This window comes from Vigna unguiculata, chromosome 4 (genome assembly GCF_004118075.2).
Source record: "Vigna unguiculata cultivar IT97K-499-35 chromosome 4, ASM411807v1, whole genome shotgun sequence".
Classification (NCBI taxonomy): domain Eukaryota; kingdom Viridiplantae; phylum Streptophyta; class Magnoliopsida; order Fabales; family Fabaceae; genus Vigna; species Vigna unguiculata.
Window position 1 is genome coordinate 22,372,325 of NC_040282.1, and position 72,089 is coordinate 22,444,413.

At 34.1% G+C, this 72,089-nt stretch overlaps 2 protein-coding genes across 18 annotated transcripts; both read left to right on the top strand.

Annotated features, from left to right (window-relative positions):
• Window positions 1-369: 369 nt before the first annotated feature.
• On the top strand, window positions 370-900 carry LOC114180599. Its single transcript, XM_028066910.1, has one exon. The coding sequence runs from the start codon at window positions 370-372 to the stop codon at window positions 898-900; it is 531 nt and encodes a 176-aa protein (XP_027922711.1).
• Window positions 901-16,482: 15,582 nt separating this feature from the next.
• On the top strand, window positions 16,483-24,874 carry LOC114182082. 17 transcript variants are annotated; one of them, XR_003604010.1, is made up of 10 exons: window positions 16,483-16,662; window positions 19,539-19,586; window positions 20,704-20,791; window positions 21,330-21,413; window positions 22,732-22,896; window positions 23,054-23,151; window positions 23,715-23,842; window positions 23,969-24,059; window positions 24,162-24,475; window positions 24,647-24,874. XR_003604010.1 is itself a non-coding variant. In XM_028068833.1 (4 exons), the coding sequence occupies exons 1-4, from the start codon at window positions 16,504-16,506 to the stop codon at window positions 21,354-21,356; spliced, it is 351 nt and encodes a 116-aa protein (XP_027924634.1). In that variant the 5' UTR covers window positions 16,483-16,503; the 3' UTR covers window positions 21,357-21,513. The 17 variants fall into 17 exon arrangements, 2 of the variants coding, with proteins under 2 accessions (XP_027924634.1, XP_027924635.1); XR_003604000.1 differs by adding an exon at window positions 21,076-21,176 and having other exon boundaries at window positions 16,483-20,791; XR_003604002.1 differs by adding an exon at window positions 23,250-23,559 and having other exon boundaries at window positions 16,483-20,791.
• The last annotated feature ends 47,215 nt before the right edge of the window (window positions 24,875-72,089 follow it).

Below are 72,089 nucleotides of genomic sequence, written 5' to 3' on the forward strand. Positions count from 1 at the left end.
GACAGAGACCCGAGATTCACATATCATTTTTGGCAGTCTCTACAGGCAGCGTTGTGGACCCAGTTGAGAATGAGTTCTGCATATCATCCACAAACTAATGGGCAATCGGAGCGAATGATCCAGTATTTAGAGGATTTGTTACGAGCTTGTGTGCTGGATCATATGGGAGGGTGGAGTGAGATGCTTCCATTGGTGGAATTCACATACAACAACAACTATCACTCCAGTATAGGCATGGCACCCTATGAGGCCTTGTGTGGGCAACGATGCAGGATACCGCTATGTTGGAACCAGGATGGTGAATCCCTGGTATTGGGTCTAGAATTTCTACAGTAGACTTCTGAGAAGGTCAGGGCAATACAGGAGCGAATGAGAGCTACTCAGAGCAGACAGAAGTCATACGCAAATAAGAGTAGGCGGCCTTTAGAGTTTCAAGCTAGGGATCATGTATTCCTCAGAGTGACACCGATGGCAAGTATTGGAAGGGCTATCAAATCAAGGAAGTTAACTCTGAGGTTTGTTGGACCCTATCAAATTTTGAGGAGGATTGGCGTTGCAGCTTATGAGATTGCCTTACCACTGCACTTGGCGAATCTGCATAATGTATTTCATGTTTCTCAGTTGAGGAAATACATAGCAGATCCATCGTATGTACTAGAGTCAGACGATATCCAGATCCGGGAAGACTTGACGGTGAACACCGAACCAGTGCAGATTCTCGACTCGCAAGTGAAAAAGCTGCGAGGGAAGAAGATCAAGACCGTGAAAGTGCTTTGGGATGAGGCTACTCCAAAGATGACTTGGGAGATGGAGGATCACATGAGGCAATCCTACCCGCACTTGTTTCTTGGTAAGTCCTATTTTCGAGGACAAAAATCAATAAAGGTCGGGGGAATGTAAGATGATGAAGGATTATCTTGTTCCTTTTTAAGATTATTGAATATGGTGTGAGTTGATTAAGAAAGCTAAGTGAAATCCCCACTGGACATTAAGATAGCAAGCTATCTAGATGTGAAGGTTCCTTTCACAAAGCTCAAGAGAAGAAGATGATGGATTGATTCAAAACAAAAAGGAAATGGAAAGCACATAAACCATAGAAAACAAAGAATAATTAAAGGAAGAAGAAAACATAAAATGAAAAGGAAAGAAATGGTAAAAAATGTGAGAAACACGCCACTACAAGGCTAGGCTAGAAGCCATGGCAACCTTGAAGATGAGTAGATGTGTGCCGCCACTTGCTATGCAAGATAAGGCTTAAAAGTATTCACTCCCAAGGGAGGAAACTCTCACAAATGGTTGAGACACAAGAGTGTTTTTACTTCAAAATGTTCAACCCTTTTACATGTTTAGGAGCACCCCTTATATAGAAGAGTTTAGGGGCCTCTAAGCAAATAAAAGATACCTAAGGATGTCTCTACAAAAACCTAACCCTAGCTTCTAGAAACTAGGTCAAATAAGGTTACAAAAATGAGAGACAAAAGAGCTAACTATGGTGTGTGCAAGGCCAATTTCGTTCTAGCACAAAAGGAGACAAAGAATGTGTCTCATATGTCTCCAAAAAGTGGCCATAGTGTTCTAAAAACAAAGGAGACCAAAGGTACATAGGTACACTTGCTTTATGCCTTTTTCTTTATGTTTTATGCCTTTGCTTTACTCTCTCCTCCACATCATTTATGCTCCCCAATCACCATGTGCCACCTAGCATTTCTTTCTTACTCCTAATTAACCTACAAAGCAAATAAACATAGATTAGCATGTTGGCTTAAGTCAAGTCAACTATAGTCAACAAGTCAAACCTAGTCAAAGGTCAACAAGTCAACTAAAGTTGATTCAACTAAGTCAACTTAGGGAATAAAAAATAACAAACACAAATGAAAGGGATGAAGGATTAGTGAACTTCCTTTCTAAACATGCTTAGTCTTCTTAAGCATGTGCCTCCATCCTTGGTTGGGGTTAATCCTTCATCAATTTAGTACCCTGTTTTTTAAAATTATCCAATTTTCTCCTCTTCAATTTAAGATCAAATTAATAAATAACCTTAATTAGAACTTATATATACATGTTAAAATATATTTTTTGCATTTATAAATCAAATTGCTACATCTAAATGTTCAAATTATTTTATTTTTACAAGTGTAAAAAATTTCAAGGGTAAAAATGTAAAATAAAATAATTTGATTATTTAGGTGGAGTGATTTGATGTATAAATTCAAAAAAATTACTTTATCATGTATACATAAGTTGTAATTAAGCTTATTTACTATTTTGATCTCAAATTGGAAATGACAAAATTGGATCTTTTTATCAAATAGGGGTACTAAATTGAACCAAAAATTTAAATAGAGGACTAAATTGAAAACATCTACTATCACTGCCACATGTCACGATTGTAAACTGCTATGTGGCACGACAATAACCTAACACGTGGCAGCTTATATATTTTTAGAAGAAAAAAATTGAAAATTTCATGGCTTGACACGTGTCATGTACAGATAGGGTGTTAACTTCAACTTAATAAAGATGATCACATTGAACTTTTTTAAATAATTGGAGAACTAAATTGAATCAACAAATAATAAGGGATCAAATTGAACCAAACCAAAAAATTAGGAGACTAAATTAGTAATTATACCTTATTATTATTATTATGTTTAATAAGCTTCATATTATTTAAAGATATACAGTGTCAAAACACAATTTATATCTTGTGAAAAAAGTTTCCTTAAGTGAGTTGTTTTCTAATATACATTCAACATTACCAAACTTAATGCATGCATGTATTTAGTGGGAGTCCTAAATGTAAAGTCATCCTAACTCTACTACACTCACAAACTCAAATACACTACAAAAAATTGTGTTAAATACAATGGTTATTTGTTGCATAATATGGCGCTTATGAAAGCCGTATTTTGCGCGTGTCGGGCATACCGCCATATATTTTGTCGTCACAAAGTATAATATGGCATACTTGTGTGAAACACCGCAACACCCGCCATTTAATGCACGATGCAAATAATGGCAGTTGAAACTATCGTATTCACAACACAAATAATGATAGTTAAAACTGGCATAAGTTGTTTATTTTAAAAGAATTCTATTGCGAAAAATGACACTTGAAAGTGCCATTATCTTCAATCTACTAAAATATAGTACGACGTTTCAAATTGTCATAATTTGAATGTAAAATTATTTTTATATTTCTTTTATTTATTTAACCTGTTTTTCAATAAATCAAAAAAGGTAAAAAAAAAAACTATCACGTACATAAATTTTGATCATAAATACTTTCATTCATAATTCATATTATAAAAATTCATATTATCCAACATCATCCAAAGGTGGTACATGTTGAAAACAACAACCCAAACAAGATCTTATATTTTCCTAAATTTTTATAACTATGTTCCCAACTAGTCTTGTGTCCCTCGCTTGATCTTTTACGTCATTCTGTGATGGGGCACCACTTCCAACAATAATGCTTAGAATAAAAAAAAAACTTATAAGTTATTCAATTTAAATGAATTGCTCATATAACATATAACCTTTCTTGATAAAACCTTCTTTCTTAAATAAAGTGGATGAGGAACACTTTAACTTTTATATGAGAACCAAGACTTTTGTGTAAACCATGTCATTTTAAGCATATTAAAACTCCAATATTCGCTGACATGTAAAAGTAATTAGGAAAATGATTCACAATTAGACACAATTTTCTTTTTTAACAAAATTCATGTAGCTACTTTTGCGTAACCTGGTCACAAGGATCTTTATAAATCCTTCCATATAGTCGGTCAATGCTCAGACTCCAATTTTGAGTATTATAATAAGTGATCATGACCATAAACCACTAAGAGAAAAATATGGTGCATAGGTTAATAAACTTACGCCCACTATCTTTTTGAAGCAATGAATCATTCGATCTTCTTTTACAGTAAGACCCCTGCCAATCATTCAACTTCTCAAGAAAATAACTTTACTTTCACAATTAAACATGAAAATAATCATCTTGGTGAAAATATGTTTAAGAAATACACATGGTTAAAAAATAATACCTGTAAAATAAAAAATATAAATTATTCAGTTTTAATATTTCTTAAAATAAATAAAGATAATATTATAAAAAAATTTAAAAAGTTTTCTTAATTACACTATTTTTTCCACTACGATCTTCAATGTTTGTTTCACTACTTTATGTTATATTGCTTCTTTATATACCCCTTGTGAAAGTTATGGTTCTTTATTTTTATTTAATACCGTGTCATAAACCAACTAGGCAGAAGTTTGAACTATTAAATGAGGACATATTTTATTACTTTAAAGTTTATACTTATGTTTCTAACAATAATTACTTCTCTTGGGGAGTGTCTTCTACATTACTACTGCTATTCTAATTGTTGGGTATCAGAGTACTAGCACAAGTACTCACAACTAAAATAAAATATGAAAATAAAGGAACAAAAATAGATAATAGGCAATGAATATAATTTATTCAAGGAAAGAAAAATTACATATTGTACCACACCAAGCCAAGTAAACAAAATAATGATAAAACGATCACCATATACCAAGGCATTCGAGTAACCGGCCAAGACCGGTATCCTAGACGTCTAGAGGAACTACCCGCCTAAGACGGCCTACGAGTAACACAAACCGTCAAGGGAAGTAGTCGGTTGAGGCCGATAACTTCAATATACTTAGTAAAATGGAAGCCCCCACGTTCAATAGGTCTTAAGGGTTTGGGTTAGGGCCCAGGCCCACTCACAGTCCAAGCTAGAGCCCAAGCCAAGGCCCGACCCATGGGATAATCAGACATAATTAATGCTCTATAAATACGCGTGGACCCCAGTAATTAAAGGTACGCATTCATTAATCACAGATTTGACCTTTTTGAGAGTTTTGACTCACTTGAGCTTCGAAGTCCCTTCTGCAGGTAACCCCCTGGGTCCAAACCGACATGTGTCAACCCGGAAGAGGCCAACTGAGGAGATAGCGGACTACATGGGTAAGGTGATGCTTGTGCCTAACTTATCTTATTTGTTCTCTGCAGGAACAATTGGCGCCCACCGTGGGGCATGAGACGAACACCTTTAGTACTCGTTTTTCTCCGAAGATAGTTTCCACCCGTAGCAAAGCTGGAGTAAACAAGCAGGCAGATGCTGGTCCCTCAAGACCTGCTGGCATCACCCCTGACCTGGCCGCCATCCTAGACGGCCAAGCGAAGATGCAACAAGAGCTGGCAGACTTGAAGAAACGCAGTGTTGATGAAATGGAGGCGTTGCGACAAGAGAACTCTCGCCTTAGGCGAAAGATCGAAGCTGATCCCACCCTGAAGGGAAAGGCCAAGGAAACCTCTGAAGTTGCAAGGTCCCCGACCTTCCAGCCCACAGAGGAGGAAAGCGAATACAACCCCACCCCTCACAACTTCACCACCACCGAACAAACACCCATTCCTTCCACCCATCCCTATACCGCAGCCCCAACCCCTACCGCTACCCTTCCTACCACCCAGATCCCTTACAACATACCCACCACCCTACACACCACACATGTTCCACCATACAACCCACAATACCCTCCAACAAGCCACATCCCCCCTCACAACCTTACATCCACCTTCCCCGCTATGATCACCCATCCCATCCCACCCCATCTGCTCCCCCCCCACCAACTTAGACGCCGTCACCCCTTCACCGACTTTATCGCCAACACCCATCTTCCTACCCAGTGGGAACCATTCACCCTAGACCGCTATACTGGCAAAACTGACCCTGAGGAACACCTCAAAGTCTACATCACCCATGTCGCCCTGTACACGTCCCAAGACACAGTCTTCTGCAAAGCCTTCCCCACCACCCTCAAGGGCCCTGCCCTGAAATGGTTCACAACCCTTCCACCTTACTCTATCGATAGCTTCGACGTTCTATCACACATGTTCTCCACCCATTTTGCTGGTAGCCGTCCACACCAAACTACCACAATCTCCCTCCTGGGCATTAGGCAGGAACAAGGCAAACATGAAAAAGAATATAAACTTCTTTTATCTTGTTGTAGTGAATATGAAAAAAATACTAATTCATTTATTTGTTTATTAACATTTTTTATAAAGTATTATTCAACAATTAATTATTCTATATTTATTACAACATTCAAAATAATTAAAAGTAATAGAAAATAAAAAATACTAATTCATTTATGTGTTTATTAGCATTTTTTATAAAGTATTATTCAACAATTAATTATTCTATATTTATTACAACATTCAAAATAATTAAAAGTAATAGAAAATAAAGGATTATTACTAATGTTACTTATTTGAGAATTAACTTCTGTACTGCACCCAGGCGGCCTAACAAAACCATTTACATTTTTCATCCTTTGCCGCTATGTCTCCACCGGCAAAGGCTGGGGGACTGGTGTACTGTACCTAGGCGGCCTAACACAACTATACGGTAAAACCCGCCTACACAAAGCCCCGCAAACATGCCAGTAGTTATCAAATGAATCGAAGGAACAATAACATAAGCGGCGCATGCCGCCTACTTCAGAAGAAAAAACGAGATCTGTAAACCATTCCAGACTTAAAGTATTACAGGTAAAGCCCCTAGACCAACAATGATCGAACTAAGGGGCTTGGGCTAGGCCTAGGCCCACTTGTGACCCAAACAATGGCCTAGCCCATGACATGGCTAGACATAATAAATACGCGTGGACCCAAACAATTAAAGGTACGCATTCATTAATCCCTTAATCACGAGATTTGACTTTCTGAGAATCTTTTGGCTGACTTGATCGTCGAAGTCCTATCCGCAAGTAACCCCTCATGGGTCCAAGCTGTGATATCAGCAGATGACTTACGCGAGCCAAGGAAAAGCCAACTAGAGAGGTTGCGGATTGAGGTAAGGTGATATTCGTGTCTAACTTCTCTTACTTGTTCTTTTCAGGAACAATTAACGTCCACCATGGGGCACGAAGTAACACCTTACATCCAGTATCTCAAAACCGGTAACCCCCCACCTAATGTTGACAAGAGCTGGGTGGCTAAAGCCGCGAGGTATACGATGATAGGGGACGACTTATACAAGCGTGGATATAATCAGACACTCCTCAAATGCGTCATAGTCGAGCAAGCCCAGTACGTAATTAGAGAACTGCATGAAGGCATATGCAGATATCACTCCGGTGCGCGAACCATGACCACCAGAATTCTCAGAGCCGGCTACTTCTGGGCAATCATGGAGGCAGATTGCCATACATTTGTCAAGAAATGCATACCATGCCAGAAGCATGGCAACCTCATCCATCAGAAGCAAGAACAACTCCACTCCATACTTTCCCCATCGCCCTTTGCAAAGTGGGGAATGGACATCCTCAACCCCTTTACCCCGAGAAAAGGCCAAGTGAAATTTTTAATAGTCGTCATCGATTACTTCACCAAATGGATAGAAGCCAAACCGTTAGTCACCATCACAGCTCAACAAGTCCAGAATTTTTGTCTGGAAAGATATCGTATGTCGCTATGGCGTGCCATACACGATCATAACCGACAATGGCCGACAATTCATAGACAAAGAGCTCGCTAAGTTCTACACCGGCCTCGGCATCAAACACATAACTAGCTCTATAGAACATCCACAGACCAATGGCCAAGCTGAAGCTGCCAACAAAGTTATACTAGTGGAATTGCAAAAAAGATTGCATAGTGCTAAGGGCCGGTGGTCGGAAGATTTATTGAAAGTATTATGAGCGTACAGATGTACCCCCCAATCTACAACAAACGAATCCCCTTTCAGCCTAGTATATGGCGTAGAGGCCATGATTCCAATAGAAATTTACGAACCATCTCTACGTCGAAAACTATATGATCTAGACCAGAACTGCCAAAATATTTGCACCCACCTCGACCTACTACCCGAATTAAGAGACAAGGCACAAATCCGCAACATGGTAGTTAAGTAGAGAGTAGCCAGGAGATAAAATGCGAACTTATGCCCGTGGTCGTTTGTAAAAGGAGACCTAGTTTGGAGAATGGTCAGCAGCGCAAGAAAGAAAGATAGCAAATTGGGATGGCCCGTACCGATTGGGCGGCGCCTACAAACTTGAACAACTATCAAGAGAAGAGATACCAAACACGTGGAATGTATCTCATCTCAAAAACTACTTCAGTTAGACTGATTATTGTACCAAATATTTGTAACCCTAGGTGTACTTTTTTTCCTCACCTGGAATTTTTCCCTAAGGAGGGTTTTGGCCAAGGAGTTTTTAACGAGGCACCCCAAACTCATGAATAAAACTGAGGGTTTTTTTTCTCCATCATATACCTTCTCGTGTTCTACTTGTTAATTAATCAAGTTCCCCACCCTTACCACAAGTAAGCGGCCTGGGTCGAACACCCTTTATCTGGTTCAATTAATTAAGTTCCCCACCCTTACCACTAGTAAGCGACCTGGGTCGAACACCTCTTTATCTGGTTCAATTAATTAAGTTCCCCACCCTTACCACAAGTAAGCGACCTGGTCGAACACCCTTTATCTGGTTCAATTAATCAAGTTTCACACCCTTACCACAAGTAAGCGGCCTGGGTCGAACACCCCTTATCTAATCTCATTCACACGTTTCCCCACTACTTACTAGGTAAACGACCTAAATCGCATAACTACAAACTATTATAGTAATTCACGCCAACTATTAAAATGATCCATGCGATTCCTGTGCAAACTACACTATTTTTGCAATGTCACTTATCAAATCGAGCACTTCGAACATCACAACGTTTTACATTTCACCATACCCATGTCGTCTTACCACAAGTAAGTGGCCTGGGTCGAATACTACAACTTCCATATCATATAGACAAAAATAATCCAATTTCCCTACAAACATCAATACTACTTATCCAAGTGAAACGACCTATGAAGCAACATACCAAAAACATAACGAACTCACACCAACATCATTCAATAAGCGCATTCCTACAATATAGACTATCGGTACCAAGCACACAAAAAACATACCAAGGATAGTAATCATATTAACAACAAAGTAAATAGTGTACGAATTATTACAAACTTAGGCTTAGAATCAAATTGGAAACATAGATCAAATATCCTAAGTTGTTTTTTCATCAACACCCTCCACAACCACGACTTCATCAGTATTCATATCTTCATCAACTGCCATCTTTTATGCCTCCTCCTCAGGGCTGGTTTCGACTTCGCTTATAAGTTGGTTGTCCACTACGTCTTTATTCACATCAAATCTAGAATCCGCCACATCCACGTCTTTACAGAAAAAGGTCGCCTGCCTCAAGCCTTTCTAAAACCTATTGATATGCTCTTAAATTATATAACCTTTAAGGTCTCCAGCTCAACTTCTAGGCCCTCATGCTTTTCCTTCAACTCGTCGTAGTCGGCCTAAAGATCAGCAATCTTGACTTTAAACTTCTCCTCCGAATCCAAGCAACGCACCTTCCAGGTCTCGAGCCTTTTCCTCTCTTCCCGCCATTCCTCCCTCTCTTTTTCCCAAGCCTCCTTCTCCTCGGCGTGCTTGTCGACTTGCCCTTGCAGCTCCTTGAGCTTCGACTGATTCCCTTCCTTCAGTTCCCTCTAGTACAAAGACCTCACCCTGCGCCCCAATATTAGCGTCTTGCTGCTAAATTCCACCATAGCGCTCACCAGTGCGTTTGGCTCCATACTGTCAATCAAGTTAACTAGAGTTTCTGACAAGTTTATTTCAATATCATGTCGAACAACAGTCTTCGGCAACTCGATCGACCCAACTTCCGGCCCCTTCCCACCAGAGGACGACCCCGACCCTAATAAAGTGGCCCGTACTTTCTTCACATCTTTCCCCTTGCTAGGTCTGGCCGGCAACTCAGTCTTTCTCTTTGTTCCCTCGTGCACATGCACCTCAACCAAGGACTCTTGTAGGTTGGGAACCTCAGTGCTCCCGGCAGCCTTTTCCTTCGCTGCTTTCTACTTCCTCAACGTTTGGAAAAGCGTCAAATTCTTCTTCCCTATTTGAGCCATATGACCTATAAACAACAACGAACATCGATTAGTCAACTCAAACATATTATAACACTCAAAAATATAAAAAGATACATTCAATATCAATAATCGGATGAACCGAATTATAAACCCTAACTAAGTCCTTAGTGGGCATCCTATCGCTAAATTACATCACAACATCCACCATCTCCTTGTCCGCCACCGACAACTCCTCCCTCGTCAGCCCTTTATATCTCCAAGGATTGCTAGTCCAATAAAAGGGGAACTTAGTGATCCCATCGCCGATATAAAAGTGTGAACGTCCCCCCTGCTTCACCACTACTTTAAAGAACCCATCCTTGAAGTATTTAAAGGACTGAGTAAACGTATCCAATCTATTTATCCTTGGTCGACTTATGAGCGACAACCAGGTTATTGGACTTCTCGGCCGCGCGTCGAAGAAATAAAGAAAAGAGCACGAACAAGGCTTCAAATACAACGCCTTACATTTCAAATACAAGGCACCTATATTTATAACTAGTATCTCAAACATTTCAACTTTTCCCTTCAGAAACAACGATTAGGCGAAGCATCACAACCAGTTTCGAAGCGTCACAACACTCCAAACGGTGGCACCCTATGATCAGACCTCTGACATCTTCCACCCTTTCACCTATTGTCACCTATTAAGATTCTAGCCTTAACACTGTTCATCACACTTAAAGGCTGAAGGACTAGTGTACTGCACCTTGTTAAATCAGATTTGTCTAAAATATCTTAACCAAGAAGAGGATCTGAACTGGTTATTGAGTCTTTCACTTAGTTAAATTGAATCTTGAAAGTTTCTTTAACCCTTATGACCTAGTTAACCAATTTTACAGTTCTGTGTTAATGGACTGTGTAAAGCAATAAAGAAAGATGTAAAAGAAGAGAGAAACCAAGAACACAACAATTTATACTGGTTCGATTTAAGATGAATCTACATCCAGTCTTCTCCTAAGTAAACCCACTTCGGAGGATTCCACTAACTCAATAGAGATTCAATAATTATAAGAGCATATATATAATTCAAGACCCTAAAGACTAAGGAGCTTGATCTACAAATCAAGAACTCCCCCTAGATGCAATGCATCCACACAATTGCACCTAGACCTTCATTTTACACAGTGAAATTACTATGAACATAAATACAATAAGAAAGAATCAAGAAACGAATACACCTAGTAGTTGTGCAGATTTGTCACTTGACTCCTAGATCCAAACTTGACCCATCAAGGTTGAATCCACCATCAATCTTCTTGAATCTTTACTTGAATGATCTCTCAAGAATGCTTAGGAACTCTGTAAATCTCAGAAGGCAGTTTCTCAGAAATGTTTTTTAGGATTCTGTAATTTTTCTCCACTCTAAAACTTATTTCAGAAACTGGTTTTATACAGAGTTCTCTGCAGTCATTAATGGATTAGGAATTTACCTAATAGATTATCGTGAGTATGTTTTCACTGCATTAGTGCAGTACCCTCAACTAATCTATTAGTTAAGTAGCTAATCAATTTATGAATGCACATGCAAGAGTTTGATGGTTAATACAACTTAATGCAAGATTGTTTTACATATGATATTTTTTCACTAAAACCCTAATGCACAAGCTAACAAAGCAGGACTAATTCTAAACTAGTAATTAACATGATGTGTAGCCTTGAACATCATCAAAACCATCTTAATTTGAGTTGAAGTAGCTCCCCCTTTCACACCTAGGCTGCCTAACAAAACCATTCACACTTTTCATCCTTTGTTGATATGTCTCCACCGACAAAGGCTGGGGGGACTGGTGTACTGTATCTAGGCGACCTAACACAACTATACGGTAAAACCTGCCTACATAAAGCCCCGCAAACATGCCAACAGTTATCAAATGAATCGAAGGAACAATAACATAAGCGGCCCAGGCCGCCTACTTCAGAAGACAAAACGAGATTTGTAAACCATTCCAGACTTAAAGTATTACAGGCAAGGCCCCTAAGACCAGCAATGATCGAACTAAGAGGCCTGGGCCAGGCCCAGGCACACCTGCGACCCGAACAATGGCCCAACCCATGACATGGCTAGACATAATTAGTAAAGTGTGGACCTCAGCAATTAAAGGTACGTATTCATTAATCCCTTAATCACGAGATTTGACTTTTTGATAATCTTTTGGCTGACTTGATCGTCGGAGTCCTCTCCGCAGGTAACCCCTCATGGGTCCAAGTCGTGATACCAGTAGATGACTTACGCGAGCCAAGGTGAAGCCAACTGGAGAGGTTGCGAATTGAGGTAAGGTGATATTCGTGTCTAACTTCTCTTACTTGTTCTCCGCATGAACAACCTCTTTTTTATTAATATTTAATTTTTTTTCCCTTATACATGGTATAATATTTCAAGTTTGGTTGTTTAATTAAGCTTGTATTGAATTCGAAGAGTAGAAACAAACGAATTTGGAGAAAAAAAAAAGAGGTCGTTTAAATTAAGAGAAATATGATAACAAATAAATGATGAGAAAAGAAAAATTTAAATTTTTTTGAATAATTAGATTAATGTAGAAGATAAAAAATTAATTAGTAGATCAAATTACAAGACCACCAAATTTTCCTTCTAATAAAAATAATAATAATTATTGTTACTTATATTATTATTATTCCTAATAATTATTATTTATATTATTATAATTATTGTTATTGTAATAATAATAATAATTGTTATTATTATTATTATTACAATTATTATTATTTTATAAATTTATCATTATTATTATTTCATCATATTAATATAATCAATTATATTATATTATATAATGTAATAAAAAAAATTTATATATATTTTTTTTCTGTTTTCTGTAAAGTAAACTTGTAATTAAAATTTGTAAATTTATTCTATTCTACAAAAATATTAATCTATTCTGAAACATTTTAATCTATTCTACAAAAATATTAAATTTTAACTTAAACATATAATCTCTAATTGTAAATTTAACTTTTGTCCGATTAATGTAAAAATATAGAAATATATTAAAAAGTTATGACTCGTGTACAGAGGGTTCTGGATCTAATAATATAGATTGGACCTCATGTGAGTTCCTGGTTCATTTGGGAGTATCCAATATATCACTAGAGGTTTTGACAGTGTGTAAATTTTAAAACAAGTTAACATTTGTGCAATTTTAAAACAAGTATATATTTTATAGTTAAATATTTAACCTAAGTGATGTAGAATTTTTCAATTATTTTCCTATGGCTCGTGTGGTTAGTTCTTAAGAAAGTATTCTCATTTAATTTTGACGGGTGAAACATATTAGTAGACTTTACAGTTCGTTTTAAGAAATTTAATTTATTTTAATTACTTTCTTTTATTATAAATATTTTATAATAAAATTTATACACTCAACACCAAAATGTTTATTAGATATGTATTTATCATGTAAACATTTATGCATAATTTAATTCTATTATTGAAATAAAATATGATTAAAGTGTTGCATTTCTATTTGTCGTATGATACATGAAGAAAAGGTGAACTAAATAGTTTATGAACTTGCTTAGTTATAAGTTATTTAAACATTTACACTTTGTTAAATTATCATGAAAAGATAAATTGTTATCATGAAGTCTTAGAGTACAACTTATATATTTGTTGGTTAATGTCACAAATATGAATTAACTTTAAGATGAAATCTTACATGATACCATATTTTGTAATGGAGCTTCACATTACTTTCTTTTGAGGCGTAGTTTTAAAACTCCTAATATATATCACCAAGTTCTTACAACTCATCTATTGGTTAATGTCATCAATATTGATTAGTTTTAAGATGAAATCATACATTATATAAGATCCTACAGTGGGACTTAAAATTACTTTTACTTTTCGGAGATATAATTCTAGGACAATGACCTAATAGTAATTTTATCTTTTAATGATAACTTAACGTTAATGCTTGAAATAACTTATAAACAAGTCTATAAACTAGTTTTAGTTCACTTTTTCTTCATATATCATGATGATAAATTAAATTCACATTGTAAATGAAACACTTTCATTTTATCTTAATTAAAAAAAAGAAATTACTTATGGTAGAATGTTTACATGATATATATATATATATATATATATATATATATATATATATATATAATACAATTATTTTCGTGTTGAGTAGTGGATAAATTTCACTGTAAATATTTATAAGGTTTAAATACTTTTTTTATCATTTTTATTGTATTTGTTTATTTTGATTTTGATTTTCGTTTTGTGTTCAATTAGATTTTATTTTTTCGTCAATTTTAATCAATTTGGCCATTTTTGCTAATTATATTCAAATCGTTAAGTTTGTGAACAATGTATGTCACATGTTAGTTTTTTTTTTTTTAATTTTAAAAAAAGATTAAATATGTTTTGAGTTCCTCTACTATTATGCAAAATTGAAAATAAAAAAATTAATATGCACATTATTAGTGATGAGTAAAATAAAAAGTATTTGATTTAAAAAGTACATATGAAAATAAATGTTGAATACTAACAAAATATAATCATATTGTAAAAAGAAATTATTCAAATGTATTTTTAATATTTTGTAGTTTTAAGAAGTATCAAAATCTTGATTTTTAATTTTTTTCTATACCATAAATGAATTTAAATAAGATTTTATTTAAAATTATAAAATATAATCAATATTTATTTAAGATACTATTTTTATTTTTTTTTTAAAATATTAGAAACACAGTCATGAAACAGGAGAAACAGAAAATAAGAAAATTATCACGATATATTATAATTTTTAATACAAAAATTGAATATAATTTCATATGTACCTTTATTATAAAGTTCTCTTATATTTTATATTTATAATATAATTAAATACAGTCATGAAAGACCGATAAAGAATAAAAGATGGATGGAGGACAACAAAACGTAAAGTATGACTTTTATTTTATTCCTTAAAAAAATTAAATATATATTTCATTCGTATTAGATATGATACTTTCAATATATTTATTGAAACTTGTTACAAGAATAATAATAAAGTTATGTATGATAACGATTCTTTAAAATAAGAAGGTTAAATTATACTTTTAGTCCCCATTTTCGTAGCAAAATTTGAATTTGGTCCCTCAATTCATTTTTATCTCAATCTGGTCCCTATTTTGGGAAATTTGACCCAATCAAGTCCTATCCGTTAATGGTGGAGTAACGGTGTTAAATGGGGTGCCACGTGTCAGCTTCAGGATTTTTTGAATTTTTTTTATTTTTTTTTGAATTTTTTTTTGAATTTTTTTTTATTTTTTATTAATTTTTTTAAAATTTTTTAAAAAATTAAAATTTTGCCACGTGTCAAGCGGACATTGTGCCACGTGGCAATGACAGTGCCACGTGTCACTATTTGGGAGGTGTCATTTTCTCATTCTCAATTTGGTCCCTGTATTTTATTTTTTGTCTCAATTTAGTCCCAATTTTTGTAAAAATTGTGCAATTTTGTCCCTCTCCAAATTGAAACCAAATTTAATTTCTATATAAATATGCACAAATATTTCTATCAAAATTGATATTTCAAGTAAATATTTTTACCAAGATTAAGTTTATTTTAATTTATATTTTACGTTAAACTTTATTTAAAATTGTTTTAAAGTTGTTAATAGAAAATAATGTTAATAAAAAAATTCATAAATTATATTGATATTTTATTACATTATACTTTAATATTGTTTTTTATTTGAATTTATATTTTAAATAATTGCATATTTTTAAAATGTGTAAAATTCAATAATTTCTATACAAATATTTTAGTTAGTATAAAAATAACAATTATATAATTTAAGAAAAATTAACTAGTTTATGTAACAATAAAAAACAAATAAATTTAAAATTTGAAAATAATTTTAAGTAAAATTTAATGTGAAACAAATTTAAAGAAACTTGGTTTTATTGAAAATATATAATAAAAATATCAATTTGAATAAAAAAATCAAATTTAATAAAAATATTTGTATAACATTTTATAATTTTTGTTTCAATTTGGAGGGGGACGAAATTGCATAATTTTTACAAAAATTGGGACTAAATTGAGACAAAAGATAAACTACAGGGACCAAATTGAGAATGAGAAAATGACACCTCCCAAATAGTGACACGTGACACTGTCACTGCCACGTGGCACGATGTCTGCTTGACACGTGGCAAAATTTTAATTTTTTAAAAAATTTTAAAAAAATTAATAAAAAATTCAAAAAAAATTCAAAAAAAATTCAAAAAATTCAAAAAATCCAGAAGCTAACACGTGGCACCCCATTTAACACTGTTACTCCACCACTAACGGAAAGGACTTGATTGGGTCAAATTTCCCAAAATAGGGACCATATTGAGATAAAAATTAATTAAGGGACCAAATTCAAATTTTGTTACGAAAATGGGGACTAAAAATATAATTTAACCAAATAAGAAACAAGGAAAGCTGAAACTGTAAACAAAGCAACACTGCAGTATCCGATGGAGCCACTGTCTTCTTCGGTCACCGGTTTTTTTTCTTTTTTTCACCATTCAACTTGCTCAGGACTCGGCGCTGAACTCGGTCACTGCTTGTCCATCTATCTGGGGTTCATATTTGTGCCAAACGGTGGGGAAAATCGGTTCAGCTTGGTTCAAGTGGTATTTTTTTTTCTCTCTTTGGAAACCAGGTTTTGTTCCTCTTTTCTCAACATATGTACCGGATCAGACCATGCCCTAGGATGAGTTTGAAAGAAGTAATTTATTGTTAGGGTTTTGATTAACTCAGTCCCGGTAATAGTTTATAAGATCATGGTTGTCTTTCCCAACTCAGAATACTTCATAAAATTTGTAGGAAATTGTAGTTTTCCCCCTCATTTTGAACATGCTTGCACATAAGAGTTGCAGTTTAATAATAATAGTAATGATGAAAGTAATAATGGAATGTATATAGATCTAACCTAAGAGCTGTCTAGTTGTAACTTGTGAAAATAATTTAAAGTTTAAATGAGCTAAATTTTGACACCGTATAAACAACTTATACAAGGGTGTTTTCATTTCTGGTACAAATATTATTTTTTTGGTAATTAGATTGTTTGCATTTGTGTACATGTTTGAATCAATTTATTAGTAGGTTAATAAACTATTTTAAGGTTATCTCCTTGTAATAAATTATGAAGATAAATTACACTTAAACTTGGTGTTTTTTCAGAAGTAGGCAAAACGTGTGGGGCTGAACGTTTTCTGGTGAAGAAATCGTTATGTCCCAATGCGTTTTTGAGTCAAATACGGTCAATGGATGAAATCGTGCAGGGGTGAACGATTTTAACAAAGAAATCGTGGGGGGTCAGGCCGTTTTCATAGAGAAAACGTGAAGGAGGTTGACATTTTCAAAGAGAAAACGTGCCAGGGGTGCACGTTTTCATCCTTTTTGTTTTTTTTTTTCTTTGAGCACCCCATCCATCTTTCTACGTTCCGGATCCTCTTCTTTTGTTTTTTATACAATATGAACATGCTTTCAAGTGGTTATATATTGAACACACCACTGCTTGCGGAAATTGGGACTTCATAGCTAAAGGTTTTGCTTGCACTGTAGGTTGTTTTACTTAGTAAGCTGTAAAAAAAATATAAAATTAAATGAAATAATATTTTGTTTGAAGGAAAAATTTTGTGCATGTGGAATGTAAGATTAGGAAAATGTCGTACCCAAATTAATGAAATCTTTCTTGAGATCCTCCATAATTCCATGAACTCATTATGGACACGTTGGTATGGAAATGTATTGTAACAAATTTGAGATGTGAAACAAGCGGTGGATGCAGAGAAAATTTGGTAGGAGAACAAATGGTGGTGTGTTCAATATATAACCACTTAAAAGCATGTTCATATTGCATAAAAAACAAGAGAATAAGAGGTTCCAGAACGTAGAAAGATGGATGGGGGGTGCGCAAAGAAAAAAAAAACAAAAAATATGAAAACGTGCACCCCTGACACGTTTTCTCTTTGAAAATGTCAACCCCCTTCACGTTTTCTCTATGAAAACGGCCTGACCCCCACGATTTCTTTGTTAAAATCGTCCACCCCCTGCACGATTTCATTCATTGACTGTATTTGACTCAAAAACGCAAGGGGCATAACGATTTCTTCACCAGAAAACATTCAGCCCCCACACGTTTTGCCTACTATGATAATTTTTTAAAATTCTGCCTAATACTGTAATTAGGCCAACTTATTTGCCTACTTTTGAAAAAAAAACCCTTAAACTTACATCCTGAATGCAACACTTTCTTTCTAATTTATTTTCAATAATAGAAATAGCTTATGCATGAATGCTTTCATCATAAACACTTATAAATACTTTGGTGGTGTTTGCAACACTCTCTTTTTTATTTATTTTCAATAATAGAAATAACTTATGCATGAATGCTTTCATTATAAACACTTATAAATACTTTGGTGGTGTTTGAATAAATTTCAGTCTTAAATACTTATAATGGAAGAAAACTGTTAAAATTAATTGAGTTTCTCCAATATACTAAAGTCTACTTATAACTTCACTTCTTGACAACATTAAATGAAAAGACTTCTATAAAAGCTAACAGTGCAAATTATATGAGAAACATTTAGAAGTTCCACTTTGTATACATCAAGTCTTTGAGTGCAACTTATATATATGTTGGGAAAACTTCTTTGGTAAATACCAATTTGTTTTAGAATGGAATATTGCTTACTCTAGTAGGATATTGCCTAGTTTACCGAGACATCCCTCTGTGGAGATGAATGTTGTAAAGTTCCATATTGTCTGCCTACCTTTGATAGGTTGAAAGTCTGATTCAAAGGAAGCAGTGGGTTAAAAGAGTTCACACATTTAAGGGAAGCCAATGGAACACCTGACCGTGTTGTATGTGTTTTGGATATGTCAAATCTGAGAAGTTTTTTAAGTTCCTGTTTCCACAAATAATTACGAAAGTATTGTGTATTTTTACTTCCTTTTTTTTTTATGAGATCTGTTTGTATAAGAAACAGTATAGGTGAAAGTAAGAAACGAACTGTATATATCTGAATTTTTTGTCTGGGAGAAATAACAATAAAGATGATTTTCTCAGAACAAACAACCTTAATGTTTACCTTTATGGAAAAGGTTATTGGCTTCAGTAGATACTTTGAAAATTACTATGCTTCCTGTGAAATGAGTAGATTTACAAAGTTGTAAATGTGATTTCTTCCAATCTCTCTTGGCTCAAATGAAATATTGTGGTGCATTGTTGATTTGTTTGTAACCTCTCCCTACTCTTTGAGGGAACTATTATATAAGTTCTGGTCTATATCTCTCATCTCAGCTTGTTAATTCATCCCTTTACATGATTGTCCTTGGCTTCACAGAATAAATTTTTGTAACTGGTTGATGGGTTATTTATTTTTAGAATATTATTAAGGATTGCAGGATTTATTTGATGTGGTTAATTAGGTGTTGGACTCTTAATTTTTTATAGCTTGAGATGTAATACATTAAGCACTGATCTTTTTGTTCCGTACAGCTACAGTTTTTTTGCTGCATATTTTAATCTTCTCCGTGGATCCAAATGGTGAGTTATGTTAATATATGACTTCCATCTTGCAACAAAATTTACTGAATAGATAATCATCATGACAAGATTGTGCAACAGAGCCATGTTTGGGCCCTTTCCTAATGTTATGTTCTTACTGAAAAATAGATCAACACTAGAAGGGGAGGGTTGACAGTAATGTAAGAAAGTTCATGCTCTTAAAAGACTTTTGATAAAATGATTTTCACAAAACTGAAGTGTAAAAATTTTATCCACATATACTGTTTACAAGTATAATAGAAGAGCAGCGAAATCTCCTTTTATGACTTTTGACTTATGTGAGGACATAATGTCACTCACTCCTGACAAATCCTCCTAATCTCTCCTGGAGACTAAGAAGACCAAGTATTCTCTGACACTAAGCTTCTTTTGGCTTTCTTTGACACCAAGTATTAGTTATAAGAATGTGTTTTTGTTGTTTCGATGTTGTTTGTATTTTTTAGGCTTCAAGAATGTGTTCATGGTAAGACATTTGATAATGGGTACTGAAACAAATATTTGATTGTTAGAAAGTTGAAGCAGATCTTCTTGTAATCTTTCATATTCTTGTAAAATCTATTTTCCAAATAGATTTTATTCTTTCTTGTTAGACTGCTTATGTGTATCTCTGGTTTGTTGATATGTGCTGCACACATCAAAAAGGAAATTAAAGGTACGTGTCTTAGGGATAACGTGTAATGTTTTTCCTTTTACGTGTTATATTATTGCCGTTTACAAACTTTTATTAAAGCAAGTAAAAATATTTATCTTATTCTGGATAATACTTTATTGATAAAAACAAATTATATACCCTAGATTACATGCTGTTTTTGTATTATAGAAGGTTAGATAATATAAAGTCATCAAGTTTTTTAATTGATTTAGCAAGCTCCAAAGCATATGTTCAAACAAGAGGATATGTGGTTTCAAAACTTAATCTCGAATGTTATTACCGCAACGTAATGTAAATGTCACATACTATGTTTAAACGGTATGAGACTAGATTGTTTTAGTCTTAACAGTTGTTTCATGTTTCTCTTTGTGCATTGATGTGTTGATTGAATGGTCCTGTGGGTCAAGTACTCTCTGTATTGTTAATACTCTATCTTTTTTGCAGTATTCAAAACTCATGCCAGCACGCTTCACATATATATTCAGATGCTCAAAGCTTGAGGGAAACATGTGCAACTCCAATTCTTAAACAGGTAATCTCATGGTGATTAATTCTTACTGTCATTGTTGGTTTCAATTTAAATTACTCATAATGTGTTATCTAAAATGGTCATTTGGTGGATGTATAGTCTAAAAAGCTTAGTAGTTGAATTGGCTGCTATGCAAGAGTCAAACCGATATGAAATATCAACTTAGTTGCAGGATTTTAACAAGATTAAACTTATTTGTTAATTGTTTCTGCTACATTATCTTTTTTATTCTGAACTAATATATTGGTTAAACAAACCTTATATAGTACAGAGTTCATTTTGTGTAGTGTCCATGGATGATGCCAAAATTGTAGACGACAAATAGGTGTACGTCTGCCAAGCAAATAGTTCATTCCTATGAATGGTCATTTTATGCATTCAATATAAAGTCAATCCATACTTTTCAATTTGTTTTGTTTTCTATTAACATTAGTTCAAGTTTTGCCTCTAAAGCACTCAATTATACTCACTGCTTGTCTGTCCAACCTAGGTGGCTTTGAACATTAAATCTATCATGTGTTGTCGTCCTGTGCTTTTACAGGTGAAGAGTGATTTTACCATATATTGATATGGAGATGAGCAGCATTTGGATGAGACATGGAAACAAATATTCTTATATGACCCTGTATGTTATTTGAATTAGTGAATAGTCAATTAGGTGCTTTTTATTTTATTTTTTGTATATTATTACTCCATTTTCATACTTTTAGGAATTACATGAAACATAAAAGTAACATTTCTTTTTCTCTGTTCTATGGTTGTGTTTGAAATGAAACATAACAAAGTACTTCAACCAATTTCGAACTTAAATTTGGGGTGATTTGGTTCTGAACATGGGCAAAAATGAATCCTTCTAACACATAATGATATATTTGTCATTAATCAACCATAACATAAACTTAAACTATTAGCGGAATGCATGTCAATCCATGTTCATACTACAGATACTATCAACAATCTTCATCCGCTCTGGCAGCATTGGTTAAACAATTAGATTGCCACTACATGCACTTGTTGATAATGGAATTTAATCATTCTTCTAAAGTAGTCTGTGTTATATTCTTCAGTTCGGAGACATCATTTTATCTGTCCTGCTTAAGTGATGAGAAATACCAATAGAAGTACTCCTGTCCTACAATTGATTCTTGTACAAGTGTGCTTGTCAATTTTGCATTACCTAACCAATTGGGAGTACTTTTACTCATGTCTCATCATAGCTAACTATGTTTTTCATTACTTATTTTATGATCCGGGGATTAGGAAAAAGAAATAGTGTAATTTATCTAATTTTAATTTAAACAAATAATTAGTAAATTAGTAGACTAGGATTCATAAATATATGTTGCTGGTTCATCTCTTCCGTTGTGCACACACTATCATCTCTCTCTGTATTATGAGCTGTTTTAACCACGTTATGTTCCCTGGTCTGTTTTTACTCATTTTTTATTATTTATTTAATTTAAAACTACATTTATGTTCATTTGGTGATATATTATGGACTTTGACCTCGTCTTAAGCTTATAACTTCTATCCTTATCTTAGCATTCATGAGTACGCTTTTTCAAGCTTCTTTTTGAAGAAACTCGAACACCCAGCTTGTCTTTTCAGCATTTGAGATTGAACTAAACACGTTTGTATCTCTCAGGCTTTTTTGGGCATCATAGTATGTGTGTTGGTTTTGGAATATAAAGCTACGGCTAATTCCTTGTTTAATTATTTCCAGTTGCATTTAGATCGGCATTTAAATTTCTATTGTAATCCACTTGGCATATAGTAAACTACTTTTAGTAAAATAGAACAACATCTTCTGAAACTTGTTTAGGTTTAGCTTTAATACATTTATAGATTGATAAAAGTAAATTAATACGTTTATTACTGCAATTAATAAAGTTTCTTTTTATTATATATAGAGAGACTGAAAGTGCCTTGTCCTCGAACTCTAGGTTACTGTGTTCATATCACCACCAGACTTCTTTCCTTTTTGCTACTCCCTTCAACTCACCTTCAACCAGGGAATTCCGTTCTCCTACTCCAAATGGACGGTAGATTGAACTTTGAGGATGCTGTGGCCAGTTCTTCAAAAGGGAACCGGAAAATCTTGTCATCAAGTACTTTATTCATTTTTTATTTTTACTTTTGTGACGTTCAATTTTTCATTATGCATGTTGGAGTGTGGTGATTACCCGATTACTCTTTGTTGGTGTTTCTTGATTTTGTGGTGCATTTGGATGATAACACTTTTGTTTCGTTGGTTTTCCACTGTAGTGCCGGCAAAAAGAGGAAAATTTTGCTGTAACATGCAAGAACTTCAAGAAAGGGAAACGTTGTCCAATTAAGTTCTGCAACAAGTGCCTCTTGACCAGGTCAGTCTGGATTATAAAGTTTAGGTTTTCTTTTTATTTTAGATGTTTGTAACTTTCAAAATTATTCTATCCTTCTTTCATAAAAGTGTGATATGCAGCATATCAAAGATATATATGAAGATGTGGGAACAGTGGAAGGACATAGAGGAGCTCAAGGCCTTGTTTTTGGGCATGTTTATGGCAAAGCCTTTTTTAATTTTGCAACGAGTATACAAAGAAATCACAAAAATATGACTAATATTCTAAAAACGATGACTAATATTGATTTTTTTAAATGGGAAATGTTCCAAATTGTCAGGTGAGATATCCTTGGTACAAAATGAAAGAATGAGAGAGTATACGAATACAGTCAGTACTTGCATATCTGTATATGTTTTGTTTGATGAGGATTTTGCTATGGTGATTTAGGTATGGGGAGAATGCTGAAATGGTATTATTGTTCCAGCGTAATTCTTGCTTTAAAGTTATAGTGTCGCAGCCATTCATAATATATTTATCGTGTTTCTTCAATGTTATTCTTATCGTGTTTCTTCACTGTTATTCTTGTGTGTAATTTTAATCAGGCTCTTGATCTCAAGGAAGGAGAACCGGAAGCCATGTTAAAAGAATTGGTTAGTAAAGGACATAACTCCTTGCTGATTGAATTTCACAGTAGACTCTTGGCTTTGATCCTAAGCGAATCAGGAAAGGAGTGAGTTATCCCTTTAAATTCTTGTTTCGGTTTTTTTTCCAGTAATTAATTTCTTTTAGATATTTGAATTAATGTTTTCGTATGGATGACATTTAAAGTGGTTGGAAACTTGCTTAATATGTCCAGGAAACTGAGGAGATATATTAAAGATGAAAACTCAAGATATGCAAAAGGAGTGAAAGAAGCAAAACTTAAGATTGATGCAACTAAGGAAAAGGTAATAGAAAAGAAGGTGTTATGGTTTTTTTATATGGATTACTATTGCTGTTACTGTTACGGTGTGTTCATAATAATTTTGTGTGCATGATGTTGTGTACAGATAAAGTGTGTTGAACGGAAGTTGCGGAATGAGAAGGCAAAAGTTGTTTCTTCAACTGTGTCTCCCTTTCCAATGGAGGAAAAAAATAAGAACCGAGGTTGATGAAGCACACGCTGACATGCTCAGGTTAAAGAGCACAAAATTCATGAGCTCATTTTTGTGATCAATGATACATTATTTGACTTAGGCTTTAGCAAGTTTTCTAAACGAAAGCAACATTCAGACATCAAAATAGAAGATGAAACTGCAACTTCACCTGAAGAAAGCTGGTCTGTTTATAGTCCTGCAGAGATATCAAAATATATTTCCTCAATGTGAGTTCTTTTCTTAAATTTAAGTGGATTGTTCTTGTAGTTTCAGATACTTTACATTCCTCAAGGTGATGGAGTATTGGTATTGTATTTATGAGACCTTTTGTAAATTTATATAATAATAATATGTTGGTAACATTATTATTAACATGATATAAATTTATTGTTTTTTAGGTTTTGGTGGAAATCTTTCTCTGATGGTGCTTTTTATCGAGGCTGCACAGTGGCGGAACTTGACCAAAAATTCTATGGGGGCAAATTATATTTGTTATATATAAATTTTTTTTAATTAAAAAATAATAATTTCTTTTAATTAAAAAAAATCAATTTCTTTACATTATTTTTTTTATTCAAAATAAGCACTCATGACAATAGAATCTAAACAATATATATAACAATGGATAATTTTCTAAACACATTTGATATGGATCCCATTTTGAATAAGTCTTTCGTACCTCATCAAATTAATTTGGTGGGTATTGTCAAATTTGAAGACGCTTTCCCGGATCACCTATTTTCAAATTCATTATATGTAACTTTAGGAACCTTAGAGAGTTATTTTTCGTTTTCTTCAATATTTGGATTCTCATGAAGTTTCTCAATTTTAGATGACAGATGCATTTTTTTCATCTTCATCACAAGCCTTCCTCTTGAAGAAAAAATCAATTCTTTTACTCTTTATCATAATTTTTCTAATATAAAATTTTCACCTCTTACCTATTTACAAAAAGATAAAATTATGAATAATTAAATCTTAAAAGTAAGACTCAATATTTTAAGAAAATTAATAACTTCTAAATGATTAGTTTCCCTTACCTTAGAGTAGATTCCTAATCTTATTCTTCCCTTACACAACTTCAAAGCCTAAAATAATTCTATCTACATAAAGAAGAGTTTGATCAATAATTAAAGCATGATTTTATGATCTCTAACAGATAGAGATATACCTAGAGCGTAGAAAAATCACATACAAGAGAGAAATATATTGCTTCAAAAATAAAAAGGAAAAAATGAACTTACTCAAAAGAAGAAATTGTTCGGTCCAAAATGTTTCTTAACTCTTTAATTTTGTCGTAGTGCAATTTGATTTTGAAAATAATAAGAAATTGATGGTGAAAATTGAGATGAAAATAAAATGGGAGAAAGAGATGAAGGCACGGAAGAAAGAAACCAAATAAAAAATTTTTAAAAATTATATTAGAAAAAAAAACATAATTTTTAAATTTTAAAAAAGATTTTTCAAACTAAATTAAGATAATAATATATAAATAAGTAATAATATATAAATAAAGTAACAATATATAAATATTTTTTTAAAATATATAGAAAATAAAATAAAATAAAAATCAATTAATATAAATAAAATAATAATTTATAAAAATTATTTTTTAAATATATAGAAAAAAAATTAAAAAAAAATGGTTGCACATGGGTTATTCTGTCCCTTCCTACGTCCGCCATTGGCTGCACATGGGTTATTCTGTTGTCTCAATGAATATAACATTTTTGTATTTTCTTTTAGTGGAACACAAAATGAAATGATTTTTTTGTATTCTGTATATTTCTAATAGTTTCAGTTTAATAAATAATTTTAGAACTTTTGTCTTGACCAATTGTTAACTAGAATTTTATTTAATAAAAATTTTATGATTATTCATTTTTCTTGACTTTTCAGCGTATCATCACATATCACTAAAAGAAATTAATAAATACGCCAATAACCATGCATAGGTAAAAAAACGTAAATTAAAATATTTGATTTAGGACTGTTGAAAAAAAAAATTAATGGACTAAAAAGGTAAAATTGATACATGTAACGTTCCATATAAAATTACCAAAGATTCATAAAAGAAAATCCTGAAACACACCATGTCAATACAATTTGAAGTATTAAATTTTGTTTACTTGGATAGTTAGTTTTTGATTTAGTTATTTACCATGTTTTGTGATAATTTTTTTTTTAAATGTATTCAAAGCTAAACACGAAATTAGTTATAAAATATAAAATATGAATATGATTCACTCTAAAGAACACCATCTTTACTTAAATAAGTGAGTTCAAATATATGCAAATTTAATAAAATATTTCTCTCTTCTCTGTTAGAAATTATTACATGATTCACTGCATTTTTAATATAAGTTATAGGTTTTAATAAATTTAAGATCTACTACATATATGATTAATTTATATTTGGAGTATCCAATTTTTTAGGACATAAAACGTTTTGTTTAATTAGTGTTCTACCTGTATATTTGAAATATATTTAGTCAAGTAACTTATTTTTTTATTATAGAAATGAATGTGTTTTCTATAATCTTGAAATGGTTTATGTCATCACAAAAGTTAAGATATAAAATATTCAGCAAATTATTTTCTTTTAGAAGAAGAAGAAACAGAGGACAGAAGAAGAAACAAAGGATCAGCAAACCACTGTCTTCTGGGACGCAGCAGGTTTAGGTTTTCGATGAATCTTTGTTTTTGTTGGGAAAAACAATAACACAAACAATATACCAGAAAATGCAGCGGATATAATTTCCCATAACTTGCAAGAATCTATGAGGAGCAATAATCAAAGAGCAACAATAATAAATCAGCAGAAGCACAAATAAAGGCACCAAGATTTTTAACGTGGAAAACTCCTCAAATCAAGGGTAAAAACCATGAGTCGTCCAGACCAAAGAAATAGCTTCACTATGATCAACAAGAGTACAAAAGAGTCTCAATCAATAGCACATATTAGTTCCAACACCCAACCAAATAAAAAAGCAACAAAGCTTTCAAATAGAGAAGAACAAGAGAGGAAAACCTTTAAAAATCACTGCTGCAGTGCGAAATTAATATCTCCCAACTCAGACCTCGTATCAATGATCCAACCGGTCAGAATGAAGAGCAATGAGTGTCGAACCTGCTGTAAAAATTTCAGCGCGATCCAACGGTGAACGAACCCGCAGTGCCGAATTTACGGCGACAGCTCTATGAAAAACGTGAATAAAATTTTACCTCTACCTCTCCCTCTATGTGTTAAGGCTTTCAGTGTGTCCTGACTCTATTGTTCTGCCTCTCTCTTTATTTTATAGCCCCCTCTCCACTAGGTTAAATGAGACATGGGCTTCTAAAGTTTTGGGCCTTTTCTCTACATAGGAAGGGAGCCCAATACCCAACAAATCTTCCCCTCACAACTATGTGGAGATAACCGTCAAACCGGCGATCTCACAACAAACTTCAAATTTCCCTCTTGGCAATGCTTTAGTCATCATATCAGCACCATTATCATCTGTATGAACCTTTTCCAACTCCAACAACTTAGCATCCAAAGCATCACGTGTCCAATGATACCTCACATCAATATGTTTGGATCTAGAATGAAAAGTTGGATTTTTACCAAGATGGATAGCACTTTGGCTATCAACGAACAATGAATAGTTATCTTGCCTAAAACCAAGCTCCTACAAGAATTTCTTCAACCATAACAACTCCTTGCATGCTTCAGTAATAGCAATGAACTCTGCCTCTGTAGTAGACAACGCTACACACCTCTGTAGTCTTGATTGCCAAGCCACAACTCCCCCTACAAACTTTATCAAATAGCCCAAAGTGGACTTTCTGGAATCAATGTCCCTAGCCATATCTAAGTCTGAGTAACCCATCAAAGTAGGTTTATCACCTCCAAAACAAAGCTTCATATTAACTATACCATGAAGATACCTCAAAATCCATTTCACAGCATTCCAATGCTCTCTACCTGGGTTTGACAAAAATCGACTAACTATACCAACAGTATGTGCAATATCTGGTCTTGTACACACCATCGCATACATCAAACTGCCCACCGCAGATGCATAAGGAACTCTACTCATATTGGTCTTCTCAACTTCATTTGAAGGACTCTGTTTAACACTCAGTTTAAAATGAGTAGCAAGAGGAGTACTCACAGCTTAAGCATTTTCCATCTGGAATCTCTGCAACACATTCCTAATGTATTGCTCTTGTGATAGATAAATCTTCTTTTCTCTCCTATCACGTGAGATATGTATGCCAAGAATCTTTTTAGCAGCTCCCAAGTCTTTCATGGCAAAAGAATCGCCAAGTGTCTTCTTTAACCTGTCAATTTTGGAAATATCTTTTCCAACAATAAGCATGTCATCAACATATAATAACAAGATAATAAAGTCATCATTAGAAAAACTTTTAACAAAGACACAATGATCAGAAGTAGTCTTCTTATAACCTTGCTCACACACAATAGACTCAAACTTCTTATACCACTGCCTTGGGGCCTGCTTCAAACCGTATAGACTCTTCCTTAGTCTACACACATAATCTTCCTTGCCTTTAACAAGAAAACCATCAGGTTGCTTCATGTATATCTCTTCCTCCAAATTACCATGAAGGAAAGATGTCTTCACATCCATCTGCTCAACCTCCAAATCAAGAGTAGTAGCTAAACTTAGCACAGTTCTGATGGATGACATTTTCACCACAGGTGAGAAAATCTCATTGAAATCAACACCCTTTTTCTGTCTGAAACCTTTCACCACTAATCTGGCCTTGTACCTTGGAAGCGTAGAATTTGAATCTTGTTTCACCCTGAAAATCCACCTAGTTTCCAATGCTCTTTCGCCCTTAGGCAATTTCACCAAGTCGTAAGTGATCATGCAAAGATTTCATCTCATCTTGTATTGCATCCAGCCACTGTTTCTTCTCTTCACTATCCAAAGCCTCTTCAAAACACTCATGTTCTCCACCGTCAGTCAATGTTATGTACTCATCATAAGAATACCTTGTAGAAGGTTGTTTCTGTCTATTAGACCTTTGATGAGTTCAAATTTTTGCCCTCATTTAATATTTAAATTTGGGGATTTAATTGAATTTTCTGTGCTTAAAGATTGATTTAATTAGGATTTGTGATTATTGGATTTATTGAGTAAGCTTGGTAAAAGTAGCGTAAAAATTGATTTTAGTTGGATAAAATATTATTGGATATTCTAACGTCTGTTAATGCAGCTGGATTTATTTTTGGTCATTAATAGTGTGGATTTGAAATATTCAAAGTTACAAAATAAGTCCAAAATCAGGAAATTCTGGAAAAGAATAAATCAGGAGCTAAATGCACCCCAGATTTTATTTGCACACTCCTCCTGCAAGTGGACCACAAAAATCTATTCTGCACCCCCTAGTTTTTACTAAGTTGCACCCCTCCTACCACTTAAAGTCCACTCAACCAGATTATGCCATGTGGCAATCCCTACCTTTCAAATCAGGCCAACCATATGCTGACACATGTCATAATCCTCCACTCACCAAATTGACCAATCAAATCTTGCCACGTCACCATCTCCCAAAATGAAACCCTAACCCTAATTTTCTCCTCTCCTTCCATCACCATGGCAGCCACCGCCGCCATCTCCTCGCCGGCCACCACCAATCTGCAGCAGACCGCGAGTTCTTCTTCCTCGCACCTCAGCCATGGCAGCCCCTTCCACCGTCAACTCGCCGGAGTTCTGCCACCATCAAATCCCGCGGTGCCATCTCCGTCAACCACCATGGAAGCTTGTTTTCCGCCACCATCTGCCTCACCATGACAACCACCATCTTCAATCTTCATCACCTCGCCTGCAGTAGTGCAGCGGATTCCGTAACAGCAGCAACGAGCACATCCAACCTGCACCAGTGATGCCTTCCGTTTTCTCGCGAGCACGCAGCAGTTCGCATCTCCATCGCAGCTGCAGTAGTGCCGCCACCACCACAGAGCAGCAACCACTCGCGCACTACCATGAGCACCGCAACTCCGTCCGGAACAGATTAGCACCGCAACACCACCACGTTCCCACCATCTCATGGCAGTAGCGGAGACGTCCGCACACCACCTGAACCAGGCACAAACCACCGCGCCTGCACCTGCTCCATTCCCATAACCTTCACGCCAATCTCGTCGGAGTTTGGGGTAGCGCCGTCACGCACAGCAGTCTTCACCGAAGAAGAAGACGCGCCCCCATTTCCGCGCAGCAGCAGCCACCGCAAGTCGGAGAACGGCAGCAGCCGTCACAACAACTTCGCAGCCATAGTGTGAGAGAAACCCTAGTCTGGAGAGAGAAAGCACTCTGCCACGTGTTAGGCTGCTATTGGACAGTCAAACTGGTCAACTGGTCAACACTGGTCAATTGGTCAAAGTCAGCAGTCAACTCTGGTCAAAACTGCAAAAATGGTTAAATAAGAGGGGCATAATTAGAAATTGGACAGGAATTAAGTTGCTAATTAATTAAATAAAAATAAAAGATTTTAGCAACTGACAGATAAAGCCCAAAGTCCAGTTGAAGCCTATATAAAGAGACTTAAGGGAGCAGAAGGACAAGAACGGAGACACTTAGAACTCTCTGGTTTTGGCAGACACCGTCATCCATCACATCTCTCATTCTCTCTTTCTTTTATTTTCTTTCCTTCGTCATATATTATCATGTATTCCATCAAAGCCATGGACGGTTAAGTTTTAAGGGTTGATTCCACTGTAATTTCTTAACTGGATTCTGAGGTTAGATGAATTTATGTGTTTGTTATTTTGATTATTGTTGTGGTTTTTGTTTATCTATGTCATTTGCTTCTTAATTGAATAGAAAATAGTGATTTTAAATCTACATGCATGCTAATCATATGAGTTAAAAGGTTTTTAAATTAAATTGAGACTTTACTTTGATTTTGTTTAGAAACTTTCATTTGATTAAATAAGTTTTTGCCAATAATTGAGACTTTAATTTGATTAGAGGTAATTACTTTAACTAAAATTAGTCAAGACTTTACTTTGATTAATTAAGTTTTCTATTTGGTGAAGAAACAAAGGAATAGACATGATTAGGCATAGTAAAATTAATTGAGACTGTACTTTGATTGAATTTACTATGGACAATCTAACAATTGTCATTTTTAATTGAGACTGTACTTTAATTAAAGTGAGGATGCCAACAAATGAATTGAGTCTTTACATTGATTGATTTGTAAATCAACAACAATAATTAATTTAACAATAATCTCTAGATAACCAATGAAGAATCTTATTTACAAAAAAGTAGTGGAATTGACCTATTTACTATTACTGTGTTTACAATCTTCCGTGTCATTTTCTTTGCACATCAAAATCCCCCTATTTTATAGTTGCTAGTTTTAATTGCATTTTTAAGAATCAAATATTTGAGATCAATTCCGTATTCGTTGTGAGACGACTCAAGGTTATCTTAACCCTAACTATTTTGTTCACTATTAACTGGCAATATTGAAGTTGCTAAAGTAGTGGTAATTTGATCGCCTAACGACAGCGATATCAACCTCCTGAGTTGGACTTGAGGTGATTCAGGTATATCACCAAGATCATCATCATCATCATGTTCCTCTTGAGCATCATCAATTGGAACCTCGACTGCACTTCCAAACTGTTGATCATCAACATCACCATGTTGCTCATTGTCTTGAGCTTCCGTTTCAACATTCTCCAAATTGTGAGCGGACAACCTCATCGGATTACCATCAGAGAGATTACTATCTTTCTCGGGTGTGGTCTTCTCCACCTTATCAATATCTTCAATGGTATGGTCTTCCATGAATTGTACATCACGGCTTCTAACAAGATTCTTCTCAACAGGATCATAAAACTTGTAGTCAAATTCATCCTCACCATAGTCAATAAAGATACATTGCCTTGTCTTTTTATCTAACTTGGATCTTTCATCCTTAGGAACATGAACAAATGCCTTGCAACCAAAGACACGCAAATGGTCATAGCTAACATTCTTACCAAACCAAATTTTGTCTGGCACCTCAGTATTCAGAGCAACTGCGGGACTGAGATTAATAACATGCACAGTTGCAAGCAATGCCTCTCCCCAAAAGTGCTTAGGCAACTTTGCTTCCGAAAGCATACATGTAACCCTTTCAACCAAGGTCTTGTTCATCCTCTCCACTAGACCATTCAATTGAGAAGTTTTAGGAGGAGTCTTCTCGTGTCTAATATCATGCTGCTTACAATAAACATCAAAGGTCCACGGTACTCACCACCATTATCACTACTTATGCATTTCAGCTTCTTTCCTGATTGCCTCTCAACCATAGCATGAAATTCCTTGAACTTTTCAAGTACTTGATCTTTTCGCTGAAGAGCATAGACCCACAGCTTCCTGGAACAATCATCAATAAAAGTAACAAAGTAAAGTGCACCACTAAATGACTTTACCTTTAATGGGCCACAAACATTAGAATGCACCAATTCAAGCAATTCCGACTTCCTTGAGGGAGGATGCTTCTTAAAAGATACTCTGGTTTGTTTACCAGTCATGCAATGAGAACATTTCTCCAATTCTGCATTCCTCAATCCCATAAGAACATCCTTTTTAGCTAAGCAGTTAAGCCCTTTCTCACTTATATGACCAAGCCTCTAGTGCCACAAAGATGCCTCCATATACATAGTATTCACACTGTCTTTAGCAACCAAAGCTTTAGTCCAGTACAATTTAGATTGTTTCTCCCCTCTAGCCATAACCAAGTTACCTTTAGTGAGCTTCCATTTACTAGAACCAAAGTGATTGTCATAACCACAATCATCAAGCAACTGCACAGAGATTCAATTAAAACGGACATCTGGAGCATGTTTGACTCCTTTAAGCAACAACTGCACTCCCATATTGGTTTGCAGGCAAACATCACCAACACCAATCACTTTAGACTCACCATCATTACCCATCTTCAACACTCCAAAATCATCAGAAGTGTAAGATGTGAAGAACTCCTTCCTAGGTGTAACATGCAGTGTAGCACCACTGTCAATAATCCACATGCTCTCATCAGATACAAGATTTACGGACTCAAAGTAACGAAGAAGAACAAGATCACCATCTGTAGCAGTAGTGACACAATCATCATCATCATGGTCATTCTCTCTCTTTGTTTGTCCTTCTTGTCTTTGTTCTCCTTTTTCCACTTAAAACAGTATTTCTGAATGTGCCCAGTTTTATGACAAAAATGGCACTCTAAATTCTTGTATCTTGACTTGGACTTGCTCCTACTCTTCTTTCTACCACCTTTATGTTCCTTTTTCTGACTTCTCCCCCTAGCTTCTGTAACAAGTATCTCAGACTGAGATGAAGAACCATGTGCCTTCCTTCTCATCTCTTCATTAAGAGCACCGCTTTTTGCCATCTGAAAAGAAACAACACCATTCGATGCAAAGTTCGTAATTAAAACCCGAAATACCTCCCAAGACTCTGGTAGAGTATTAAGCAACCATAATCCCATAACTTCGTCATCAAAATTTATGCCAATTCCTAACAATTGATCTAGGAGCCCTTGAAACTCATTTAAGTGATCAGAAATAGAAGAATTCTCCCTGTACCTCAAATTCATCAAGCAATTTAACAAATACAATTTATTATTGCTCGACTTAGAAGCATACAAAGACTCAATCTTTTCCCACAAAGCTCTGGCATGTGTCTCATTAGCAATATGATTATAAACATTATCTTCAACATATTGCCGAATAAATCCACATACCTGTTGGTGCTCAAAGTCCCATTCTTCTTCAGACATAGAATCTGGCTTCTGTGTAGTAAAGACCGGAAGATGCAATTTCTTGACAAATAATAAATCTTTCATCTTGCCCTTCCACAAATGATAATTTGTACCATTCAAAGCAAACATCTTTGCATTTGCCTCCATCATTCAAGCAAGTAAATATAGACCAACCAAGAGCTCTGATGCCACTCTGATGGGGAAAACAATAACACAAACAATATACCAGAAAATGCAGCGGATATAATTTCCCCTAACTTGCAAGAATCTATGAGGAGCAATAATCAAAGAGCAGCAATAATAAATCACCAAAATTACAAATAAAGGCACCACGATTTTTAACGTGGAAAACCCCTCAAATCAAGGGTAAAAACCACGAGTCGTCTAGACCAAAGAAATAGCTTCACTATCATCAGCAAGAGTACAAAAGAGTCTCAATCAATAGCACAGATTAGTGCCAACACCCAACCAAATAACAAAGCAACAAAGCTTTCAAATAGAGAAGAATAAGAGAGGAAAACATCTAAAAATCACTGCTGCTGAGTCAGAATGAAGAGCAGTGAGTCTCGAACCCAACCAAATAACAAAGCAACAAAGCTTTCAAATAGAGAAGAATAAGAGAGGAAAACATCTAAAAATCACTGCTGCTGAGTCAGAATGAAGAGCAGTGAGTCTCGAACCTACTGTAAAATTTCAGCGCGATCCAACGGTGAACGAACCCGCAGTGCCGAATTTACGGTGACAGCTCTATGAAAAACGTGAACAGAATTTTCCCTCTACCTCTCCCTCTATGTGTTAGGGCTTTCAGTGTGTTCTGACTCTATTGTTCTGTCTCTCTCTTTATTTTATAGCCCCCTCTCCACTAGATTAAATGAGACATGGACTTCTTAAGTTTTGGGCCTTTTCTCCACATAGGAAGGGAGCCCAATACCCAACAGTTTTTGATGAAAAACGTTTTTCTGTGCCTTTTCTTTGAACCAATGAGCTGAATTACGATGGAACCATAGGCGACTATGTAATAACCACTGTCTTCTTCGACGCAGTAGGTTTAGCGTTTCAATGAACCAATGAGCTCAACTGGGACCATAGGAAGCAATATATTATGCTATGTTCATATCTAAGGTGAATTCAACGGTATTCAGCTTTTTAATAGCACTACTTTCTTTCACCGAAAACCCTATAGGTTTAACCAATGAAAGAAACAATTTACTTGAATGTTTCTATTGAATGTGCATATTGAAATTGTTTCCTTGTAGAAAGTAGTAAAGAGGAGGAAGATGAATAATGTTAGCCTAATGGCTAATGACTTATGTAACCTTCAATCTATTTTACAAGAATCATGCATGTATGTGAAAAGATATTTTTCACTTATTGTTACGATGACAAAAATGTTTTTATTATTATTATTATTATTATTATTATTATTATTTTTATTATAAAGTATTATTATTATTATTATTATTATCTTTTTTATAAACTGAATATAAATAAATTATTTTTTTTAAATTTGTTTTATGGAATGTTTCTTTTTATTTGATAATAACAATAAATTAACAATTGTTATTTTAAATTGAAATAATACATTATTTATAATAATTTAAAAATATGAATAATAATTATTATTATTATTTAAAAAATTATTCTTATGAAATACTATTTGGCCCACCCCACAAGATTTGGTTAGTCTTGATCCACGTTAGTTGGATTAAAAAAGCTTACAAGGTAAAAAAAAAAAACTATTGAAAAAGCTTAATGGGCCAAAAGATCACAAGGTATGTATCGACTTTCAATCTAAATAGGCACGTCTCGACCTTGTGCCAAATTGGCCAGGGTTAACCCCAGAGGACCTATCTTAACATTGGTCCAGACCAACCCATCTCAAACTTAATCTTGGGTCAGTCCAAGTTAACCTTCAACCTAAGTTAGGCTAACTAGTCTCGACCTTCAGCTTGGGCAAGCACAACAGTGTCGACCTTTGGCCTGAGTCGACCGTCTCGGCTTTGGCCAGGACTAACTTGTCTTGACCTTTGGCCCGGGTACTTTTCTCGACCATTTACCCGACTCGACCTATTTCGACCATCTACACGATTTGATCTGTCTCAACCTTCGACCTAGGTCTAGTCATCTTGACCTTCGGCTAAGGGTAGGGTCGAATTGGGTTGCGGCTGATTTGACTAAATTTCAATGGGGCTAAGTTTGCCGAATTTCGCTAAATTTTGGTCAAGGTGGACTCGGTGGGGCCAACTAAGCTAAATTCAGCAAAATTTACGATGACATAGACGCCAACATAATTCGGTCGAGACTGTCGTAACTAAATTTGGCCATTGCCGATTCGACTTAATTAGGCTTAATTTTCACTTGGCTAAATTTAAGTCAAGGCCAAATCAACCTAATATACTTGGCCAAATTTGGTTGAATTTTGGTCGCCCGACTAGGCCGAATTTGGTGTTGCCAAATTTCGGTGACTCGGTCGAATTTTGGCCTAAGCCAATTCTACCGAAATAGGGCCTTCTCAACCTTGGGACCAGATTGGCCCATTTGGACCTTTCATCCTAGTTTGCCAGTCTCGACCTACGACTCGTCCAACTAGTCTCATCTTTGGTCTGGGCCAACTATTCTTGAACTTTGGCTGAGGCTAAGTTGTCCCGACCTTCATTTTGGAACAACGCGTCTTCACCTTCGGCTTGAATTAGTTTGTCCCGACTTCGGCCTGTCTCGAACTTTGACACCAATCTCGACCTTATGTCCTATAAAGGTCATCTTGACTTTCTCCTTGAGTTGACCCTTTTCGAAATTTTCCCCGATTCGACATGTCTCAATTTTTGACTTGTCCCGACTTTTCACTAGTGTAGTTTTGACAATTTAACTCACGTTATAGGCCTCAATTATCAAGAAACCCAAGCATATAATGGCGCGGTGGAATTTTTGCAATTTCTACAAGCTTTCCAACCTCGGTTCCCTCAATAACCGAAGCAGAATCTACTTTTTTGTCTCGGTTGTAGTAGACCTGCTGCCATAAAGCCTTTTAGGCTTCAGGTTCCCTTACCTGAAGCAAAAATTAATTGGGAGAGTGACATTTGGCCTCGGTTATAATTGAACTGACGCCAAAAATCATTGTTTTACCTCGGTTAAAATTGAACCGAGGCCAAAAATCACTATTCTACCTCAGTTAGGGATTCAAAACGTCAATGCAATATTCTTCGTCTTCTACAATGCAACATTCACGTTTTCTCTCCTCTGAACGCGCCATCAACCGTCCACAACCATCGTTGTCCAGCCTCCATTCACACTGCTATGGTCATTTGTGTTCCACAGTAGCCGCTAATTCATCCCATGCAGCCACTACGCCAACCTTTCCACCAGGCATCGCACCAGCCTCCTCGCCAGCCTCTGTTGCACCATCATTCCTCCCCAAAAAAATCTTCTCCATTGTCTGTTAGTCTCTCGCGCCACCGTTGCTCCCGTTCTAGGAAGCCACCGTTGCGCTCCGCCATGTTCTCCCTACGTGTTGTGGTTTATTTGAAATTCAAAAAATTACGCGATTCCTTCTTTTTTATTTCGCGTTTTGTATAATTGTTTTTGTGATTTGGGTTGTTGTTTTGCGTTTTGTTAGGGTTTTGTTGGGATTTTCTTGGTTTTTATTTTTTTTTCTCCTATTTTTGATTGTTTCTTCTGTTTTTATAGTTGTGTTCTTTATTAGGTATTGTTGCATAGTGGTGGGACTATGGTAGCTTTCGGGAACGTGAGTATCGTTGCATCCTCCCATTGTCATTCGCTTCGCTTTTCGCGCTCCCATGTTCTTATTTTTGTAATATGAGTCTATTAATTTGTAGTCTATTGAGTATTAGTTTTATTGTATGTATATGTGATTAATTATTTGCTTAAGTTAGTCTCTTATTTTGCAAACATTTAAGAGTATTGCACAAATTATCGCGAAGTCCATAAAGTTTGGTAGGATAGCATCTGCCAAATTTATAATTCAGATGTACAATAGTATTGATTAGGATATTGACTTGTTGTTACAAGACACTTTCAAATGTATTTGGATTGTGGATGATGTCATGTTTCATAAAATGTATAGTTTTGTTTCTAGTCTAACTAGTTTGGTTTTCTGAAAAAATATGCAGGTTAAAAAAGGTGGGAATAACCAAAAACAAAAATTTTATTTAAAGTTAACAGGACATACGGCCTCGGTTCTCATTAGAACCGAGGCAGAAAGGGGGAGTATATAGCTTCGGTTCTTATTAGAATCGAGGCAGAAAGGTGAGTTTCTTCCTCGGGTAACACTCGAGGCCAAAAGCTGACCCTTTTTTGCGTCAGCCTTATATGCCTCGGTTTAACCGAGGCATAATAGCAAAAATAATTGTTGTCAAATACCCTTTTGCACTGGTGTTTGGTCCAAGTCAACCCATCTAGGCCCTTGTTCCGAGAGAGCCTATTTCAATTTCTTGTTCGAAAAGATCCCTCTCGACCTTCGACCTAGGTTAGTCCATCTGGATTTCGATGTGAATGGCCTTACTTATGTATGACCTTCGATTTACCACGAGTTCAAATTAGGTAGAGTTGAAAAAATATTGATTTTTTTATCTTTTAAATGTGGATCAATTTTAAACTGACTCAGTTCACCCACTACTTAAACAATTTCGAATTGGATTAAAAATAAGTTCACTCATAATCCACAACAAAAACTTTTTACCAATTTTTACTTATCTTTATTATAATTATGTAGTTTTTACAAGTCGATCTTCTTTGATTTGATTGTAATGTAAAAAATAGATAAAAAAAATAAAAAACCAAAACATCATTTGAATAAATCCGGTGTATAAGTGTAAATTTATATTACAAAAAGTAACTATCATTTAACTTAATGTAATTTTATAAAATATTTACTAGTCAAATTTTTATTTTATTTTTAGTTTTATAAATGAATTACTTTATGGTGAGTTATTTCAAAATTAGTTATTATATATATATATATATATATATATAAATTTATACCAAAAGACATTTTGATATATCATTATATAATATATTTTCTTTTGCTCTTTCAAATTAATTATGTAACACCTCATTTAGTTAATAAACATAATTAAAGGAAGCGTCACACTAATATAATATAACAACGTAGCCTTGGAGTTTAAACTTAACTCCTTACAATTATCTAAGGCACACCATGATGCCAAAACTAAACAGATACAAAGTGCAACAGTAATCAAAATAGGAAAATTAAAAGATAGACTAGTACATGGGCCATACCCCAAAAAGAAGGCCCAGAGTAGTAAAATCCAGCCCAGATGGCTAAGCAGCGGAACCATCACCTCCCTGTTGACCACGAGTGTTCCTCGCATCTGCTCATATCAACAAGTTGATGATCATCCCAAAAGAGAGAACCACAGATATAAAACATACAACAAACAACAAAAGGGTAAGCTAAAGCTAAAAGTGATTTTATCATGTAATCAGGTATACTTTCACAGTCAACTACTCATACATCATTCCAAGCATGTTATGAACTTCCAATCAATACACTACGACGGACTCGACTCATCCGGATACATATAATCTAATCAGATTCAGCGAATGCTTGCACTTGTCGTGGATATCTCTGCTCACCCCCGAGCTGCACACCCCCGAGCTATATGTTACAAGTGTTACAATGTTTCCAATCCCCCACACACAAGGTTAGCCCTTAATGAGTTTCAGGCCTCCTCCTACTCTCACCACAAGAGTCAGTCCGCTCTAAGTGAGACAACTGACTCCTTAGAGTGTCATGATGCATCCTTACCTTGAATCCTTACCATATTATATAGATGGGGCACCACCATGAACTCCCACTAACAGGGGCCATGGAATTACGTCCTGACCATTGAAGCACGACCCTGAAATCCCACCTAGAGATTTCAAGGAATTACGTACTGACCACACACTATACATATTCAATCGATCACGTAATATTCATCACACACATGAATTCATATCAACCTTTTGTAACCATCCCTCATTCATATTCCATGTTGAGTCAATAACAATTCATCCTTCCCAAATCCACAATACAGAATTTTACCTCATGCCAATACCATGTCAAGGTCATCATTTCTTATCCATGAATCCCTCTATATTTCACATGAACTCCATAACCATCTCATCATATTAAATCCATGAACCAATCCCATACATACACATCATGCATCTCATGCTTTAAACAGACCAAATCATCCAAAATATATTAATCATACAAGAATAGCAGAGAAAACGAAACCTGGTGCATTCTCGCCCAGCCTCTCGCTCAGACAGAGGAGTCTCGCTTAGGCGAGAGAGTCTCTCGCTCAGGCAAGCTCCCTTCGCCTAGGTGAGGGCTCGCAAAGGAGGAACAGTGGTATTGTCACGCACTCTCTCTTAGGCGAGACCTCCTCGCCTGAACGAGACGTGCTATCGCTCAAAGTTGGAGTTCATCGCGAGTACTGCTAAACTCGCTTAGGCAAGACAGGTCACTTGGGCAAGAAAAGCAGGACCCTCCATTATTCATGCACACACAAATCAAACATTTCATCGCACCAAGCACACAGTCCATATTCATAGCAACAAAACTACAATCATGCATACAAGATCACGAAAAATGGCCACAGAACTCATCAACATAGCTTAAGGCAAAAACCCTAACTTCCCTTACTTGGATAAAGGTTAGCAAGAACCTTGACGGCACGACAACGAGCACAGCAGCTCTAGGAACGAACTAAAGAGCTAAAATAAAAAGTGGAACAGAACCAAGAAATGGGGTTATCGTAAAACCCTAACTGGAAACTGTTTTCACAAGAATGGCAAAGTGAGGGTTTTGGCTGCCTTAGGGCCTTGTATGCCTTATGGGCCAGCCCTTAGGCCCATTAGATTGGGGCAGCCCTTAAAAATTAAGGCAGCAGAAAAACTAGGCCTTACAAATTATATCTACCACTAATTTCTCAAACTAAATAACAGATAATATGATATAATAGGATGATGATAGTTGTCTCTCTCAATAGTATAAAATTGCAATTTAGTAATAATAATAATAATAATAATAATAATAATAATAATAATAATAATAAAATAATAAAAATAATAATAATAATGATAATAATATTATTATTATTATTATTGAAAGGTCTATTAGATTAAATTCAATTTGATTTATATTTAATTTTATATTATTTTGTAATTTTATTTATATTTTATTTTAAAAAATTATAAAATATCTTTTTTTAAATATTCGTGGGTATTTATCGGTATCTGTAAGTTTTAAAATACTCACAGATATTTTTTAAACGTGTACCCGCGGGTAGCGGGTGAATTTTTTGTTGGGGGTCGGATTGCAGATAAACATTATCTGTGTCCGACCCGACCCATTGCCATCCCTATTCAAAACATAGAGTTATCCCAAAATTAAACATGACAAAGGAAATGCTATCTTATGAACTCAAAATCGAATTGGCATTAACTTTTGCATCATCTCCTGCTCACATCACAAAAGTAATCATTGCAAACGAAGAAAGACTAAAAATGTTTCTTTGTCTCTCAAGAAATTTGTTAATTACCAACAAAATTTGTTGACGAGAATAAATTCATCAGTAAAACATTATCATTGAAATAAACTCGTCAATAAAACAACATTACCAACACATTTTACCATGAAAATTAATTTTGTTGATAAATTTGAATTTAAATTATTGACAAAAAATATTTGTTGATAAATATGTATATATTTGACAAATTTTAGTGAAGAAAAAACATAACATCTCTTCAAAATCTAGGGTTTTCTAACTCTTCCACTTATTCCAACTCACCAATTTGGTGATTGTTGCTTCACTTGGATTTTGTATTTGTGCAGAATGGTTATTGGCAACTGTATTTAGCCTTTAAACATATAACATCTTTTTCTCATTGAAAACTATAATTTTTTTTGAACCATTAAGTGAAGTAATTTACCATTGTCTTCTCGGATACAACAGGTTTAGGTTTTCAATGAATCTTGGTTTTGTTGAAAACAATTTTTCTTTACCTCTTTTCTGAACCAATGAGCTGAACTAGGACTATAGGAAGAAATTCACTGTGCTCTGTTCATATCTAAGGTGAATTCAACGTCCAGACTTATACGTTGGTTCATCATGGATGTTGTTTTTGTTGAAAACAATTTTCAACATTATGTCCTAGCAAGGTCGTCTCGACCTTATGTCCTAATAAGGTCATCTTGACTTTCGTATTGAGTTGAACCTTTCCACATTCGGCCTAGTTTGACACGTCTCAATTTTTACTTGTCCTGACTTTTGGTCCAGGTTAACTCATCTCGACTCTCGTTCCGAGAGAGCCTGTCTCAATTTCCTATTTGAAATGGGCCTTTTCGACCTTCGGTCTAGGACGGTCTGTCTTGGCCTTCGGTCTGGAATGACATGACTCGATATATGATCTTCGGTTTACCACAAGTTCAAAGGGTTGAAAAAATAGTTTTTTTTTTTTTAAATGTCAATAAATTTGAAACTGACTCACTTAACCCACTAATCGAACCGAATTAAAGATAAGTTGACGGATAATCTACCAGAAATGCATTATTAGCCTTTTACCATTTTTTACTTATCTTTAATTATAATTATGTAGTTTTATGAGTCATTATTCTTTGATTTGATTGTAATGTAAGAAATAGAAGAAAAAAAATTGACAAACCAAAACATCCTTTGAATCAATCCATTGTATAAGTGTAAATTTATATTAAAAATTAACTATCCTTTAAGTTAATAGTGTAACTTTATAAAATATTTACTAGTAATTTATTAAATTTTATTGTCAATTTTCTAAATGAATTACTTTACAGTCAATTATTTCAAAATTAAAGTTATATTTTTTTTTCTTTTTAATTTATACCGAAATAAATTTTGATATACGATTATATAATATATTTTCTTTTTCTCTTTCACAATAATTACATCCACCACAATTTCTGAACTCAAATACCAGATAATAACATGATGATGGTTGTCTTTCTCAACAGGTATAAAATTTAGAGGAAATTGTAATTTTAATAATAATGATGTTATTATTACTATTATTATTATTATTATTATTATTATTATTATTAATAAAAGGTCTATTAGCTTAATTTAATATATTTACCTATTTAAAATGAGAATTTACAATTTAAAAAAAAATTCAATTTCTTTATAAATAATATTAATATTGTTTGGTATTCAGAAGAAATGTTTGTATAGTAGAAATTTTTGAAATAAATTATAAATATGTTTGCAAGTTACTTTTAATTCACTTCTGACGAAAATTACAATATAACACTTTAATCTTATTTTACTTTAATAATAAAATTAATTTCGTATAGACAAAAGTAAATAATTTTCAATATATAATATATTTGTATAGTTCTTTAAAAAGGAAAATAATAATATTAACATAATATATACACCTAACCTATCAAAAGTAAGATAAAAAAAAACATGCGTAGATAAACATAAACTCGTCAACAAAACAATATTATTAACAAATTTTACCGTTAGAAATAATTCTGTTAATAAATTTGAATTTAAATTATTGACAAAAATATTTGTTGATAAATATGTGTATATAAACAAATTTAGTGAAGAAAAAACAAAACCATAGTGCAAAATCTAAGGTTTTTCTAACTCTTTCATTCATTCCACTCACCAATTCATATTTGTACATAATGGCTATTGGCAACGGTATTCAGCCTTTCATATTCTTTTTATTGAAAGCTGTAATCTTTTGTTTTTTGCTGTGTTTGTTTCAATATGTATTTTTTATTTATGCACAATAACACGATGTTTAGGTTTCCAATGAATGTTGTTTTTCTTGAAAACAGTTTTTCTTTGCCTCTTCTCTAAACCAATGAGTTGAATTACAGGTTTAGATTTTCAATAAATCTTGTTTTGGTTGAAAACAGCTTTTTTTCCTCACCAATGATCTCGATCGAGACCATTGGAAACAATTTACTCTGCTCTGTTCATATATAAGGTGAATTCAATGTGCAGACTTATACGTTGGTTTATAATGAATTTTGTTTTTGTTGAAAACAATTTTTTTTTGCCTCTTTTCTGAACCAATGAGCTTAACTGGGACCACAATTCACTGTTTTCATATCGTAAAACTTCGCAATTTCTCTGCAACGTCTCCGATCAGAGGTTTTTGTGCAGTGATTCCAACTTAGCAATTTTGTCATTTACATGGAATCCATATTTATGCATAATGACGCTGCAGGTTTTAGCTTTCCAATAAATCTTATTTCCGTTGAAAATCGTTTTTCTTTGTCTCTCTTCTCAATCAATAACTCAACTAGGACCATTGCCTCAAATCATTAATGCAAAGTTTTCGATCTGAATTTTGTTTGTTTTTTTTATGCACACAATATATAGAAGATTCTGAAATTATTAAAGATATTATGTTTTCTTAAAGTATATAATTTATTATTAATAATATATAAAAGTTATTATAAAAGTTATATATAATGTATACTTCAATACTTCTAGTCACCCGGCACGGTCTGTATGACAAAACGGTCTGTATGACAAAACAAATATTGTTATATATAAAATTTGAAACTTTTTTCAGTATAGTTCAATTTTTAATACAACTAATTCAGTTTATTCTAGTATAAACAATACAATTAACTGTAATACAGTACAACTAAATTAATTATGCTATAACTAAATTAATTATGCCCAGCTCTAATCATGACTTGATAAATCACCTATGAGGGAAATATTTATAAAAAATGAAAAGATATTAGGAATGAAATAAGGTTTTTGTAAAAATATTAAAATAAAAATTTCATGGTAAAAAAATGAATTATGTATATAATCATGAGGAAAATACATAAAAAAAATGAAGAAAAATTAAGCAAGATGGGCAAGTACTTTATTGTGCTGAAGTTGTAGCCAACAAATGAGAAAGATGAGCAACAGTTACAATGAGGTAGATGGTTCAAAATAAACAAAGTATAAGAATAGGTAATGAAACACGAATAGAAACTGAGAAGGTTGATGAAATCGAAAACTTGATGGTAACCGTTGTCTAACCGTGTATGGGTTGGAGAGAAAAAGAAAACTGGAAAACTTGATGGTGATGGAAAACTGGTGATTAAATTTAAGATTTGATTATAATTTTAATATTATTTTTAATTATATACTTATTTTAATTAAACAGAATTTTAATTGATTGTATGCATCAAATAGTGTTAGAAAATATTAAAAAAAAAGGAATAGTAAAAGAATAATTTAAAAAGAATAAAATAAAATAATGAATAAAATAAAAGTATGGGAACGAACATCGGTAATCAAAACAAAGATAAAAGTTATACTGCAGGTCACTCACACAGAGGTGTACTGTCATATTATATTTATTTAAATTTTGTATTGAAAAAAATAAAAAAACGCATATAAACACAGGTGATCCAACATATAGAGGGAAGAAAGAGTTAGGTTACAGCCTTTAAAAACCCATTACTTGGTTACATTATGCATCATTTTTGTTTTCTTGTCTTGTACCAGCTCATGACATATTTATCTTGTTTTCAAAATTGTTTATCATGCTGGATACGTGTGGCCTAGTACACAAAAAAGACAACACATTTTGGTGATTTTTGTATGTTTCAACTGTAGTTGCAAAGCAATGGAATTTTTGACACACTTCCAATGTAAGAAAAAACTTAATTTTTTCTAAAAACAAACTAATATTGTTTTTGTAAATGTCAAATGTTCTAAATGTGGGTCCAAACGTGCTGTAAATTTAGAAGGAATTAGGCTTTGATGGTTCGATTAGATATCCATAGAAGAGAAATGAAAGAATCAGAGAGTATAACAATACACTACTTGTATATGCCAGTAGATTTCTTTTTTCATTTTTTCTATTTATTTTTTGAGTTGGTATTCTATCCATAAATTTATTCTGATAAATGAGTTATAATTGTAGGAAGAAGTTATGTCTCTTATATTGTAATGTCAAGAAATTCTCACCCAAAAATTTGGGAATGCATTGCAGCTCCTAGAGTTTTGAAGAGTTTGAAAAGGTATGGTTTCATCAAGTTAACAATTTCCCCTCACATGTTTTTGTTTTTTTTTTTTCGATTAATTGTAATTCATCGTTGCATTTAATGATTGACTGATTGGATAACCGACAAATTCCTTTAATGCTACAAAATTGGAACTAATTATTTCTGTCAATATCATGCAACTTAAAAATAAAATTTCAGATAATTTTGCGGTTGGTCTTTTAATTCAGTGTTTTCACCCTGAGTGATATTCTTTTATGTTGCATTAAATTATATACTATAGAAATTGTCATTATTGTTCAAGTGTAATTCTTGCTTAAAAGAGTTGGTTAGTAAGCCATAACTTTTATTTGTGACGAAGCTTTGAATACTGACTAATTATTTCAAGTCAAGTTAGATTTTTTTTTTCTTTTGTGTTTACTCTTTTCTTTTATTACTTTCACCACTTCATTTTTTTGCTTTTATTTTTCTTTTTATTTTGTTGTCCTAATATCTTCTAAAGTGGTTGAAAACTTGTTTAATACGTCCAGGAAACTCCACAAGATATCTATTCAAGAAGAGATATATTCAAGATATGCAAAAAGGAGTGAAAGAAACAAAACTTAAGATTGTTACAGCTAAGGGAAAATAATATGTTGTGTTCTTTTAAGTTCGTAAAACTTTTAAGTGAATCATGTTGATTGTTCTTAAGAGACTCTTTAGGTGATAGAGTATTGATGTTGTATTTAAGAGACTCTTGTAAATTTATCTAATAATAATAATAATAATAATATTATTATTATTATCATTATTATTATTATTATTATTATTATGTTGGCAACATTATTTTAATATATTCATTAAAGAGTGATCTATGTATCATGAATCTTTTTAATTATTACAATAATATAAAATTTTGATGAGGAACTAATTTCAAAATTTACTGAAACTTGAGAGACTAAAAACATATTTAACCCTAAAATTTATTTGTCTCGACAAAATGTCAGTAATGTTAAAAGAGTATAACGACTAAGTTGATAAAACAACAAAACATTATTGATAAAAAGAAAAAGAAAAGACGAAGAAACAAAGGATCAGGAACCTCTAGGGTTTATTTTACTCTCAGCACTCATTCCAACAACAATTTGGTCAATGTTGTTTTCACTATAATTTGGTTTTCAATAGCATTGTTTTCACTATAAACCATATTTTGTGAATCAATGAAAGAAACAATTTACTGCTATGTTTGTATCCTAACTGTTTATCATACAAAAATTGAATCTGCAGATTCAATTCGTTTCCTTCTATAAAGTAGTCTTTGTTCTTGCAAATATCATAAAATAAATAACAGTTACCTTTTTCTTTTGCGGGAACTAGTTATGGGTGGAATGGCTATTCCAATGCCAAAAATATTCACGATTTTCACTACCTTATCGATGGCTTCTCTTGCATTACCGGATATGAGCGGTTTTGTTGCAGAATTTATAGTATTATTGAGAATAATTACCAATCAAAAATATCTTTTCATCACAAAAATACTCATAACTTTTGTAACTGCAATTGGAATGATATTAACTCCTATTTATTTATTATCTATCTTAGGTCAAATGTTTTATGGATACAAGCTTTTTAATAAACAAAATTCTTATTTTTTTATTCGGGGCCACGAGAATATTTATTTCAATTCTATTCTTATACCCGTAATAAGTATTGGCATTTATCCAGATTTTATTTTTTCATTTTCGGCTGACAAGGTTGAAGCTATTCTCTCTCATTTTTTATAGATAGTTTTGGGGAATAAATGAAAAATAAAAAATAGAAATCAATCCGATGCACATAAAAAAAATGGATTTCTTTTTAATATGATGTTGACGGTTGTCTTTCTCTACTTAAAAGAAGAGTTACAGAAGTTGGAAGAAGTTTATTATTATTACTAAACTCTTTTCTTTTTAGAAAAAAATTAATTAAACTATAAAACATTATTTATTAAAAGAATTCTAAAAATAAATAATTTATATAATCTTTTATTATTAAATACTTTTATATTATAAACAATTATTTGAATTTAAAAATAAATTAGTTATTAAAAGATAAAATGTTAAAATAAATATTTCAATTTATAAAATAATTAAATCATTTAAAAGATAAAAATGAAAATATAATTATTTTAATTTAAAATAATGATTATTTAAAAGATAAAATGGAAAATAATGTATGAAAAAATCAATCCTAAATATTATTATTATTACTATCATTATTATTATTATTATTATTATTATTATTATTATTATTATTTATTATTATTATTATTATTGAAAGGTTTGTTTAGCAACCTAATATTTACCTATAATGTTATTGATGAGTGCGTATTTGTGCCGTTATTTAATGTTAATTCTGGATATTTAATTGAATTTGTGTGCTTAAAGAGTGATTTAATTGACAGTTCTGATAATTAGACTAGTTGAGCTTATGTGATAAAAATGTCGTAAAAAGTGATTTTTAGCTGCATAAATTATTTTTGGATATTTTAACGTTTATTGATGCAGCTGAAGTTAAGATTAAGCTTATTTAAGGTGGAAAAATAAATTGATTGAAGTTACAAACCACCTTTAGATAAGGCTAAAATCAACAATGTCTGGAAAAATCACTTATGCTCCTCCTAAATTACATATACACTCCCCTCTTTCTAGATGGGCAAAAAACCTATTTTGCACCCCTAATATTCTATCTACACACCTCCTTCCACTCAAAGTTCAGCCCCATTTATAAGCTGCCATGTGGCAATCCTCCATTAATTAAATTGTCCAACCATGTGTTGCCACGTGTCACTATCTTATCCCACTAAGTAGAACCAATGGAAGGATGCCACCTCATCATCTTCCTTCCCATCTCCCAAATGAGAAACCCTAGCCTCACATTCCATCACGACAGCCACCATGGATCTCGCCGGCAACCTCCACGTTCACGGTCCACCAGCACCTACAACTCGAAGGCATCTATCTTCATCCATCATTGCTTCGTCATTCAACACACCCTTCAACTTGCAAGTGCCACGAACCAGAACACGTCGCAGACAACCACTGCATACCACCACTACGCCTCACCTCACACTACTATCATGGACACGATGATACGATCCTTTGTATTGAATGAGTATTAAGGATCATATATGTGTATAGAATACGTATTAATTTGTTGTTATTCTGTTAGTTCTATTTTGGGAAGGATGATGAATGTTTGGCAAGTGAACCAATCGTTAACGTAGTAATAAAATATCGTCCTCTGAGATTGACTTGTTGAATACTAGATTCCTAATTTACGTAATTTTGAGCAAATGCGAATCAATATAATTGCAAGCATGAAATTGATAACAAAAACTTTAATCAATAGAAGAATCGTTAGAGGATTGATTTCGTACATTTTCCTATAGAATTCTACTCCTTTTACATTGATGCAAGTAATGTAATCATCCACTTGAGTTTACTGAGAGCTGTTTTACCCCTAATCCCTTAGTAGGTAAAATATAATTATTGAATTTGAACCCCCAATTCCTTAGGTTAGTTTACAAAAATTCAATAAAATCATGAAAAATCAATAATCATCTCTATTGCAAACTAATTAAATATGCCCAATTTCCCAATTGTGACATAATCTAACATGTCTTGTTTATAATCGTAAACAATACCCAATTTCCCAATTGTGAAATTGCTCATAAATAAACGATAAAACCATAAACAAAGCACTGAGATAAAGAACATTAACAAAACATCAAATATAAAGAGTAGAACCTATAATCCAAAGTCTTACATCAATCCTCCAATAAAAAGAAATTAGTTTTGCATAATGAAAAGAAAAACTCTAAACAATACCCAAAACAATAGACGAAAAAAATTAGAGAGGATGAAGAAGAAGTTTTTTTCCGTGAACGTCTTCCTTTTATCTTTTCCCCCGTTCTCTCCTTTGCTGAGATGATTTTCTCTCTCCTCTAACCATTTCCTCCATATCTCTCCTCTTTATATTTTCTTTTCCTTTTAAATCTTTGTCAGTCCACGTAATCTTTAAGTTTCTCGCTAGAAAATCCACAGGCCACCTATGGAACACACTGTTTTGCGCATGATCTTCTGAAGTAAACTCCACAGGCTGTGGAAAAATCAACCAGGCACCTGTGGAACACAATGTTTTGTATCATCCAATTCGTTGCAAAAAACCACAGGTCGTGGAAAAATCCACCGGGCACCTATGGAACACACTGTTTTGAAACTCGCATCTTTGAAGCCAAATACACAAGTTGTGGAAGACTCCACTAGGCACTTGTGGAACATGTTGTTTTGTGTCTAACTTACTCCTTTCAGACCTGTTTACACAAACAACGCACCAATCCAAATGTATGATCCGAAACTAGATAATGCATGATGAAATGAGTCCAATAATGGACAAATGAATAAAAATGCCTTAAACTAATGCATGAATATACCTATATATTATATACTTATCAGAGGAAGTTAGTTAGTGGTTGTTATAGGCTATAAAAAGGAAGAATGCATATTCTGTTGTAGCTATTCATTCATTCATTCAATTCTGAGTACAATTCCTTCCTTCTGTAATCTCTGTTACTCTTCTATATGAATGAGATTCAAACTTTATTCTTCCAGTAGAGGCCCTATAGTTCTTCATCAATCTTCGAATATTCAGTATTCCTAGTTTGATTTTATCAATTGGTATCATCCTTTACCTTCCTATGGATTTTTTATGGCTAATGCAACTCGTAATCAAACTGTGATCCAAAATTTGGTGCAGGAGGAAGAAGAACGCCTCAATGATCGTATGAACATGCGATTCATCAAGCTTGGCGCGTCAATAAAGCAAACACTGCATGATTCTCTTACGAGTTCGTTAACGATTTCTTTAACCGATTCTTTGACTTCTACCTTGTTGTTGAAGATTCAAAATCTTTTTCAATAGAATTCAGCTCAGAGTCCTTCGCATCGTGGTGAAAGATCTTCTCCTTACTCGTATGGTACTCGTTTATCTAGGCTTTATTTTCCTAGGTTCGATGGCATGAGGTAAAGCATTGATTGATTCAGTGTGAAACATTTTTTTCCCGTGGATCATACACCGAAGGAGTATAAGGTGAGATTGGCGGTGGTTCATTTTGAGGAACAGGTTTTGAAATGGCACATTGCCTTTGTTAAGTCGATTGGAGTTGATAATTTGCCGCCATGGGAGGAATACACTAAGATTGTGCTAGAACGGTTTGGTGAGGTTGTTGAAGATCCGATGGCAGACCTGATGAAATTGAGGCAAAAAGGTTTTGTCACTAACTATCACGAGGAGTTTGATTGCTTGGTGGCTCGTGTGGAATTATGGGAGGAGCATAAGTTGAGTTGTTTCTTAGAAGGGTTGAAGCAAGAGGTGCAGATGATGGTTCGGATGTTTCAACCTTTGGCTGTAAACAAGGGTTTTTCGTTAGCTAGAATGTACGAGTTAGCTTTTAAGGTGGGTGGCGATGGAAATTTGATGGCTAAAAGCTCAAAATCAGTGTTTCCTACTAAAGCTCCTAGGAGCACTAATTCTATATTGGGAACTTATGAGTCTTCCAAAGCGGGAACCAAGCCTACAAGACAACTTAGTTATGCTTTTATGGCATAAAGGAGAGCAAAGGGTTTATGCTACTTTTGTGATGAGCCATTTTCCCCTGAGCATGCTAAGGTGCATAGGGAGTTGTAGATTCATGTGATGGAGGTGGATGAGATAGAGGATTCAGTTGAGGAGTTAGATGGGGATGTTGAGGAGGAGGTTCATGTGGAGTAACCTCTAATATCTGTTAGTGCATTAACTAGTTTGTGTTCTTGAAATACTATGAAGACAATGCGGGTGACTGGTTTTGTTAGGAAGAAGCCAAATCACATTTTGATTGACAGTGGAAGTACTAATAACTTTCTTGATGTGCAAATGGCTAAGAGGTTGGGGTGTAAGATTGAGTCAATGAAACCTTTGCGAGTTTCTGTGGCTGATGGCAATACATTGGCTATATCTTCCATGGTGAAGAAATTTAGTTGGCAATTGCAGCAAAGTACTTTTAACTCTGATGTAATGCTGCTTCCCCTTGGTGGTTGTGATTTGGTGTTGAGAATTGAGTGGCTGGTAACCTTAGGGGATATTATGTGGAATTTTGACAGGCTGGTGATGGATTTTTCCCTCAAAGGAAAAAGGCATGTGTTGAGGGGTTTCTCTTCAAGGGGCTTGAAAACAGTGAAGAAGCAGCAAATTAGTAAGGCCATTGAAGAAGGAGTCCACTTGTTTATGATTCAGTTGTGTGACCAAGGAGAAGGGCTGCTGTAGACTATGACTAATCATGTTGATAGTGGAGAGGTTTCTGTAAAAATTGATCAAGTTTTATTGGAGTCTGCAAATCTGTTCCAAGATCCAAAGCAGTTACCTCCTAGAAGGCCAGGCCATGATCATCGGATTCCTTTGATACAAGGATCTAATCCATTTAATATCAGACCCTACAGGTATGGCAAACACCAGAAAGATGTTATTGATGGGTTGATTAAGGAATACTTGCAATTTGGAATTATCCAAAACAGTAGTAATCCCTATGTAAGTCCAGTTGTGCTCGTTGGCAAGAAGGATGGGTCTTGGAGGATGTGTTGATTACAGGGAGTTAAATAAGAAAATTGTTAATGATAAATTCCTTATTCCTCTTATGGAGACCTATTGGATGAACTACGTGGCTCAGTTATCTTTTCCAATTTTGACTTAAGGTCAGGCTATAACCAAGTCAGAATGCATCCAGATGATGTGTATAAAACTGCATTTAGGACCCATGGAGGACACTACGAATATCTTGTGATGCCCTTCGGTCTAACTAATGCTCCAACAACCTTTCAAGGGTTGATGAATGCCATCTTTAAGAACTATATGAGGAAGTTCCTTTTGGTATTCTTTGATGATATACTAGTCTACAACAAAGGGAAAGAGGAACATTTGGAGCATTTACAGATTGTGTTGAAGACTTTGAGGGGCCATTCCTTGTTTGCTAGACAATCTAAGTGCTTCTTTGGTGTGCCTAGAGTTGAATACTTAGGACACTTTATATCCAAGGAGGGAGTGGTTATTGATCCTTCCAAGATTGAGGCAATAAGGAATTGGCCCTTACCTCAAAATATTAAGTAGTTGAGAGGTTTTTTGGGGCTATCCAGTTATTACAAGAGGTTTGTGAAAGGGTATAGTGTTATTGCAAGGCCCTTATCTAATATGTTGAAGAAATATGGGTTTTGCTAGTTTGAGGAAGCCAAGGCAACCTTTCAGCAATTAAAAGAGGCTCTTATTACTTCTCCAGTTCTTGCTTTACCTGATTTTTTGAAGGAATTTGTGCTAGAAGTAGATGCTTGCGGGTATGGCATTGGTGTTGTGTTGATGCAAGAGCATCATCCTGTGGCTTTCATTAGCAAGATCTTAAATCAACAATAGAAATCCTTGTCTATTTATGAAAAGGAGCTTATGGCAGTAGTGTTTGTTGTTCAGAAGTTGATGAAGGATTATCTTGTTCCTTTTTAAGATTATTGAATATGGTGTGAGTTGATTAAGAAAGCTAAGTGAAATCCCCACTGGACATTAAGATAGCAAGCTATCTAGATGTGAAGGTTCCTTTCACAAAGCTCAAGAGAAGAAGATGATGGATTGATTCAAAACAAAAAGGAAATGGAAAGCACATAAACCATAGAAAACCAAGAACAATTAAAGGAAGAAGAAAACATAAAATGGAAAGGAAAGAAATGGTAAAAATGTGAGAAGCACGCCACTACAAGGCTAGGCTAGAAGCCATGGCAACCTTGAAGATGAGTGGATGTGTGCCGCCACTTGCTATGCAAGATAAGGCTTAAAAGTATTCACTCCCAAGGGAGGAAACTCTCACAAATGGTTGAGACACAAGAGTGTTTTTACTTCAAAATGTTCAACCCTTTTACATGTCTAGGAGCACCCCTTATATAGAAGAGTTTAGGGGCCTCTAAGCAAATAAAAGATACCTAAGGATGTCTCTACAAAAACCTAACCCTAGCTTCTAGAAACTAGGTCAAATAAGGTTACAAAAATGAGAGACAAAAGAGCTAACTATGGTGTGTGCAAGGCTAATTTCGTTCTAGCACAAAAGGAGACAAGAATGTGTCTCATATGTCTCCAAAAGTGGCCAAGTGTGCTAAAAACAAAGGAGACCAAAGGTACATAGGTACACTTGCTTTATGCCTTTTCTTTATGCTTTATGCCTTTGCTTTACTCTCTCCTCCACATCATTTATGCTCCCCAATCACCATGTGCCACCTAGCATTGCTTTCTTACTCCTAATTAACCTACAAAGCAAATAAACATAGATTAGCATGTTGGCTTAAGTCAAGTCAACTATAGTCAACAAGTCAAACCTAGTCAAAGGTCAACAAGTCAACTAAAGTTGATTCAACTAAGTCAACTTAGGGAATCAAAAATAACAACAAATGAAAGGGATGAAGGATTAGTGAACTTCCTTTCTAAACATGCTTAGTCTTCTTAAGCATGTGCCTCCATCCTTGGTTGAGGTCAATCCTTCATCATCCTCCCCTTCTTGGAGAGAATTTGACCACAAATTCTTTAAGCCTTTGTGGATGGAACTTGACTTGATTTGGGGGAGGATTTGCGCCTCCCTTTTATGAGCTTTTGTTCCATCCTTTCTAAGGGTATTACCCCTAGCTTTGGTTAGGCCATCTTTATTTGGTTAGGCCAAATGATGAAGGATTATCTTGTTCCTTTTTAAAGATTATTGAATATGGTGTGAGTTGATTAAGAAAGCTAAGCGAAATCCCCACTGGACATTAAGATAGCAAGCTATCTAGATGTGAAGGTTCCTTTCACAAAGCTCAAGAGAAGAAGATGATGGATTGATTCAAAACAAAAAGGAAATGGAAAGCACATAAACCATAGAAAACCAAGAACAATTAAAGGAAGAAGAAAACATAAAATGGAAAGGAAAGAAATGGTAAAAATGTGAGAAGCACGCCACTACAAGGCTAGGCTAGAAGCCATGACAACCTTGAAGATGAGTGGATGTGTGCCGCCACTTGCTATGCAAGATAAGGCTTAAAAGTATTCACTCCCAAGGGAGGAAACTCTCACAAATGGTTGAGACACAAGAGTGTTTTTACTTCAAAATGTTCAACCCTTGTACAAGTGTTAGAGGTCCCCTTAAATAGACAAGTCTAGGGGCCCCTTAGCAAAACAACTAAGTTAAAGGATTACAAAAGAAACCTAGCATGTTCTAGAAAGTAGGTCATCCTAGGGTGCACATGGGTGAATTTTCGTCCAAGCCATCTAGGTGGCAAGTCTTCATGGCCAAGGCTCCCAAAGGAAGGTTCTAGAACATTCTAGAAGACTTGGTGTCCAAGGCATGTGGGCCTCCCCTTTCTAGATGCTTCTAGAAAGTCTTATTCCTTCTCTCTCTTCCTTAGGACGCCAAGTGTCTCCTATGTGGTCCTCCTCCTTTCTTATTCCTACAAAAGCAATTAAGGAATTTATTAGCATGTTGGTTTAAGGTTAATAATCTTTTGAGTCAACAAGTCAACCCAAAGTCAAGGTCAACAAGTCAACTCAAAAATAGTCAACCAAGCCAACTTAAAGGAATTTTAAACTAAAGAAAATAAAAGCAAAGGAAGGGATCAAGGAACTCCCTTTCTTCTAAGCATGTGCCATGGGCCATCATCTTGATAGGGATCAATCCTTTATCATTCTCCCCTTGTTGGAGAGAATTTGACCTCAAATTCTTGAAGTCTTTGTTGATGGAGCTTGACTTGAGTTGATGAGAACTTTCTTCATCTTTAATGATTTGATCCCTAGTCTTGGAGGTGCCCTCTTTCTTTTTAATGCCACTCTCCTTTTCTTGCTTGTGTTTTTGTTCATCTCTCTTTGTTTGGGAAGAAATGAAGAGTGGTGTTGCACCTCTTGCTTTGAAAAACTCTTTTTGTAGGCAAGTAACTCCTTGGTGAAAGCTTGCCCTTTTCTTTTTCTTTTTCATCTTTTATTTTATTTTTGTCCTCATTTTCTTGTGGAGGTGGGAGAGGTAGGATTGTGAACTTCTTTCCTAGGGAGGAAAAAACATAAGTGTTTGCATGGCCATCATAAACAACTTTTCTATCAAATTGCCATGGCCTACCTAGCAAAATATGGTTGGCTTCCATAGGCACAATGTCACATAATACCTCATCCTTAAAGTTGCCAATTGAAAAGTTAATGAGGACTTGTTTAGTTACTTTTATTTCTTCTTCCTTAAGCCATGATAGGTTGTAGGGTTTGACATGAGGAATGGTTTTCAAGCCAAACTTGTCCACCACCCTTGGGCTAGCCATATTTACACAACTTCCACTATCTATGATGAAGTGACATATCTTGTCATTGATAAGGCACCCTCCATGAAAAAGGTTTTGTCTTTGAGAAGGATCAAGTTCTTTGGGAACTTGCCCTAGTTGGCGCCTTACCATTAACAATCCACTTTCAAAGGGTTTAGTCCTTTCAATTGAAGAAGAAGTGTGGGAGAAGAATTTTGGGGGAAGGGGAAGAAAAATGTTCACTCTCATCATCACTCTTCTTTAAGATCATTGTCCTCTTCATTGGGCAATTCAAAGCAATGTGTTTATACCCCAAACATTTAAAACATTTAATGGAACTTGATCTTTGAGAAGTGGAATGGTGAGTGTGACCACTTGGTAACTTATTTTTACTTGATGGTACTTGGTGAGACTTAGAAGGAAATTTATCATGTTTCTCTTTAGCTTTTCCCTTCCATGAGTGACTATAGTAGTGGTTGGGTGAGTAACTCTTCCTTGCCCTATTCTTTCTTTTCAAATGAGTTTCAATCCTAAGAGCAAGTGTGAAAACATTTTGAAGAGTGGAGTACTCATACAACTCTACTTGGTCTTGTATGTCTCTCCTAAGACCATTCACAAACCTTTTCATTTTTTCTTTGTTAGTTTCTCTTATTCCAACCCTAAACATTTGAGACTCTAATTCTTTAAAGTACTCACTCACACACATAGGACCTTGGTGAAGCCTTTGGAGCTTCAAAAGAAGTTCCTTCCTATAGGAGGGAGGAACAAATCTAGCGCGCATAAGAGTTTTAATGTCCATCCAAGAAGCCGCGGGTGGCCCTTGGTCATAATTTTTACAAACTTTATGCCACCAAGTTTTGGCATACTCAAAAAATCCTAACACTACTAGATCAACTTGTGTTTGATCCTTTACATGATTTTCATTGAAAATTTGATCAACTTTAGCTTCCCAATCAAGGAAGATTTTGGGATCACTTCCACCATAGAACTTAGGAATCTTTGGAGTTTGCTTCTCTTGTGATGGGTTGCGCCTAGAATGCCCTCTTTTCCTAGGATCTCTTTCTTTCTCCCTAGCTTCAAGCCTTTGAATGTGCTCTTGGATTCTTAGGTCACTTTGCTCCTTGTCCTTTCTCAATTGTTCAAAGGCCTCCTTCCTAGACAACTCCAAATCCCGAAGCAATCTCATCAATGTATTATTTTTGTTTGGTGTAGGTGCATTTGATGAACTTGCCATGATTCCTACAACAAAAACACTCAAATCCGAGACAAAATAAATGGATTAGGGGTTAGACAACATGAAAACCGAGACCAAATCCAACCCAAAATGTAACCCAAGTGTTTAGATCACTCTCCCAAAGTAACAAGGCAAGGCTAGCACTCAAAATCCACCAAAGGAGTGAAGCAAACACTTTTCAAAACTTGTTCAAACCTTTCAAATGCAATACAAGTGATTCGGCCACAACATCCCAAGAGTTTCAAGAAAAGAAAACTACTAAGACACAACAAAGAACACCTAGTGACAAGCAAGAAAAGCACAAAAACAAGAAAGTTTAACTTCTAAGGAAATTTTGTTTTAAAGACAAAACTTGAACAAGACTAAAGCAATGAAAAACACTTTTAAAGACTCTATGGAAAGCATTTGAACAAGCCAAGATTATACCTCAAATTATGCATACACCAAGAAAGATCATAACCAAGTTAAAGCATGGAACTAATTTGCCAATATCACCCAAAATCCAAGTATAAAATTTGGTAGCATAACACCTAGTAAAAATGGCCAAATGGATTTACCAAGCAACACATTAGCTCTCGGCCAAACTGTTTTTGGTATTGAAAACACTTTTTCTTTTCAAAACTAGGTACTTAAAATGATTAGAAGGATGTTTTAGGGTGTCTTGAACACTTAGTTCCTTAAAATTAGGTCAAAATCAATTTCAAGGAGCATGCTACAACAAAAGGCATAGATCTCATGCAATAGCTCAAATACTTAGAAATAAGAATAAGAAAACTCAAAGAAGCATATGACATATGACTCAAGCAAAAGTTAGACACATTTAAAGACTCAACATGACATACACAAAGACACAAACATGTAGCTATCATGCATTTAAACTCATGGATTTGAGGCTCAAAGACTAAGCATCAAAAGACATGTTATCCAACCAGATTTAGGAGTTAAAGCATCACAAAACCGAAGCAAAAATTGCCACAACATAACCTGAAAACGTTGTTTTTCGTATTCTCGGCAGCTCTGACCTTTGCTCACTCATTTGATCATAACTCTCTCCACAGAACTCCAAATGCATTGGTTCTTTTTTTGTTAGAAAGTAGACTAACAGAGCTTTCTTTGACATCAAGAACGTAATTTTTGGATCACTGAGCAGGTGCAGTTTAATCTTTTAAAATCGTGAACAGTTTCTGCCAGCATTGTTTTTGTGTGCAATGGAAGTGGATTTGAACCATACAAAGATAGCTACAACAAGACAAGATTAGCACATGAAAAACACCATATTCAAGGACAACCAAAGCTCTAGATACCAAATGATGAAGGATTATCTTGTTCCTTTTTAAGATTATTGAATATGGTGTGAGTTGATTAAGAAAGCTAAGTGAAATCCCCACTGGACATTAAGATAGCAAGCTATCTAGATGTGAAGGTTCCTTTCACAAAGCTCAAGAGAAGAAGATGATGGATTGATTCAAAACAAAAAGGAAATGGAAAGCACATAAACCATAGAAAACCAAGAACAATTAAAGGAAGAAGAAAACATAAAATGGAAAGGAAAGAAATGGTAAAAATGTGAGAAGCACGCCACTACAAGGCTAGGCTAGAAGCCATGGCAACCTTGAAGATGAGTGGATGTGTGCCGCCACTTGCTATGCAAGATAAGGCTTAAAAGTTTCACTCCCAAGGGAGGAAACTCTCACAAATGGTTGAGACACAAGAGTGTTTTTACTTCAAAATGTTCAACCCTTTTACATGTCTAGGAGCACCCCTTATATAGAAGAGTTTAGGGGCCTCTAAGCAAATAAAAGATACCTAAGGATGTCTCTACAAAAACCTAACCCTAGCTTCTAGAAACTAGGTCAAATAAGGTTACAAAAATGAGAGACAAAAGAGCTAACTATGGTGTGTGCAAGGCTAATTTCGTTCTAGCACAAAAGGAGACAAGAATGTGTCTCATATGTCTCTAAAAGTGGCCAAGTGTGCTAAAAACAAAGGAGACCAAAGGTACATAGGTACACTTGCTTTATGCCTTTTCTTTATGCTTTATGCCTTTGCTTTACTCTCTCCTCCACATCATTTATGCTCCCCAATCACCATGTGCCACCTAGCATTGCTTTCTTACTCCTAATTAACCTACAAAGCAAATAAACATAGATTAGCATGTTGGCTTAAGTCAAGTCAACTATAGTCAACAAGTCAAACCTAGTCAAAGGTCAACAAGTCAACTAAAGTTGATTCAACTAAGTCAACTTAGGGAATCAAAAATAACAACATAAATGAAAGGGATGAAGGATTAGTGAACTTCCTTTCTAAACATGCTTAGTCTTCTTAAGCATGTGCCTCCATCCTTGGTTGAGGTCAATCCTTCATCAGAAGTGGAGGCATTATTTTCCTTAATCATCATTTTACTATTAAGACTGATCATAGGAGCCTTAAATACATTCTGGAGCAGAGATTTACCACTTATTTTCAGCAGAAGTGGTTGGTTAAACTGATGGAATTTGACTTTGCTATTGAGTACAAGCAAGGTCAGGACAACATTGCAGTTGATGCTTTGTCAAGGGTGCAGTTATCTGAGTGTTGTCAGTTGCTGGTGCATCAGGTTCAATCTGATATGTTGGCCAAGATTAAGCAAAATTGGTCTATGGATGATATTTTAAAAAGGTTATTGAGGAGATTCAAGCAGATCCTAGTTCTCATAATCATTTCACATGGTAGAATGGTGAATTGAGAAGGAAGGGCAAACTGGTAGTTGGGTAGAAAGATGATTTGAAGAAAGAAATTCTCAAATGGATGCATTCTTCTCCTATAGGGGGGACATTCGGGAAGGAGGGCTACTTTAAAGCGAATTAAGGTTATCTTATACTGGAAGGGCATGACAAAGGATGTGATCAAATTCATTCAGTAATGCTAGATTTGTCAAACTTGTAAATATGAAATAGTGGCCTCACTAGGGTTACTTCAGCCTCTTCCAATCCCTGGTCACGTATGGCAACATATATCTATGGATTTTATTGAAGGCCTTCCTAATTCATTTGGTAAGTAGGTGATATTTGTAGTGGTGGATAGATTGAGCAAATCTGCTCGTTTTATGCCTTTATCTCCCCCTTACAGTGCTTCTGATGTGGCTCAAGTCTTTTTGGATTTTGTATTCAAATTACATTTTTGGCAAGAGTTGATGTCTTTGCAAGGGGTGCAGCTCCGGTTGTCCTCATCCTACCATACTCAAACTAATGGTCAGACTAAGGTGGTTAATAGGGTGTTGGAAACTTATTTGAGGTGTATGTGCAGTGATGCTCCTACATTCTGGTCTAAGTGGGAGAACAGGATGAAACAAAATGTTGATAAGCATAGATCAGAAAGAATTTTCGAAGTGGGAAACTTTGTGTTTGTGAAATTGCATCCTTATATTTCAGTTGCTAACAAGATTAATGCTAAATTGAGTTCTAATTTCTTTGGCCCTTTTTAAATTTTGAGCAAAGTTGGTGCAGTAGCTTACAAGTTGAAACTGCCTTCTACTTCTAAGGTGCATAATGTCTTCCATGTGTCTTAGTTGAGGAAGCACATTGGAGAAAACAATGTGGTGTCTAGTTTGCCCTTGTCGGAGGAGGAACAACAGGACAAAGAACTAGAAGCTATATTGGATCGCATGACTGTGAAGAGGCAGGGTAGAGCTGTCACAAAGGTATTGGTCAAGTGGAAACATCAACTACCTGAAGATCTACTTGGGAATACTACTATGACTTGAAGAGGAAGTTTCCTTTCTTCAATTCTTGAGGTCAAGCAATTGCTTAAGGGAAGGGCTATGATACGATCCTTTGTATTGAATGAGTATAAGGATCATATATGTGTATAGAATACGTATTGATTTGCTGTTATTCTGTTAGTTCTATTTTGGGAAGGAAGTTAGTTAGTGGTTGTTATTGGCTCTAAATAGGAAGAATGCATATTCTGTTGTAGTTATTCATTCATTCATTCAATTTGGGAACAATTCCTTCCTTCTGTAATCTTTGTTACTCTTCCATATGAATGAGATTCAAACTCTATTCTTCCGGTAGAGGCCCTATTGTTCTTCATCAATCTTCGAATATTCAATATTCCTAGTTTGATTTTATCACACAAAGCGTTAATGCCTTCACGCACCACATTGCGCGACTGTAAAAGCAAAGCCAGACCAGAAACGGAGAGCGCACCAGATCCACCACAGATCTGCAATTGCACCAGCTTTCAAACAACACCGCATTCACGTCAAACCATGATGTCGGAGAAGAGAGGACCACCAGAAACCTGCGACCACGATGCTGCCTTCGAACCACCAATGTAGTACACCAGAATAGCAGCCTTACCGACAACAACGTCATTTCAATGGCAGTCGTCATTCCACATGCGACAGAAACCATGGTGGAGGACAAAACCCTAATAGAGGCAGGAGAAGAAACCCTAATTCTGGAGAGAGAAGATTTGCCACGTGTCAGTCTGTTATTGCACAGTCAACGAGTCAACTCTGGTTAATCATTCAAAGACTGGTCAAACATTGCAGATTCTGGTCAATGCTGTCAAATATTCAAATAAGAGGGGCAAAATTGGAAATTGGACAGAAATTAAGTTGCTAAATAATTAATTAAAGATTTTTAATTAATTATCTTTGGTATATCTGAAATTATCAACAAAGAAAATCTTCTAAATATTTTAGAAATTAATAAAATCTGTTAATTATTTGAGAAATATTATATCAATAGATAAAAGATTTTAGCAACTGAAAAACCCAGTCCAAGTCCTATATAAAGAGACCAAGGGAGAAGTTGAAAACAAGCTCGAGACTTCGGAGTTTAGGAACCCTTAAGGGGGCCTAATTTCGTTTCCTTTTTCTCTCTCTATTCTTCTTTTAGTTTTAATTTATTTTCCATTCCATGGAAGGCTGAGCTTCAAGGGTTACTTCCACTGTAATTTCTTAGTTGAATTCTGAGATTTGAATAAATTTGTTTATTCTTTTGATTCTTGTTATGATTTATTTTCATCTATGTGTTTTGGTTCTTAACTTAGTAAAAATAATGATTTTTACATTGTAGCAAGTTAGCACAATGTTAAATCTACATAACATAACAATCGTATGAGTCCAAGTGTTTTTAAATTTTAATTGAGAAGTTACTTTGATTAATTTTAGAAACTTTCATATGATTATATGAGTTTTTGCTAATAATTGAGAAGTTACTTTGATTAAATATGAAAACTTAGATTAGAATTAATCAAGAAGTTACTTTGGTTAATTAGCTTTTTACTAGATATAAGAGGTAAAAGAATGGACATGATTAAGATTAGTAATATTTAATTAAGTTACTTTGGTTAAATTTACTATGATTAATCTACAAAGTTCTTGCTTTTGATTGAGAAGTTATTTTGGTTAAAAATAAGGACGCAAACAAATTAATTGAGAAATTACATTGATTAATTTGAAGTCTTAAACAATAAATCAATAACAATAATCTGTAGGAAACCAATGATAAATCCTATCTTGAAAAAGTAGTGGAATCAACCTATTTTTCCTTATTATTATTTTTATCTTATTTTATCTTTTTCCATTTTTTTCTTTCTTTCAAATATTATTTTATTTAACTAACTCTTTTGTATAGTTTTACAAGAACTAATTTGTTAAAAATCAGTTCCGTGTTCATTGGGAGACGACTTTGGGTTATTTTACCCTTTCTATTTTGTTAACTACTTTTTTAACAATACTGAAATTGTTATAGATAAATAATATTAATTTGATCGCGTCAACGACAGCGTTATCCATTATTAGTATTATTGAAAGGTCTGTTAGCAACCTAATATTTACCTATTTGTAACTTGTGATAATAATTTACAATGAGAAAAGGTTGAGATTATAAAAACAATTAACCAAAAAGTGTTTTAAATTTTTTTTATTAATAATATTGTTTTCGTATTAAATGTTTGTATTAGTATAAATATTTGAAATAAATTATAAGTATGCTCGTAAATTATTTTTAATTCACTTATTCAAGATAAATTACAATAACTTTAACCTTATTTTATTTCAGTAATAAAAATAATTCATGTATAAATATTTACATGATAAATAAATATTTAAAAAGTAATTTTGTGTAGATTCAATAAATTTCACAATAAATATATATAAGAAAAGAAAGTAATTAAAATAAATTGAGCTTTTACCAGATAAGTTAAACATGATTGTATATTTCAATTATTTACGAAGGTAGCAGAGAAGATTTCTACAAAAAACAATTGTACAGGTTAGAGAGAAATGTTGGAATATAGTTTAACTTACGTCTAGGAGTACAACTTATTCCACATTTATCAGTCAACTTTAGAAATGTTAATTTTTCTAGAGATATATAATTTTGGGAACTTAATAACATTTTATCTCTTCGTAGTAAATTATGTCGTTAACAAAAAAAAAAGAATACCTTCATTTTTCTGTATAAATACTATTGTTTTGGTAATAAAAAGTTTTTCTTAAATTTACACTATAAACGGTGGAGGATCTTCAACCAAAATTTTGGGATGTCAAAATGTTGATTCCTTTTTTTGGCTTTTTTTTTTCAAAAATGTCAAGTTGGTCCTCTATTTTTTTCAGTCTCAATTTGATTCCGATTTTGTAAAAATTGATGTAATAATCATTTCGTTAAGCAAAGATTATTCATCAAAATTGATATTAAGATTATGTAAATTACACCAATAAAACAAACCATCTTTAATTTGATGAAAAAGATCTGATTCAAAAATTTAACGAAAAAGAACCAAATTTCATCTTTTTTCAAAATTCATGACCAAATTTAGATTAACCAACTTGATATTTTTGAACGAAAATATATGAACCAAAAGATTAATTCCAAACTTTTTAAATAAACTAGTAAAACATTATATTTATTTTTTTATGATAATAAAAAATAATAAAATTATAATTAATTGCTATTATTATAATTATAAAATTAAATACAAATATTTTTTATAATTTTACTATAATTAATTTTCATCAATAATGATTAAATTTAAAAAAATATTCAAATCTAAAAAATGGTTAAATTGAACAAATATTCACTTAAAAGATAATATTAATAAAATATTTATTTTTATTTTAACCCATATTTTAAAGGTAAAATTGAAAAATAAATGTGTAAAAAAAATGAGTTCCTTTATATATAGATATAAATTATAAAAAAATTTAAAATATCAAACAATATTAGAAATATTAAATTTTTAAAAAATATATTTCAAATTATATAAGACATAAATAAAATTGGGGAGCCATGACCCTTTATCACATAAAAGGTCCGCCCGCCATTGATTACAAATGCATCACTTTAATTATATCTTATTTTAACTATAGAAATACATATAAATGTTTACATGATAAATATATTTATATATCTAATAAATATTACGAGGTTTTGTATCAACTCAAATATTTATTTTAAATGATTGAAAAGCTTCGCAGGTGGATATAATTTTAATAAATTAAAAAGTAGTCATAGCATATCTAATTGGTTGATATTTATAATAATACAATAAACATTAATCGCAATTAATTATATGTGATGAGATTAATTACTCACAAGATTTACATCATTATAATTAATTAGGATGAATTATTGAATTATATTTTACTCACAAGATTTAATTATAATTAATTAGGATGAATTATTGAATTATATTTTACTCACAAGATTTACATATGTATGATTAATTAGGATGAATTATTGAATTATATTTCTCAAATTATCACAAGATTTACATATGTATGATTAATTAGGATGAATTATTGAATTATATTTCTCAAATTGTCCGTTTTATGTCACTAGTCATTAAGACATGTTTACAATGGTAAAACATACTAGTTTCATGAGAACATAGCAAATCTAGTTTTTAGAGTTAAAGTGTTTTAAAATAATGAGATCCTATTATTATTTTAATGATTAAATGCTTAAATATAAATAGAAATTTTAGAAAAGAATCTTATTACTTAAAAACAATTCATCTCTCTAGAAACACTTCTCTAGGAGCTCTCTCCCTTCTTTTACAATTTCTCATTGTATTTTCATCTGTTTGACGATTAGAGACTACGAGGGCGATCCCTGTGAAAAGATCTCTAAGTTGAAAGAGAGTTTGTGCTATTGTTTGGGAGTTGAGATTTGTTGATCAGGTAAGGGAAGCTAATACTTGTTAGATTATATGAATGTATCTTGCATGATTATGATGTAATTAGAATTGATAACCTGTTTTGGTGTGACTTGATGAATTATTGACGTTTATCTTGAATTGAGATTTGATGGCATTGCTTGAATTTTTGAGGTAATTGAGAAAGATGAATTCCTAATTCATGACCCTATATGGTATTATCTACTACTATTTAAAACTATTTTGGATTATTGTCTATAGTAGAAATACCACTTAAAGTCATGAAAACAGGTATTAGATTTCTCAAAAACCAGAACAATGTTGATTTCTGGTATGACACTAAGTGGCAGAGTCTAGCACTAAGTGCTGAAAATTACGAGGCGTTTAGCGCTAAGTGCTACGCTTGAGCGCAAATATGAGACGATCAACGCTAAGTACTGGCTAAGCGGTGCATGAGCGTTGGGACCTCTACAGGTCTAGAAGTGATTTTAATTATGAGCGCTAAGCGTTGGCTGAGCGGTACCTGAGTACTAGGACCTCTGCAGTTCTAGAGGAGATTTTTAATCATGGACACTAAGCAGTGGAATCTAACGCTAAGCGTTAACATTTACGAGTCAAAAGACGCTTAGCGCTGGGTTGTCTTGTTTTACTGTTTGTTGTTTTGATCTGTGTGAAGGTATTGAGTGTGATTAATTTGGATTCTATAGGCTTTATTACCATGATATGGACTGAGTAGTTTAGTGTGAGTATGAATTATGTTGTTATGAAAAGAATTTCAAGGAGAAATTCTATGTGAAAGTTTATTGTATGGATCGACATAAGGATTCATTATTGGATTGATATCCTTTCTCTAATAATTACTCAAGCTCAAATAGAGTAGAGTAGATTATATGATGAAGAGAAGAAGGACATCCTAGCCACTGGACTCGATCAAGTCCTAGGCGTGAAGGGCATTTATCTTGTTGATGGTTGGGTGATAACCTTTTGAGACCAAACTCTGTAGAGTTTGGGAACCATCCACAAGCGTAGGCCACCAGGGGATCCGATGTCATATGCATGTATTTAGATAGTAGAGTCAGTGTCCTCTATTTATTTTATAAAATGATGAATATGTTGTGTATTGGTATGATGTTTGTGGTATTGTTCTGAATTATAATATGATCCATTGTCTACTTAATTATATGTTTTGGAAAGAATAAAGTTCTTCTCCATTTGGGTTGGATGGACATTGATTATGCTATTAGAAAACTTGAGTCACCGTTATTACTAAGACCAACACTTTAGATGTTGCTGATCTCTGTGAGAAGTAGGAGAAGTTAAATTGTCTCTTTGTGACATTAATAAAGATCAACTTTTCTACTAGAATTGGGGGTTTTGTTGATCAGCATGCATGACCATGCGAGAGAGTTACTAAGGTTATTGATTGATGAACAATCTATCACATTGGATAAATCCCTTATCAACACTATTATTATGCATTTTTCATCCTTAAAACTGACCGAGTTAAGGGAGTGTGTGATCACATTAGATAAATCCCTTACTAGCATATTTATTTTGTATTTTTGATCCTTAAAGCTAACCGAAATGAAGGGAGTGCGTGATCACATCCTTACAGCTCAACTAAAAGCCTTGAATTATATATTATTATTATTATTATTTATTATTATTATTATAATTATTGAAACAACTCTAATATTTACCTATCTGTAACTTGTCATAATAATTTAAAATAGAAAAAATTAAGATTATAAAAACAATTAACTAAAAATTGTTTTCAATTTTTTTTATTAATAATATTGTTTTCGTATTAAAGCGAATGTTTGTATTAGTATAAATATTTGAAATAAATTATAAGTACGCTTGTAAATTATTTTTAATTCACTTATTCACGATAAATTACATTAACTTTAATTTTATTTTATTTCAGTAATTAAAATAATATTTACACGATAAATAAATATTTAAAAAAGTTATTTGGCGTTGATTCAATAAATTTCGCAATAAATATATAAACGAAAAGAAAGTAATTAAAATAAATTGAGCTTTAACCAGATAAGTTAAATTTGATTTGTATAATTCAGTTATTTATGAAGGTTTCTGAGAAGATTTCTCCAAAAAAAAAAATTGTACTGGTTAGATAGAAATGTTGGGATATAGTTTAACTTACGTCTACTAGTACAACTTATTCCATATTTATCGGTCAACTTTACAAATTTAATTTTTCTAGAGATAAAAAGTATAATTTTGTGAACTTAATAACATTTTATCTCTTCGTAGTAAATTATATCGTTAACAAAAAAAATACCTTCATTTTTTTGTATAAATACTATTGTTTTGGTAATAAAAAGTTTTTCTTGAATTTACATTACAATGCATGACTCTAATTATATCTGATTTTAACAATAAAAATATACTATAAATGTTTACATGATAAATATATTTATATATCTAATAAATTTTATGGTGTTGATCGAATGAATTTGATTATCTAAACTATAAGAAAACAAACACCTCTAGATATTATCCAAATACCCCAACTTAATTCATTGATAGGTATCCTTTTTTCAGGTTTTTTTAGTAATTTCACGGGTGGATATTACCCAAATACTCCAACTTAATTCATTGACACTTGTCTTCTAAATTGGTATTTTGGTAAAATAACGTTTTGGCAGTGATCTGAAACGCAAAACTCAGTATTTTACTGGTCTAACCCTTTTCTTCAGATTCAATTTTCGTTTAGTGCCCGGGGTTAAAAGTAATTTTGCATTTCCCGCCTGTTAAGTGTTGGAAGGAGGGATACTGTGCATGAGTTGATTGATGTTGCATGCATTAATTATTTCAGTTGTGTTTGAAATCGTTTTTTAAGGGTAGTGTTTAGTGGTTTGGTTTTTTCATATGGTTCTTGCGTCTTATTTTCTCCGGTTTGGGTATGGGATTTTTTTTTCCAGTTTACTGTCTGGATTTTTCCTTCGATCTAGTACCCTATTTTCTCTAATATCATTATTGGTTTTCTTCGTTCTTGTCTTCGAGTTTTTGGTTTGATGGTGTAGCTGAGTTGGTCTGAGATGATTTTTCGTTTCTTCCTTTTGGTTTGATCCTGTTTATTATTTTTTTTGAGTGCATTGTTTGTATTTTTCAGTGCATTGTTTATTATTAACTATTAATGTGTTTTGGATGTTGTTTACTGTGATCGTGTATCTCAATTGGTCTGAGATTATTTTTCTTTTCTTCCTCTTGCTTCGATCCTCTTTAATATATTTTCTAAAATCATTTTACATTTCATGTTTGTATTTTTCAGTTCATTGTTTGTTGTTTACTGTTATTGTGTTTTGGATATGTTTAACGCTTTTGGTTTGTATTTTCGTTTCCCCAGTTACGTGAGGTATGATCTTCCTTTGCTTTATTTTTGAGTTTTATTTTTTGTTATTTATATACTTTTCGGGTTGTGTAAATGGATTTTATTTCGTGTGTGTTTTTTCTAAGGGTGGGACGTTGGTGTTCTTCTTGAGTTTGTGTAGGTTGTATTTATTGTCTTCAAATGGCTAGAATATTTGATTTGATTAAAGATATAGATGAGAAGAAGGAGACTTTGAAGCTTGGTGTGAGAGTAAAGGATTTGTGGTTTGTTCAAAACCGGGATACGAATCGTCATATGGAGTTGATTCTTTTGGATCAGAAGGTAAATAAAGTTTGTTGTGTTCTTTATTTTGGGATATGGAATGATCTTTCTGTTTACCTTATTTTTCCAGGGGGATATGATTCATGCAATGGTAAAAAAGGAAGATATAAGTTTGTGGGAAGAAAAGTTGGTTGAGGGTCATACCTACATAATGCATAATTTTAAAATCATGAAGAACCAACACTAGTGCAGAATTCCCATTTTACCTCGCCTTATATGCCTCGGTTGGCCGGAAACCGAAGCATATAATGGCGCGGTGGCATTTTTACAATTAGAGCCAAGTTTTAGGCCTCGGTTCTCCAAATACCTGAAGCCAAAGAGCGGTATAGGCCCCGGTTCGCTCAAAACCGGTGCCAAAGAGGGGTATAGGCCTCGGTCCAGTAGGACCCGAAGCCAAAAAGTGGCTGGAAGTCAGGGGTATGGGCCTCGGTCCAAGGAGACTCGGTGCCAAAAGGGAGTCAATGGCTTCAGTTCCTCTAACACCCGAAGCCATAGGGTTTATTTAGGGTTCAAAATTCGCGAACCCTTCTTCCTCCCCGCCAGCGCCTCTGCAATTCCACTCTCTCTCTCTCTCCGCGAAGCCCTTCTTCACTTTCCCTTTCTTCCTCCTTCACCGTCCGCATCACAGAAACGGGGGTCATGGTGGCGGCAGTGGAAGCGTGTGGAGAGGGTTGAGGTTGGAGAGGCTAAGGCGGTGGAAGAATAAGACGCTGACGGTGGTCGGGAACTGCGAAATCTTCCGACTGGCGAGAGGGTTTGGAGGACTGGACCGCTTGATTTTCTAGAAGCTGCCGCCATTTTAGAGTGAGAAAGTGAATGTAGAGAGGGAAGAAAAGAATTGGTTTAGTATTGGGATTTCTGGAAACCCTAAAAATGGTTGCTGCCATTTTAGAGTGAGAAAGTGAATGTAGAGAGGGAAGAAAAGAATTGGTTTAGTATTGGGATTTCTAGAAAAGAGAAGGGATGACCCTCTGGTGACGAAGTTGTAGGGACTGTGGTGACGAAGTTTGAGTTGGTTGATGCTTGGTTTCTGAGTTTGAAATTGGTGGATTCCGTCGTAGAAGAAGCAAAGCCTTGTTGTAAGAAACAGTATCCTCTGCAGTAGTGAGTCCCTTGTGGCGCCGCCGTCGACGGTGGGCGGAGCGGGGCTTGCGGCGAGGTACGCAGAGGTGGTTTTGCTTGCGGAGCCGTGCCTGCACGCACCGACGACGATGAGACAAGGCGCGCGGGGCGGCGTTTTACGGGTGAAAATTGGTGGCTTGCGAAAGTTTGAATTAAAAAAAAATATATTTATCACATATGGCCTCGGTCCTAACAGACCCAAGGCAGAAAGTTGTGTATATGGCACCGGTTTTAAAACAACCGGGCATAAAACTGGGTCTATGGCTTCGGGGTGATAACTGAGGCCAAAAGATGTACCTTTAGGCCTCGCCCCGATATGGCCTCGGTTCCAGACCCGAGGCAAAATGGCGAAAATAACCGGGGGCAGAAAGCCCTTACTGCACTGGTGCAAGGACAATTTCGGGTTTGTGACCACCCATACAAGTTATTGTTCATAGGTGCAACAAACTATAAAAGAACAACGAATTTCAAAGTATTGATCTAAACATTTATAACTTCAAAAGTATCGAGGATATAGTTAATGGAAATTCTCTACTGATTTGATGTATGGTAGGTACATATAATCATGCTTTTTACTTTACCCTGTAGATATTTAATGATTTTGTTTTCTTGGTAATATTGGTTTTAGATATTATTGGAGTGGTGGATAATGTCAGGTGTAATCCCCAGTCCAAGAATGTTGTATTTCATATAAGGGATTTAAGGTTTGTGTATTTGATATAAGTATAATGTTTTATTTTATTAGGGTTTCATATATGTGTTGTTGTTTATAATGTATTGTTGTTCATTTTATAGTTCTGCTGTTATTGGGTGTACGTTGTGGGATTCCTATTACTTTAAATTTATGAGTAATTAGAGGGGAGAACCAGATTCGTTTATTGTTGTTGTTATGTTGACTCAGGCTAAGATCAAGCCGTCTTCAGGTTTGTGAATTTAATTTCATTATTTTGTGGTTTCGTAATGTGATTTTTGTAATCATTATTTTTCTGATGGATTTACAACGGTGGCCAGTGTCAATATCAAATTCCTGGAATGGTTCAAAGTTGTTTATGGGTGATGAATGTTCTGAATTGGTCCGGTTCCAGGAGCAATGGATACAATATGCATTTCTTGAATTACTTAGTTCTTAGAACATTGTTTTCCATTTATTATTTATACTGACATAGATATTGGAATTATTGACGTTTTGCAATGAAGTTAGTCAAAGTCAAGAAAGTTAGCCCAATTGAGTTCACCGTCTCAATATAGTGAACATGAGAAATTTATGTATAAAGCTGTTGTGAGTACAATATCCGAAATCACAACAATGAAGGAGGTAATATAGCACTAAGTATGGTTTTAACATCCTTATTGAATTTTTAAGTTTGTTATTGTAATGAATTTTTTTTTATATATATAGGAAGTGTATTGTGTTACTGTTGCAACTACCGTCAAGTTTAATTTAGGGAATGATGGATGGTGTTATCCAGTATGCAATGGTTGTAGGAAGAAGACTGAAGAATAGGTGCTTTAA

What these genes read in the sequence shown, in the direction of transcription:
- LOC114180599 (XM_028066910.1), top strand. Translation starts at nt 370, where the DNA reads ATGAGAGCTACTCAGAGCAGACAGAAGTCATACGCAAATAAGAGTAGG.
- LOC114182082 (XM_028068833.1), top strand. Translation starts at nt 16,504, where the DNA reads ATGGAGCCACTGTCTTCTTCGGTCACCGGTTTTTTTTCTTTTTTTCAC. An exon ending in TTTCTCTCTTTGGAAACCAG is followed by an intron (nt 16,692 to 19,538) that starts GTTTTGTTCCTC and finishes TGTTCCGTACAG; the next exon opens with CTACAGTTTTTTTGCTGCAT. An exon ending in CTTCTCCGTGGATCCAAATG is followed by an intron (nt 19,587 to 20,703) that starts GTGAGTTATGTT and finishes TCTTTTTTGCAG; the next exon opens with TATTCAAAACTCATGCCAGC.